Below are 71,217 nucleotides of genomic sequence, written 5' to 3' on the forward strand. Positions count from 1 at the left end.
CTGGCTATTATAGAAGATTTATAGAAGGATTTTCTAAAATAGTTATGCCTTTGACACAGCTGACCAGGAAGGATCATCCTTTTATATGGACGGAGGAGTGTGAAAGGAGTTTTCAAGAGTTAAAGGAAAAGTTGACTTCGTCTCCAGTGTTGATTCTGCCAGATCCTAATAAATCTTTTGAGGTTTATTGTGATGCATCTCATCAAGGTTTAGGATGTGTTCTTATGCAAGATAGACAGGTTGTGGCCTATGCATCTAGGCAGTTAAAGACTCATGAACGAAATTATCCTACGCATGATCTAGAGTTGGCTGCGGTGGTTTTTGCTTTGAAGATTTGGAGACATTATCTCTATGGAGCAAAGTTTGATGTGTTCAGTGATCATAAGAGTTTGAAATATTTGTTTGATCAGAAAGAGTTAAATATGAGGCAAAGGAGGTGGATTGAGTTTTTGAAAGATTATGACTTTCAATTAATGTACCATCCAGGTAAAGCAAATGTGGTGGCAGATGCTTTGAGTAGAAAATCTCTTCATATGTCTTACATGATGGTTAAAGAGATGGAGTTAGTAGAGAAATTCAGGGATATGAATCTTAATGTTTTGGTTGCCCCAGATTTTATTAGTTGTGGTATGACTACCATTACTAGTGATTTCTTAGAGATGGTGAAACAAAAACAAGTTCAGGATGCGAGTTTGAACAAGGTTAAGGAGTTGATGAGTTCTGGGAAAGCTGAAGGATTTGAACAAGATATGGATGGAATCTTGAGGTATAAGGGTAGAATTTGTATTCCACAAGATGAGGAGTTGAAGAAGTTGATACTGGAGGAAGGTCATAAAAGTAAGTTGAGTGTACATCCAGGTATGACAAAAATGTATCAAGATTTGAAGAAAATGTTCTGGTGGAATGGTATGAAGAGGGAGATAGCTGAGTATGTTGCATCTTGCATGGTGTGTCAAAAAGCTAAAGTAGAACATCAAAAACCAGGAGGTTTGTTGCAAATGATGGAAGTGCCAGAATGGAAATGGGATAGTATAACCATGGATTTTGTTGTTGGATTACCAAGGTCTGCTAAGAATTGTAATTCTATTTGGGTGATCGTGGATAGATTAACTAAGTGTGCTCATTTTCTTCCGGTGAATATAAAGTGGTCCTTAGAAAGGTTAACTCAATTGTATATTAAGGAGATTGTTAGATTACATGGTGTGCCCTCTAGTATCATCTCTGATAGGGATCCTTTACATCCCGATTTTGGCAAAGTTTGCATCAAGCGTTAGGGACTAAGTTGAGGCTCAGTTCTGCTTATCACCCACAAACTGATGGGCAGTCTGAGAGGACTATCCAATCTTTGGAGGACTTGTTGAGGGCTTGTATTTTGGATCATCTAGGGAATTGGGAAGAGATGTTGCCTTTGGTCGAGTTCACTTATAATAACAGTTTTCATGCAAGTATAGGAATGGCACCGTTTGAGGCTCTGTATGGGAGGAAATGTCGAACACCTTTGTGTTGGTTTAAAGAGGGAGAATCAGTGATGGTGGGGCCAGAGATCATCTTACAGACTACTGAAAAGGTGAAACAAATTCAGGAAAGAATGAGAGCTGCTCAGAGTCGGCAAAAGTCTTATGCAGACAAAAGGAGGAAACCTTTGGAATTTTCAGAAGGAGAACATGTGTTTTTGAAAGTAACTCCTACCACAGGTGTGGGAAGAGCTATCAAAGCTAAGAAGTTGAATCCTAAGTTTATTGGACCGTATCAAATTCTCAAGAGGATTGGACCAGTGGCATATCAGATTGCATTACCTCCATTCCTTTCTAATCTGCATGATGTGTTCCATGTTTCACAACTGAGGAAATATATTCACGATCCAAGTCATGTCTTGGAATCAGAGGCAGTACAAGTTAAGGAAAATTTAACTTTTGAGAAACAGCCAGTTTCAGTGGCAGATAAGAAAGTTAAACAGTTGCGAGGTAAATCTATCAATTTGGTGAAAGTTATTTGGGATGAGATTACTAATGAAGCTACTTGGGAGTTGGAGGAAAGGATGAAGGATCAATACCCATATCTCTTTTAGAGTAAGTGAATTTTCGAGGACGAAAATTTTTGTTGTTGGAGAGAATTGTAATACCCATTTTATTATTATGGCATTTTCGTAAATTTTCAAAGGTATAGGGGTATTTTTGTAATCTTATTATTGGATGGCATTTTAGTAATTATCGGTGGCATTTTCGTAATTTTATTAAAATTTTTGGGGCATTTTCGGATTTTGGAACGGGCTGTTCCAAAAGCGGAACGGGCCGTTCCAAAAGAGAAAAATATGTGTTCTGGGTTTGTGCAGAACAGGGCTGGAACGGGTCGTTCTCCAAAGGAGAACGGGCCGTTCTGCTTGGAGAACGGGGCGTGCCCCTTGCAGAACGGGCCGTTCTGCTTGGAGAACGGGGCGTACTCCTTGCAGAACGGGCCGTTCCGAAAGGAGAACGGGCCGTTCTGCTGGATTTCGAAACGGGCCGTTCCGGGGCCGTTCCAGTCGAAAATTTTACGTTGTTCTGAATGGTTCAGAACGGGCGTTCCGTTTTCGGAACGGGCCGTTCTGGTTAGGTGGCGAAAATTTGCTATAAATAGGGGCTAGGGGTTGAAGGAAATTCATAACTTGAAGAGTGAAGTTTTAGAGAGAAAGAAGAGAGAGAAAGGGAGAAAGAGAGAGGAAAGAGGAGAGAGAGAAAGAAGAATCCAGTAGAGGGGGTTCTGCCAAGGGAGAGAAAAGAGGAGGGAGAAGAGGAGATTCTGCCCGAGTTTCGGTTCTTGTTTAAGGAGAGAGGTGGAGGTTCTGCCCGAGTTTCAGTTCAGGTTTATACAAGTAAGGGTGGCATTTATAAAATTAATCTAGTATGCTAAGTAAGGGTAGTGCTTATAAAATTAATCTAGTGCGTATGACCATGATAGGAATAGTATAATTTTAATATGCTATTTTATGTGGAGATTTTCATTTCATATAGTATAATTTGGATCAATTGATGGTTGTTTTGGATATTTATATTATTATTATATTGACAAATTGGCATGGTTATGGTTATGTTTAATTATGGAATATGCTGTGTATGTGGTTTGGAAAAGTAAATAGGACTTAAAGGAGTAAGGTTATGGTATGGATTAGATCTCTTGGTGAGATCAGGATATAATCTTTGGAAAAATATGAAATTGGGAATCCCATGGTGAGGATTCCAATGTGGAATTTTTCCAAAGGTTATATGATAAACCACTTCAGATGTTAGGTGGATTCTGAAGTACTCCTTTAAATATTCTATTTGCTACCGGTATGGGGGCCAGGCCGAGTCATACCGATGGATGAAGTGGCCATGATCACCAGGGTTACGTGACGACGTAATTCCAGCTGTATAATTCCATGAGAGGTCAGGTGTGATTCCTGGATTGCTGATATGTTTCAGCGTGCGTGTCAACACTTGGTGGATGGTGTTGAGGCCAACATTGTGAGGATATGTTGGTGTGAGATCATGGAATAATTATACAGTGGTGTGACTTTGTTTCTGGATGTGGAATATGTATACAAATGGTGTGGATTGTATGCATTGGATTTTAGATTTGATTTATATTTGGCATGGAAATAACTATTTATAAGGTTTATTTCCTTGGTGCGGATATATATATATATTATGGATAAATATCTGTTTAATGATATTTTATCATGTACTATGGTTGGTTTTATATGTGCTAACCCTTGCATGTTTTCCATGTGGTTTGGACTGTGATGATCTCACTTTGTGGGGGAGCAGATCAGGTGTGAGGCTTTGGGTTAGCAAGGAGTCTTTTGGATAGCTGCTTTGAGTAGTAGCAAGGTTTAGAGCTTGACCAGCACCTAGGGTGTCTATATTATATTATCTTTTGGATTACTGTATAACTTTACTAAGGATGATGACTCTGCTATAGCAGATTATATTATATATTTTGGAAACAATTTATATGTTATTGTATAATTACACTCTAGCGTAGCTGGCTTTTGCTCTATTTTCTTTATTTTATATATTTTATTTTGGTTGGTTATTGATGTGACGGCCTAGGGTGGGTCGTTATTTAGGATGTACAATAGAAGTAGAAGGGCGTTGTTATAAGGTGAACTTGTTTTGTTTACCTTTATCGGATTTGGATGTGATTTTAGGGATGGACTGGCTTTCTATCAATAAGATTTTGATAGATTGTTCAGAGAAGAGATTAATTTTTCCTGCTGTTAAACAGGAAAGGTTTATTTCTAATAGACAGGTGGATGGGTTGTTGAAGGATGGAGCTCTAGGGTTTATGATCCTATCCTTTATTAGTGTAGAGAATGAAAAATTGTTGAATAGTATTGAGGTTGTTAGAGAGTTTCCAGAAGTTTTTCCAGATGATATTCCTGGATTACCACCAAAGCGAGAGTTGGAGTTTAGTATTGATCTTATACCAGGGGCGGGACCAGTATCCATTTCTCCTTATAGAATGGCCCGATTGGCCTCCATCTGAGCCAACAAAGTATTCTGTTGTCCAATAGCAGCAGCAATTAACTCCATAGCTTGAGCAATTTGCCGCTCATCCATGCTTGAAGAAGAATTAGAATGATTTCCCCTACCAACCATCCTAAAAAAATCAAGGAATTTTATGAGTTTACACTAAAACTCATAAGAAATTCCTAATCAAGATCAAGAAACTCATGAAGTTCCTTTCATTTCCACACAACGGAAATGCAACAAGACCATTTCCCACAAACCCTAAAGAGACTTGACCAGCTCTGATACCAAAATTGTAACGACCCACCTTAGGTCATCACATCAATAACCAACCAAAATAAAAGAGCATTTATAATAAATAAAAAAAAAAATTATAGAGCAAAAGCCAGCTACGCTAGAGTGTAAAAATTGTTTTCATAATAGCAAACATAAGTATATTAGTCATTCTCAGTAAAATCATACAGTCATCCAAAATATATTAACATTAACAATTAACAGAAACACCCTAGGTGCTGGTCAAGCTCTAAGCCTAGCCACTTCTCAAAGCAGCTACCCAGAAGACTCCTTGCTATCCCATGGCCTCACACCTGATCTGCTCCCCCACATAGTGAGATCATCACAGTTCCACCACATGGAAACATAAGGGTTAGCACGTATAAAACCAACCATAGTATAAATATCATTTAATAATTATTTATTCAAACCAACATGTATTTCCAAGATAGATATAAACCAATATAATGTATACACATCCATGCCAATGCATACATATTCATAACCATAGTATACAATCCATACCATATGTATACATAATCCACATCCAAAGCAAAGTCACACCACCGTATAATCCATGATGTAACCAACACATTCAAACCAAATGTTGGCCTCAACACCTATCCAAACCAAGTGTTGATACGGTGAAACATGTCAGCAACCCATGTCTCACGCCTAACCTCTCATGGAAAGTATACAGTTGGATTACGTCGTCACGTAACCCTGGTGGGGTCACCTCATCCATCGGTATGACTCGACCCAGACCCATACCGGTAGCAAATAGATACTTAGAGGAGTACTTCAGAATCCACCTAACATTTGAAGTGGTTTACTATATAATCCTTGGAAAAGTTCCAAATTGGAAATCCTCACAATGGGATTCCGAAATTCCATATTTTCTCCAAAGATTATATCCCCTGATCTCACCAAGAGATCTCCCATCCATAACCTTACTCCTCTCAGTTCTATTTACTTTTCCAAACCACATACACATAACATACTTCATAATTATATATATATATAAACATAATCATAACCATGCCAAATTAAATATCCAAAACAACCACCAACTTGAATAAATAACAACCATCAACTTAAATAAATAACAACCTTCATACAAACAAAATAGCATATTAAAAGTTATACTACTCCTATCATGCTCATGTATACTAGATTAAGTCTTATAAGTACTACCCTTACTTAGCATACTAGATTAATTTTATAAATGCCACCCTTACTTGGATAAACCTGAATTGAAACTCGGGCAGAAACTGAGACTATAGCACAGCTGCCTCCCCAAGGCTCCTTCCGTCTAAAATAGGGGCCGGAGCTAAAACTAGGACAGAACCTCCTCCTCTAGATTTCCCTTGGTCTTCAAAGAGAAGAAGAGGGAAAGAAGAGAGTATGAGAGAAGAGAGAATGAGAATTGAGGGATGAGAAGTATTTCTTGGGATGGTTTGCAATGGAGAAGTGAAGGCCTATTTATAGCCTCCAAAACACATTAAAAAAATGTAAAATAATGGAGAAAAAGATAGACAAAACTAAGTGGAATGAATTATAGAAGTTGGTGGGATGAATTAATGGAGTTGGTGTGAATTAATGGAGTTGGTGCCATGTTCTTTTCCGCACCGACTTTGGCTACTGATTTGGACCTTATAGACAGCCGAATCTGAAAATATTTCCTTCATGAAAGTTGTAGGATTTTCTCTTATCTTTCCATAGCCACCAAGTTTGTATCATTTGAACAACCACCGACCAAGTTATACCCCAAACACCGAGGCTTGCCAATCAGCCCAGCGAGAAACAATTGTATTAATAAAAGTCCAATTTTGACCTCCTAAACGACCGATTTTGCAAATGGCTATTTCTGCAAAAGTTGTGCGTTTTTCTCTTAGATTTCCATTGACACCAATTTTGCATCATTTGGACCATCACAGCCCAAGTTATGCCTCGGACACTGAGACTAGTCAGTCAGCCCAGCGAGAAATGATTCTAAAAAAAAAATTTCACAACTATCTAATTAGATCTAACAACACACATATCTTTCTAAGCATAAATGGAGTGTGAATTATCTATAATTGAAGTAAAATATAACCACCAAATTATGACCAAATACCACATAGTAATAATGACAATAATAATAATAATAGTAATAATCATGTTGAAAACTGAGATGTTACACATAAACAATGTGATTTTTATTTTTATTTGCTAAATGTATTCCACCTACACACAACCAAACAGCCATTATGCATTGAACATAATAAAGTATGTTGGATGCATAATGAAATATAGGAAGTGACACTGGTCCATAGCCTTTAAAACTCATTATCCCTTCGTCACACTTCCACAAACTTCTCTCCCCCTTCCTCTCATCTCCTGCTTCACCAAAAGAGTCTAAATATTTAATGAGAGACTATATTTTTAAAATCGGATTGAAAATTAAACTAAATCAATTGTGATTAAATTAATATTAATAAAATAATAATAATAATAATTAATATTATTATTATTATTATAAAATATTATTAAATATATAATCATAATTTTACAATACTAAAAATTAGAATAAAATTATTTATAAATTCTTAGTATATTTAACATTCAGTAGTATTGAACTTATTTTAATTTATACCATTCACAAACAAAAATATATTAATATATACATAAAAGTCTAACCTAAATATATTATAATATTTAAATTTTAATTTTAATAAAATATAACAATGACTATTGCTAATAACAAAATTATATTTTAAAGTTAAAAGTGTTAAATTAATATATTTAAAATTATAAAAATTTAATATATAAAAAATTTAAATTACATAAATGATTTATTCCTATTTATAATTTTTATTAAATACTTATTTTTATTTTTATTAAAATCTGAATTTTAAAAAAAATGTAGCAGTTAAAACTTGATTTGTTACATCATTCTGACAAGTTTTAACCGATTTTGACCTTGTTGCAGTAGTTCCTTCACGTTCTAAGATGCTCCCTGCATAATTTACTCTCTCATGCCTTCCCACTCATCAAAAAGCTTTTAAAAAATTGTAAATGTTGAGTTTTTTTTTTAAAACGATTTTGTACTGCATCTCTTAGAATCATTGACCGGCTGTAAAATTTTACAACTTACAAATATACGGGATGATATTACAACGCTGTCGCAGTCGCACCATCTTTATTTCTTCATGAATAGTATTAGAAAAAGTACCTCCATCTGAGAAAGCTGAATAAACACAGCAAACCGGACTAACAGGTCCATAACGTAACACATAACCATTCACTTTATAAGACATATTTCAATGAAAGCAACTTAATTAAGCATGGACATGGGCAAGACCATGCCGTGTGGTACTCGAGTTTTCAGTTATCCATGCTCCAGACATCTTTTCCAACACTAACAGAAGCCAATACATATACTATGTCATGTGCTGTTTCAACTTGTCTTATTACAATCCTACGGATTCTACCTATGTTAATTAAACAGGGTTATTACTAAAAGCCAGTTATTTTTGTCAACAAGTGATTTTGAAGATACAGAAGTATCTCTTCGGTGGAGAGAGACAGACATTACTCGAGAAGAACAAACACTCAAAAGAAAAAACAAGGTTTTATTTCAATTTTGGTTGTTATTAATTTAATATTTTAATTCTTTATATTTATTTCTTTTAATACATTATGCATTTATTATACTAATAATTTAGTCCGTATACACAGACAATTTTTATTATATATAACTAAATTTTATAATAAATTATATATACATATAAATATTATATTTAAAATTTATATAAATAAATATTTGTAAACATAAAACATATTATTTTATATTTATGATAAATATTTTATATTGTGACACTATTATTTTTAAATATGAATAACTTATTTTAAAAACATACAGATTTATTTTATAAATAAATATAATATATAAAAATTGAATAAGAAATTAAAAATATTCTTACAAATCTTTTCATAAAAAAAAACTCTTAAAAACACTCTTCCAAAAAATAGTCGTCGTTTTTGTATGAGAATAGATTAATAATGTGTTGTGATACGTTTCATTTATTGTCAATATATATTCTATAAAATGAATCGATATTTCATTGTATTTAAACTCCATCTATAGGCGTGAGGGCACAAAGAAATATATAATTAAAATTACAAGCTTGAAATACTTGCATGAAAAAATAAAATCTATAGGCTCATGTCAGCTAAAAACTCAAAAAATAGGCAAAATATTTACATATAAATATATAATTAAAATTTATCCACTTTTCAACCACCATAAGTCATGGATGGCAGTAAGGAGTAAAGGCTTCAAATTTTATTTACGAACAAGCAATAATATACGCTATAGATCACTTATATTAAAACAATAAAAAAAATGTAGTTGTCATCCATTGGAGAGGGAGCGTAGATTATTCTAATTAATATTATATTCAATGGCATGAATTAAATGGTCCACGTTGGTCCAGTTTAGAAACCGACCAAGTTATACGCAGCCCATTACATAAGCCCTACATATTTAATGTCCATTAAGAGACAGATGAACATAAGATTTGCAGAGTTAAAGATGGGAAATTTTTAGATAATCCAAACACTGCAACTGCAAGTGCTTGATGCACCAGCTCAAAATTGTTGGCCTTTCTTTCATCTAATCTCAAAATTGTTCTCGTGCATAACAACCTAAGTCTATACCACTAGTATTGTATACAGTTACAAGATTAGAGTGCCCATGTTGACTTCGTTTAGTTTGAGAATCATAATTGAAAATAATTTACTTGCTCAACTCAAAGTTCAACCGACTCTTTATCATGATTCAATAAAGGACAGGGGTTATCGTTACATTTCTTTCCTTGATTGTTACCCTTTTTACCGGAGCATTTGCGGCAAAGCTTCCCATGCGTATACAGAAGGCAATTCAAGTCAAACTTCAGTTCATTTGGTATCCTTTGGTTTAGATGAAGATACGACTTGTTTCTGTCTGCAATAGCTGGTACCCAACCAATGGTTTTTGCAATCTCAAATATCTGCATAAATATGTAAGTGTTATAAATAACTGAATGGAGTCAAATGCAGTAAAAGATGAAATCATGCTTACGTGAGTGTCCACAGGAAAATCATCTTGCTGAAGATTGAACATCAACACACAAGCCACCTATAATCAAACCCGAAATTTAGAGAAACCAATACAAAGGGGGAAAGGACATACAAATTTATGTTCAATTGAGTTTAAGTATTAGTGTTACACATTGACATGATGTTTACTAACGATGCAATAAAATACAATCATCATTGATGTATGATCAACACAAAAAATATCCAACGAATCACATGATCCACTTAATTCCCTGCAAGGAGAAAGCAGCCTACAAACTTGCAATTAAAGGGTGAATGTCTGGTAACATGATATCCCAATAACAGAATGGAAAACAGGGAAAGTCTTTCCTTAATCCAATTTGAAAATTATACTCTTTCTCATGACAAAAGACTAAAAAAAAGTCCTAATATGGGGGCTGGGGGGAAATTTTCATATTTCAACATAATACGCAACATGGTGAAAAGCTTATTATTTTAACGATTAATCCCTTGGCCAAGTCAGGTACTGAAATAGGGAATTCACTATGTTTTACGAGAGTTGGAGCCTATAAGCCATAGCCCTGACTGATAGTAGCAATCACATTGCGTCCAAATTAAGCTTGTCGTCCCCTCAATAAGCCTAACTGCCATAAGCATCTCAAAGCACTTGAATTCATGGGCGTTACGAGGCATTTACGACCAATTGGCCTTTCTAGTTCTGTAAACTAAACCTCCCTGTCTGTATTAATATATTGTCCATGTCTCCATCTCTGCACTTGATTTCATATCCTACATATTGCCATTGTTAAAACAAGGTCACACTCTCGCATGCACACCTCCAAAAGAATCTTATTGTGACATACTTGAACAGTTGAGCTTCACTAGGTAGAGACTCTTAACAAAGTTAAAAAAAATAAAAAATAGAAATAGAAAACCATCATCATTGATAAATGGAAACCACTACAATGAATGTTTATAATTCTCTCACAGTTGCCACTTCTTTTGTAGACAAATTCTTGGATAATAGTTGCCTCAAAATGGGAAACAAAGTACTAAGATAATCATTAAAATTGAAAAGAGATAAAGTACAGAAAATTGAAGGGGAGGGAAACAACATTATGTGTCAGAATTCACATGTCTATCAAACTTAATCATATGTGCGATGTATCTCATTTTTCACAAGGATTTAAAGGAATTAGCTAAACAACCACATTGGAAGATTGTTGTTAATAAGAAATTATAATTCCTAAGCGCTAACAAAATGACAACAACATAGGATACAGATGTCCAATTATTACTAGCAAAGGGTACAAAGAGTAAGCAACACAGCACAAAGAACAGAACAAGTTCATTTCATTTTCATGAATTGTTCCAATGAAAAATAAGAGAGAGGAGCAAAAGAAGATTACCGTTTTGGGACCAATTCCTTTGAAAAGAGAGAGCTCAGCCTTAACTTGATCAACGGACAAGTCACGCAGATACTCCAAACACAACTCGCCTCTTCTCTCGCGCAAACAACGCAACAAGTTCTTAATACAAGAAGCCTTAGTCGGGGCTAAACCCCCACATCGAATAGCATCCTCCACGTCCTTGGAGTCAGCACCGAGAACCTTCAACACACAAAGCAAACGGCACCGTTTAAGAGCCCAATGTTAGATAAAAGAAATAGAAACATAGTTGTGTTGTAACGTACATGTCCCCAAGTGGGGAAGGAGGATTTGAGGGTGGCGAAAGCCTTTTGGGAATTGGCTTCGGTGGTGTTCTGAGAGAGGACGGTTCGGACCAAACCGTCGAGAACGGGCTCGGGCGGGTCGGGTTGGGCCGTGTCGCTGGTTGGTTGGAGTTTGCGGTACTTGGCGAGGTCCGGGGGAATGCCGTGAAGGGCTAAGAGAGTGTCGCGTAGGGTTTCGCATTCTTGTGGGGTGGGTCGAGTGTGAGATGGGAATGGATCCTTCACATTGTCGCTTCGGGTTGGGCCCACACGAACCGCCTTCGCCTTTGCCTTCGTCTCACGCGCCACATGCTGCTTCCTCTTCCGCTTCTTTTCCATTTTCACCTCTTCTTCCCCCCTTTCCCCCCCCGGATAACCCTTTTTTCTGCCCTTAATATTTTTATTTTTATTATAATTATAATAACTTTAATTTTAAAAGGGGGAAAATTTCCTTTCTCCAATTTCTTTCTTTCATTCTTTAATCAAATTCAAGTATCAAAAAAAAAAAAAAATCTTCAATCATACCCAACAGCTAAAAAAAAATCTTTATGTGGACTAATAAATAAATAGAACATAGATTAATTATATTTTAAAATTTTCCTTGTCCTTGCACACATTCATATATGGTTGCGTTGAGCATATAGAAGAACACCGGGTGTCCCCCTCCTGAGAGGTTCGAGACTGCAAGATCTGAATCCGCAGAAATGGTGGGTGGACCATGGAATGCAAGGTACGACACTACAGCTACCAAAACCAGTACCAGCTACACACACACACACCACATGCCAATTGAAGAAAGGTTAGAGAATATAATCTAATAGAATAGACTAGGGCCATCCTATATGCTACTGCTACCTTTTTCTTCCCACTCTCACCTGTGAGGATATAACATGCATATACATTCACTGCTTTCTAACATATATAATAACTAAAACTAATTCAAATGAGAAAGTCATCAAGATGCCTTCATCACATAACATAAGTCTAATTTATGAGATACTTCACTTGTTGAATATATAGAAGATTCATCAGTCACAACACTATATTAAACTATTTTTAGGTTGAGGATCTGAATGCCAAAGAAGTCGTTCGTAGAATGATGAAGTGGGTCAAAACGGTGGATTTGCAACGAAAAAACCAATCGGATGAGCTGTTATTGCTATCGTGCGCCACATGGAGGACGGAAGGGGAGCCACGTCAAGTGTGAATTTTAATTTTACCAATTTGGGGTTCTATTTTTGGGATTTTTTTGCTCCACCAAATTGGGGTTCTACTTTTGGGGACTCATTAACCTTATCCTAGTTCACTAACTTCAAGAGACTACAGTGTCTTTATTTTTTGTGTTCATGTATCCGTAGTTGCAGTGATGGTAGTTAATTTGATGGTGCACTTAATTATCAATTAAAATGTTGTGGGTTATATTAGATCTTTCTATAAATATTTTTGTTTTTGTTTTTCATGTTTTATGTAAAAGATTGTGGATCAACAAAACATAAGAAAGCGGCAGGAATACAAGAAAATAAAAGAGGTGTTAACCTGGGAAGTGAAGGAGGAGAGGTGTGTTAAGGTGTGAAGATTGCATAATAGAAGACTTAGGAAGAAAGCAATAACAAATTGAGGAGTGTACTCCATGCAAGGGAGTCTTGCAAGTTTGGAGATGCCAAAACCTAGTGTAGACTCAAAGCAATCCCAATGGGGTTGAACAAGTTTGGGACATTGGCTTGGCTATATATACCATTGTAGGCAAACCTCATTTTGTGTGCAGAAATTCCAAGTGAGAAATAAGAAAGGAGTTGAGTTGAGAGAGTGAGTGTTTCATACAAGTGTGTGTGAGTTGTACTCCTCGGTTTATCCTCCTCTTTTGAGTGATTTCTCCTGGCTTGGTATCGCCCCCAGACATAGGATTTTTATCCGAACTGGGTTAACAAATTCGTGTCTTTTATCGCTTTATCGCTTTCACATTCGTTATTGTGTTGTTGTTGGCCATCTTGACTTGATCCATTTCATAACAACTGGTATCAGAGCCAGGTCATAGTATCAAGATGGAGGGCAAAATTCCAGTCGAACGATTCAATGGTTCCGACTTTGGATTCTGGCGCATGCAGATGGAGGCCTACCTGTATGGGAAGGACCTGCACGCACCACTTGCAGAGAAGCCCGAGAGGATGAGTGATGAAGAATGGAAGGTGCTCGATCGGAAGGCGATGAGCGCTATAATTCTATCGCTCTCTCGGAATGTCGCCTACCATGTGAAGGGAGCGAAAAGCACGAAGGAAGTCCTGCAGACACTTGCCGATATGTACGAGAAACCCTCAGCAATGAACAAGGTTATGCTGATGAAGAAGCTGTTCAAGTTGCAGATGGAGGAGAGGAAGTCGGTGGCCGATCATCTCAACGACTTCAACCAACTCACGACGCAGCTGGCGTCTGTGAACATTGAGTTTGATGATTGAGAGGAATTTGATTTCAGTCGGACAACTGGATAGTGACGGCTTCCACATAATGTTCGGAGACGGTAAGTGGAAGGTCAGCAAAGGAGCTATGACATTGGCACGAGGGCTGAAGTCAGGAACGCTCTACATGGCAGGAGGATCCAACCCAAACATCCCCTTTGCAGGAGCAGTCTCGCAGGCTGATTTGTGGCACAATCGCTTGGGCCACATGAGCAAGAAAGGCATGAGCGTGCTGAAGTCAATCGGACGGTTGCCCGAATTAAAGTCGGTGGACGTAGGTCTATGTGAGCATTGTGTGCTTGGAAAGCAGAAGCGGGTGAGCTTTATGACCACGGGGAGAACTCCAAAGATGAAAAAACTGGAGCTCGTACACACTGACTTATGGGGGCCAGCACCGGTGATATCTCTTGGAGGATCGACATATTACATGACGTTCGTCGATGACTGCACAAGAAAGGTATGGGTGTACTTCCTGAAAAGAAAATCCGATGCCTTTGATACCTTCAGGAGATGGAGAGCACTTGTGGAGAATGAAACTGGTCTACAAGTGAAGTGTCTGAGATCAGACAACGGTGGTGAGTACAACAGTGAAGCCATCAAGGAATATTGTGCCGACCGTGGGATCCGGATGCAGAAGACAATCCCGGGCACACCTCAGCAGAATGGCGTTGCTGAGAGGATGAACAGAACACTGAACGAGCGTGCGAGATGCATGCGATTGAAGAGCGGACTGCCCAATATGTTCTGGGCAGAAGCAGTCAGCACGGCTGCTTTCTTGATCAATCGTGGGCCTTCTGTCCCGCTGAACAACAGGATTCCAGAGGAAGTCTGGAGTGGTAAGGAAGTTGATCTCTCTTTCTTACGCACCTTTGGTTGTTTAGCCTATGTTTTGAACGATGATCGGACTAAGCTGGATGCTAAGTCGATTAAGTGTACATTCATTAGATATGGGACTGACGAATTTGGGTATAAGTTCTGGGATGATCTTAACCGGAAGATAATTCGTAGTCGTAATGTGGTGTTCGATGAAGGCATGATGTACAAGGACAAGAAGGAGAGCCTGAACGATGGCAAGATGGAAAAGGAAGTGGTTGGTCTCGACATATCAAACACCAGGATCCCGAGACCAGCAGACAATGATTCAGTGGGAGTTCAGATGGAGGAAACCGACCAAACAGAGGAGGAGTCAGAGCCCGAACCACTGCCGCCCTTTGAATTCCGGGCGACAAGGGAAACAGAAAGCAGGACACCCCTGGCACTGGGCCGAGTTACAAGGAAGAGAAGGGCCCCGGAGCGGTATTCACCCTCTCTCTACTATTTGCTTTTGACTGATTGTGGGGAACCCGAATGCTATGCAGAGGCGGTCAATGATGACCACAAGAGCAAGTGGGAGCTTGCGATGGACGACGAAATGTGCTCGTTGAAGAAGAATGACACATGGGAATTGTGTCAACTCCCACAAGGAAAGAAGGCTCTTCAGAACAGATGGGTCTATCGAGTCAAAGAAGAATCAGACGGAAAAAAGCGATACAAGGCCAGACTTGTAGTGAAGGGATTCCAGCAGAGATACGGTATTGATTTTACCGATGTTTTACACCTGTTGTTAAGATAACCACTATTCGCCTAGTGTTAAGCATGGTAGCGGCGGAGAACTTGGAGTTACAGCAGATGGATGTGAAGACGGCCTTTCTGCACGGGGATCTCGAAGAGGAAATCTACATGGTACAGCCGGAGGGGTACAAGGGAGATGATCAGCAGGTCTGTCGCCTGAAGAAGAGCTTGTATGGATTGAAACAGGCTCCGCGACAGTGGTACCGGAAGTTCGATAACTTCATGCTGGAGATAGGGTACTCCAGGTGTAGTGCTGATCATTGCTGTTATGTGAAGAGGTTCGGTGACTCTTTCATTATTCTACTCCTGTATGTGGATGACATGTTGATAGCAGGATCAAATGTCATGGAGATCAACAGGCTCAAGGATCAGTTGTCAAGGAGATTTGACATGAAGGATCTAGGCGAAGCAAGGCAGATATTGGGCATGAAAATCACGAGGGACAGGAATACTGGTAAATTATGGCTTTCTCAATCTGAGTATATTGAGAAGGTGTTGTGCAGATTCAAGATGGAAGCTGCAAAGCCGGTTGGAGTGCCACTGGGAAGCCAGTTTAAGTTGTCCAACAAAGATTCGCCCAAGGATGACTCTGAACGAGAAAGGATGAGGGGTACGCCGTATGCTTCGGCCATTGGGAGCTTGATGTACGCTATGGTCTGCACCCGGCCAGACATAGCACATGCAGTGGGAGTTGTCAGCCGATTCATGAGCAATCCCGGAGTAATGCACTGGGAGGCAGTAAAGTGGATCCTTAGGTACCTGAGGGGTACTAAGGACCGGGTATTGATGTTTGGCAGGGGTAACCTTACCCTGTCTGGGTTTGTCGATGCTGATTTTGCAGGAAGTGACCTCGATAAGAGGAGGAGCACTACTGGGTACGTGTTTACTTACGGCGGAACAGCCATATCCTGGATATCAAAGTTGCAGAAGATTGTTGCACTGTCCACGACGGAAGCTGAGTACGTGGCAGTGACGGAGGCAGCCAAGGAGCTCGTTTGGCTGCAGAATTTCCTGAATGAACTTGGGAGACCTCGGGAGTATGTGGCTCTATATAGTGATAGCCAGAGTGCGATCCATCTGCAAAGAACCCCGCGTTTCACTCACGAACGAAGCACATCGAGGTCAAGTATCATTTCATCAGGCATCTTCTGGAGAAGAAGGCACTGCAGCTCGAGAAGATCCAGGGGGACAAGAACCCTGCAGACATGCTGACCAAGGCGGTGACTTTGGAGAAGTTGAAGCTGTGTGCAGCTTCGACCGGCCTTGACAACTAAGCAGACAGACCCGGTAGTACCAAGAAGGAAGAGGAGAAAAGCTGATCAATCTTCAAGTGGGAGATTGTTAAGGTGTGAAGATTGCATAATAGAAGACTTAGGAAGAAAGCAATAACAAATTGAGGAGTGTACTCCATGCAAGGGAGTCTTGCAAGTTTGGAGATGCCAAAACCTAGTGTAGACTCAAAGCAATCCCAATGGGGTTGAACAAGTTTGGGACATTGGCTTGGCTATATATACCATTGTAGGCAAACCTCATTTTGTGTGCAGAAATTCCAAGTGAGAAATAAGAAAGGAGTTGAGTTGAGATAGTGAGTGTTTCATACAAGTGTGTGTGAGTTGTACTCCTCGGTTTATCCTCCTCTTTTGAGTGATTTCTCCTGGCTTGGTATCGCCCCCAGACATAGGATTTTTATCCGAACTGGGTTAACAAATTCGTGTCTTTTATCGCTTTATCGCTTTCACATTCGTTATTGTGTTGTTGTTGGCCATCTTGACTTGATCCATTTCATAACAAGGTGGGTGATGCTTCTATATCGGACAGTATGAGTGATGGAGGTTACGTTGAGGGAATTAAACTTTGAAAAACTGTCATATTTTTAATTGACGTGAGGAAAACAGGAAGTGAGACAACAAATTGAGAATATGTGATGTTCATCCTGTCGCAACTCAATTTTTATAGAAATTGAATATATTTTCTTTTATCGCACTTTTAATTTAATCAAAGATTGAAAAATATTATATTTAGAATAGAAACGCTATCTTTGTTTAATTATAAAGAATAACATTTGAATTTTTTTGTTTCATAAATGAACATGTGTGATCAATTAGCCTGATTTTTTTTTAACTTATTTAATGATTTCAAATTCAAGTCAGTATAAATCCTTTTTTTTTTATATTATTATTAACAATATTAATCATTGTCTTTTCACATTTAAAAAATATATAAAAAAACCGAGTAGGTATAAATCCAATTTTTTAATTATTAACAATATTAATCATTGTCTTTTCACAGTTAAAAAAATATATTTTTATATATTTAACTATTTAGAGATAATAACAGATCAGTTAAGTCGCTCGTAAAGCAAACTTGTTGGCCCTTTCACTTTTAAATGATCATCATTTTGTCTGTTAATTTTCTCATGATGAAGTTTATTTAATTTGCACGTCACAAATTAGACTTAAATTCCTAGCTTCGTCACTGTTTTTTCATAATAAAAAAAATCTAGACGTGATTTTTGAATATATAAAGGAAACTGCTATGGTATTCATGATAATTGAAGAGTTTTGGTACCTTAAATTATTTGAATAAATAAATTTAAAAGAAATAAATTTAAAATAACATAAATTTTAGATTAAAAATTTGTAAAAGATGAATCAATAAAAAAGATTAATTCAAAAAAAATAATCAAAAAGTCAATTTTCATAAAAAATTTTATTTATATGTGAGAATTAAAAAAATTAAAAACAAAAAGTATAATAATATTATAAAAATATTAAAATAAGAAAAAAATAAATAAATAATACAATTAAAAAATTAATTTATACTACAAATTTAAAAAATTAACACCAAAGAAAAATTAAAACGTAATAACAAAATATTAATATTAAATTATTTAATTATAATAGATGTTATATTAAGATAAAATTTTAAAAATATAAAAATAATATATAAAAATATAGAAAATTTTATAAAAATAAATTATTAAAAATATTAAATAAAAAATAAAAGTAAAATAAATAATTATAATAAATAAATAATTAATTAGACAGCTAAATTAATTATTAGTAAACTATAATATGTTATACTAGTTTGACAATTTTTTTACAGTGGACATATATATTGATCAGAATCATGAGACTTGTGAAGTTAAAATATTAAATGCAAGTAAATAATGATAATTTTCAAACAAAAAAAAAATTAAATTGATTCTTACGAAAAATTTTCTTTCCCTTACCCAGCACAAGCAATGATCTTGCTGAAGGATTGCCATTTATTTTGCTAGTAAATGTGCTTCGAGCCTTCTATACCAGCGCTGCGTTTCTAATTAACACTGATATACTCATGTCTAGTAGTACATTACTATTAAGAGCCATGAAGTAAACGATCAACGATGAGAGAAATCTACATAATATATATATATATATGTAATTATTTCATATATGCTTCTATCTTGACGATATACACGGGTGAGTGGTGACCAATCATGAGAGGAAAACCATTACCAATGACTCTTAGGACTAATTTACATCCTTCCGGGCATGCATAGTCATTAATTGTTTAAATTTCCACTTACAAAAACGTAGATGTCAGAAAGAGAAATCCCTTAAGTTCGTTGTTGTTCATAAGAAAGATGTAATTTCTAGAACTAGAAGTGCAACACATCAAAAACCGGGAAAAATTCAAGGTTAGATTAAGTTGTGTTATATATAGATGAATATGGAATGGAGTTGTGGACAAAGAACATTCAAAGCAAGGAGTGGAAGATGTAGCAAAATTCAACGTAAAAGGAGTTCTAGTCAAGAGTCAAGACTTTATGCTCTAGATTAGGTATTGATATCGAGCAACACTAGTTTCAATTATACAACTTACAAAACTCTCTCTAGCTCATCTTAATTCCATGAATTATGACCCATACTCTTGCATCTGTGTGTCTGTCCATATATTTTCTATGCCAAACATCATCACTCAGAATCTACAACAAAAAGGAAGTAAACAAACTAATGTAAATTAAAAATGATATATTATTGCCTGGAAACCCTAGCTAGACCCAGAAAATAGGTGCATCATTAATATTTTACCAAGAATATGGATACAGTGACAAAGTGTTCCTTGACTCTTCTCAGAAACTATGATTGCCCGTACGTAAGAAAACCATTCATTATTATTACTTGCATCAATAACAATATATCCCGTTCTCCTTATTAATTTCTACACTAACATTTTTTGCAAGAAAAAAAGTTGAAACATATGTATTGGCACACAAGCCTTTAATTTCGATCTAGACAAAGTTTATCGATCACAATAAGCAAGAACACTTGCACACTTAGAAGAGGATAAAGCAAACTAACACAATCCTTCTGCGAATCAAACTAAAAATTGGTATAAAATTGAAGGAGGAAAAAAAAAGCTACTTAGTAACATGGATATAATAATATACTTATAGCCAAAACAGAAAATGGATCGGACCGAGTCGCTTGATTCCCCGAGAGAGTGAGTTGTTGGATCGTGGTAGCAAAAGCTAGACCCTTTTTTCTCACTACTCAATATATATAAGTTGCTGATGGTAGCTAGGTAGGAAAGTAGGATTTTGTGATAATGATGCGCATGAGCGAAGCAGCAGTAGCAGCAAGTTTTGTTCCTTGGTTGTGTTCGTCGTCTTCTTCTTGGGCTTGTTTAGAGTGATGGTGAAGGTGATGATGATGATGATGAGCATGAGGAAAAGGTTGGTGGATGATGATGATGATGATGTTTCTGATAAAGGAAGGGGTGGGAGCCTTGAGGGGGTAATGATGATGGTTATGAGAGAAGAAGGGCAAGGAGGGTGAGGGCATGATGATTGCTGTTGGGTTAGGGCGTTGAAAGGTTGAAGAAAAATCCAAGGTAGTTCGTGCCATCCTTCTGAGAAAGAGAAAGAGAAAGAGACTACTTGATAGCTCTCTATTCTCTCTCCTTTTTCTATTGTGGAAACAAAGTTAAAGAATTATCACGAAAACCGTGGTGCCAACTTTTTTATGCCCTCCAGCTCTTGTTCGTGAAGAAAAGGAAACATGACCCCATTTCATTTTATTTTTCTTTCTAAAATTAAGGTATCTTTCGGCCGAGAGTCAGAGATCAATTTCTCAAAATACTCTCATCTATTAAAAAAAAAAATAACTCTTTCAATAGGCGTAAATTAGTGACTGTTTCCATCTCATCTAAACAAACTCAAGTCTAATAAAAATCACGTCAAAAACAAAATAAGGAGTGTTCAGATTTCTACCTTATTAGACGTGAAATTGGCATTGGATATGATTTAAGGACTTATACACTTATTTCATACATGAATACAAATTTAAAGATGAAACTTTTAGCCAAACAAGTTTACATACATATATATATATATATATATATATATATATATATCAAGCATGGCACGTGATGATATATACCCCATTTGATTTTCAATTGAGAAATCATCACCTGCCATTGTTCTTGCTTTCCACAGTGTGACATCCAATCAGATTTAAATGCATGTGGGATGGGATCAATTTTGTTGAAATTACAAGCCTAATTGCAAAATATTACGGGGTTCAGAAAAAGTGGAGAATGATTGGGTCGTTGTAGTATTATTCCTATGGATATAGTTGTGTTGAGTGGTAGCTGAATTAGTGATTATTAGTGAATATTTCTCTTTGATATTTAATTAATTAAGGGTTGAGCGATTATTATATTGAAAAACAGTAAAAGGCTGTTTGTGACTGTATATGAAGTGGATGAATATTGAAATGGTTATGAGCTTTATAGGGTTTAGTTAAAGATGGAATTTGGCAGAAGAAGAGACATATATACACCCATGAGAATAAAGAATGACAAAGTCATGAAAAGAACTGACGGATGGCAGAGTTTGCGAGAATATTATAAGTGCAAAAAAAATGTTAAGAGGAGGAGGACACATAGTCTAGAAATAGAATACTGGCCTTGTGAATGTAATGGTTGTCCTGCTGCAAAAGCAAAACTTATGGGGACAAAAATGTTAGTTACTATACACATAACGCAATAATGTTCCCGGCATTCTGAGGCTTGAAAGCAATAATTCATTGTTTACAGAGATAGAGAAAAAGATTCCCAGATAAGCATATTTTGAATGTTTGTCCAGTACCATATACCTGGTCTGATGATACTTCTTGATTCTCGCACTACTCAACAGTCTGATATATGTGTGTGTAAAACATCTTTTACATAATTCTTTTTGTTTTTATATTGCCCTTCCTTTCTTGCTTTTCAACATTTTTGCCGCACGCCCCCAACCCTTGCTTTTTTAGCTCATCACTTTATTATTTCATCTAACAAATACAAAAGCAAAAATTCCTCCTATGTACTATTACCTCAAAACCTATCCTATATATCTTTCTTTTCTGGGTCCCCTTTTAACAAAATTGGCCAAGTAAGAGAAATTAAGTTAATATAATTATTATCTGCGTAGATTGTAATTTGGCTTGACTTGATCATGACCCTCCTAGAGGCCCTTAATTATAAGAAGTCTTGTGTGTTTGTTTGGTAGCTGTTTTGAGCATATATAGAGGACAAAAGTGGTTTTGAAAATAACCTATCTAAACCTTCGCTTATGACTTTATGGTTTGACTCAGATAAAGTCACGCATTAGCCAGCCTTTTCCTCCACTTTCTCCTCTCATGAATGGAGGAAAAATGTGGCAAACCAAACTAGTTTGATGGAAAAGTGAGACCCGAATAAAAGTGGAATTCTTTTCAGAGATTCAAATCTTTTTGGCACAAAACATAGTCTAAGCCCAAAGATATAAAAGTGCACAGTGTGCCATGTTCCCTTTGTTCTTCATTTCTTATACACAGGTTAATTAGTTGGACCGCCACTGCAGAGAGCAACCGCCCAATGTTTTACCCCTGGAGACTCTATAATTTTGTGGATATAAGGATAGTGCAGAAAAACTACTTTCTATCGTTTTCAACTAGTCAAACTTACTGGTCTGTGTGGAATGAAGAAAAGAAATGGGGAGGAGAGAAAATACTTCAAATTTAAATTGAAGAAACAGTAAAAAGAAATGAAAAGAATTAAATTTTATCTATATAAAATTATCTTTTTCTTTCTATTTTCTCTTCAACTAAAAAAAAAAAAAAAAAAAAAGAATATCGTTATGTCTGCTTTCTTTTCTCTTTATTTTCTTCCCATGTAACTAAACATAAGATAATGACACTTCTATAATTTTCTTTATTACATGGAGATTTTCTTATAGATTTTGTCAAAAAGCTCGTAGGAAATGCATTTCTTGTGGATTTTTCTATAAAATTTTATTCTCAGGTAATTTCTTTGTGGATATCTTTTATCTACAAATTTTTTTCCAAAAAAAAAATTTCATGCGACATTTCCTAAGGAAAAATTCATAGGAAATTTTCTTGTGCAAAAAACCTCAGAAAAACCTGCAGGTAATGTTTCTGCAATTTTAAAATTTTGCAGGTAATTTTTAAGTAATTTTTAAAATTCTCAAATATTTTTTCTGCAATTTTTAAAATCCACAAGAAAATTTCCTACATTTTTTTATATCTGCAAAACATTTTGCAAGTAATCTTCTTGAGAATTTAAAAATTGGCAAATAAACTTCTTGCAGATTTCAATTTCCCAATAAATTTCGAAGGTCAATTTGTTATAAATTAAAAATATATATACCAACTAATTTTTGAAATATTTTCTAAATCAGCTGAAACATATAATATATATAATCATTTATTTACTAATAAAATTTTATATGAATATTTCTTTTGAACAATAATAATTATACTTAATTATAATATTACTAAAAGTTAAATATGTAATATACAGGAGCTTATAACGATATTAAAATCAACAATACATTTTAAATAAATAATTTAGAAAGGTTGCACTAAAGGACATTAAAGTAACAAAATAGCCTAAAAAAACATGGTCACTACTACAAAAGCACTGTTCTACATCGGTTCTGGAAGGTAATCTACATCGGTTATAAAACCGATGTAGAATAGAGCGATGTAGATTTGCGTTTAAATCTACATCGGTTGTCAAAAAACCGATGTAGATTTGCGTTCAAATCTACATCGGTTGTAAACAAAATCGATGTAGATTTGAACGTAAATCTACATCGTTTCTACCTTAAACCGATGTAAATTGCATTTAAAAAAAAAATCAATTATTTTTTTAGATTCTTTCTGAGTTACCTGTATAAACATATTTCATTCATAGTATAATTTCAAAATCTAATTGTTGAGTTCCAATTCCCTCAATTAGAGGTTATCAGATACAATAACTACTCTAATAAAGCTATAACTTTGAATTCCATTTTATTCCTAAATAACTGTATTGAATAAGAGAAATCTTAAATAATTGTATTGAATGAGAGAAATCTTAAAAATAGGAAAGTCAACATATTGAGCTAAAACTAAACAGGGGCAATCTCATCTCATCAAGGAAATCATGTGATTTTTCTCAAATTTTTATAAACACCATTGATGTGTCAAAATTAGTTCCCATGAAACAGGATGTTTTCAAAAATCGGTCCAGATTCATACTCTTCAAAAATCTTAAAAATAGGGTGCACATTTGTTCTATAATAATTAGGAGATTTGTTCTGTAATTAGGACAGATTTGGATGATTTGATTTGTACAGTTTTTATTTCCTTATTTCCTTAATTAGGAGACTAGTAGTATATATAAATGTATTTTGAGGAATTTTTAATTATAGCTGATTATTACAGTTTTTATTTCCTTAATTATAGCTAATTTGTACAGTTTTTTATTTCCTTATTTCCTTAATTAGGAAACTTCTAAATAAATCTCTAGTTATCGATTAACTTTTAATTTTGAGGAAAGTTTCCATTTCATTAAGTTCATAAATAGGCAAAACAGGGAAATAAAAAAAGGAAACAAATAATAGGCAATTCTTATAATTAAATAGGAATCCCTATAAATCAGTAACAATAATAAAGAATAAATCGTAGATCCTAATCCCTGAAATTCTGCAACATAATAATATCCCATAAATTTTGGGATTTCTATCCAACAGTGATTATTCTGTTAAATTTTTTTGTTTATAACTATTCTGTTAAATATATTGTTATTACTATAATTATGTAAATTTAAAGGTTTTTTTATGCATATATTATATAGAAATATAATTTTACATTTTAGGCAAAAAATATAGGATCTTACAACCCTCGGTTTCAATTTTTTCTCCCCTTCCTGATCTTAGGTAAAATCTCAATTTTAACAACATTGCTTTTGAGATTTTGCATAACTGACAGATAAGTTCTCATGACAAACATCAAATTAATGAATCATCTATAGTTTCCACGACAAAATGGAAATCAAAGGTCCAATAATTAGAGTATGAAGTTCAAACATTTTGCAAAACAAAAAATCTGATCCATTAATATAGTACTGTGGACTGTAGAAAACATGAAACATGCTTTTCGCGAATATAGCATTGGCCACAGAAGAAAGGAAATTGGGATAATAACTTTGGCTACCAACAATTGATTCAGGAAGACCATTTCTTGGTCGAGCAGCTTTTCGGATTCCCAATCTCAATTCTCCATTTTCACCCCTACAAACAAATTAATGACCAATAAGAAACAAACATTATAATGATTTTATTATCAGTCATTTTCCATGCTTCCAAATTTTGGCAAGACAAATTCTAGATCCCCGAGAACCAAAAATGTCACTATGCTAATTTGGTACTTCACTGTCACTATGACAAGAAGCTTCCTTAATATTAACATCAACAATGAATGTTTACTAATCATTCCAATAAAAGAACAAATTAACAGTGATTGCTAGAACAGTATAGGAAAAACAAACATATCAATACCAATGAAAACAATATCCTATTTGAACATGTATACACACCTTAGAAACAGAACTGCATCTCCAGAAACGAGATTCTTTTGGTTAACAAAGATAGTCCAGCCAGTAGTGAGCAGATGCCGCCTTGGCTGACCTGACAAAAAGTTACCACATGGACTTTTTGTATCATTTATGTCAATCAATATGTGATTATGAAGCCAGCAACACCAACTTTTTCATTTATTTTTTCAATTACCTCTGTAAATATGTCTAAATTTCCATTCCACACCATGCAGGTCTTTGGCAACAAGCTCTTGAGAGGGTCTCTGCTGCTTATAATCCTGTAGTGAGCACAAAAGCAATTCATCATTCTCAAGGAGACAAAGAATTCAAAACTCTTGAAAAATTTAGTTGTAGAACTTATGAGTGCAAAGTAGAGCATGGTGTCACACCAAAGGAGGAAAACAGTCTTCAGCAACTCTGCGAGGGACTGAGAACCCCCCATGAGTGCTGGTGTCTAAGGCTGTAAGCGTTTTGCAAAACATGTGAGGTGTTGACTTGGCAGGTGTTGTTTCATTTCCCTGTTCATCTGCTCTCAATTCCTCACGATCTTTCCCCTCCAAATACAATCCTGCCAACTGAACACAACCCAAGATTTCAAGCACTCCCCTTGTACTACAAACAATGCTCAAAATAATAAGAATTTCTCTACTTTAACAGAAGCAAAATAAGGTTTGAACAGCCACAAATGTTAGTCATGTTGCATATCAGCTTCAACAGCCAGCACCACAAGAGTTGTTACAAAGGAGAAAACAAACCTTTGCCAAGTAAAGATTGCGGTGGTCATGAACCTCATTTTTTGCTTTCTCCAAACATCACCGCGTAAAATTAAAAACAAGAGAATCACACAATTGAAGAGTAATAAGAAAAATTAGGTCAGTGGCACGAGGGAAGTAACCTTCGTTGCCGAGAGTGGATTGTTGTTTGGGGTGTTTCAAGATGGAGAGGCCGTGCTTGAGAACTTTCTCGGAACGGTGAACCTTGAGCTTCCTGACAAGGCAGAGGTAGTCCCACGCGCCACCAACGGCAGTAGCACAATGCCCATAGCCTCCTCACTCCCAACAGCAATCTTAACCCCCGAATTGTGGAGCGCGGGGAGTTCGTGCTCGGTGACGTCTGCGTCGTCGAATTGGAATGCATGAGGGTTTGAATTTAGGGTTTGGGAAATGAGGAGGGGAATGCGGGAGGGGGCATTGGAGAGGAGGAGGTTGTTGAGGAGGACGAGGAGGAAGGCGCAGGATTCGTGTAGGGTTAGAAAATCGGGGATAGTGATGCGGTGGTTGAAGGAAGTGGTTGGAGTGGTGTTGGACGAGGAGAGTCTATCGAGCGCGGTGGAGTCGATACGCATTTGAGAGCGGGAGCGACGGCGAAGACAGAGGAGGAAGCACTTGAGCTCTCCGTGGTTGCTCGCGGCGGCTGGGACGTTGCTGAGTGAAAGGCTTTAACCTAGCGTGGTCGCGGGGTACATATCAGGGGCTCACTTCTACATCGGTCATAATAAAAACCGATGTAGAATGGCTCATATTTACATCGTTTCTCCTCCTAACCGATGTAAATATGTTTACATTTTCTATTTATTTACAAGTTTGCCACCGCGTTTATGATTTACATCGGTTATAGTAAAACAGATGTAAATTTAGCGATGTAAAAGAGTGTTTTTGTAGTAGTCTCAAATAGTGGACCACTGACATTTTGGCTTAAATTCACATAAAGTTAACAACAAAACACTTTTAAGATAAGATAATGATCCAATTTTTAAAACAATACTTCATTTAGGAGAAACCAAAGCTCTGTCACAGAATCTCACCATAATGTCTTTGTGTTTTGAAAACTTGTTTGCTTTTATAGTCTTAAGAATAATGTTGCATCAAAATATACTTGTCCAACTTAATATTCCTATGTGAAAATTTTCGTTAAAAGAGTTTGGTGTTGATCCAAAGTATGCTAAGCTTAGTATGATGAGAATCCAAACACTTAATCGCTGATATGTCCTATTACCTCTAAGATTGAAGATAATAGTTAGAGTCTGCTATAAGTAACTGAGCATTTTATATAAAAGATTTACAATTGGCTAACCACAACAACTAAAAAACATACTACTTATCTCTTTTAGTCAATCTCTTATCCTCTACAAGTATCCCTAAACAACATACAAGTGTGTAAAACACATAAATATGTAAAAGACAAAAATGAAGAATGGGAACTAACATTTCACCAAAATAATTAAATTAAAGGTAACAATTATAATTTATCATATTTGCTTAAAATAAAAATTGTTGTAAAAAAGTTATTTACTCTAGGCTATTGTTTGAACAAGTTTGGCAAGAAAAATCTGCTCAATGTTGAACTTTTATGAGATGATTGGTGTGAATATGAGCTGCAGACCTCCTCCGTGACTTTTATGAGAAACAATTTCAGAAATTTGCATCAATAATTATTAAAAACAACCAAACAACATTATAAGTAATAAGCATAAATTTGTAATACACCACCTTTCTACTATGAGAACAACTTTCCATCAAATCCTATTTCAATGCACCAATAACAATATTTAGTCAATCTAAGGCTTTAGCAATATAACACATTCAAAAGAAAAATTCAAAAAATAAAAATAAAAGAGGAAGCACTATACCCAATATTAACTTGAATTATCACTACTACAGGAACGCAAATCTACATCGGTTCTGGAAGGTGATCTACATCGATTTTATAACCGATGTAGAATAGAGCGACGTAGTAATAAAAAAATTTCTACATCGATTTTTAAAATCGATGTAGATTTTCGCAAAATCTACATCGGTTGTGAGGAAAATCGATGTAGATTTAAACGAAAATCTACATCAGTTTTAAATAGAACCGATGTAGATTTGCGTTCAAATCTATATCGGTTTTCCTCACAACCGATGTAGATGTGGACTAAAATCTACATCGGTTCTAATTAAAACCGATGTAGACTTTATTAAAAAAAAAATTTGTTATTTTTTTACATTCTTTGTGGGTTACCTTTATAAACATATTTTATTTATAACACCAAATCAAAACCCAGAAATGCAATCAATTGGATAGGACAATTCTATTGCTGCAGCCATTGTGTATTGAATTTTGATGTTTATGTTCAAATCTTATATTAAATTTTGATGTTTATGTTCAAATCCTAGCCAGTAGCCACTAATGCAATGAATTCTATCCCTTAAACAGTTTTGGAACCTTCCTCCAGAAACAGAAATCTCGTATACTAACCAACATAACCAAATTCCATGAATCAAAAACCGGAAGAAATAGAAAAACAAATCAATACACACATGTAGATTATACCCACTTAAATAACTTATATTTGTTATGAAGGATGATTCAGATAGTTTCTCTCAAGGTTTGCCTATAACTTTGCATTAGCATGCTATTGTGACGATAATTATCATTCACGGTTTGAAGGATTAAAAACCGAGAGGTTTACTTTTTCCATCAACAAAAAATATCTGTCTACTTTTTCCATTTCAAGAACAAATTCTCTTCAGCAATTACAGTATGATTAGTTAAATATTTGTGACATAAAATTCAATATATCTTGAATTATGAATAACATTTACTTTAATACAGTTCAATATTCCGCACATAAAATGTTTCTAGTGTAGGTTGAAGATCATAAGTAGTTTATCTGTCAGAAGTCAGAACAACCCATTAGAAAACAATCGAGTCAACTTCATTTCTGATATAAGCTCGTGATTAAAACTTTCTAACCTGCGTTTAAAATTTTCATCTTCTTTCATGCATTGGGGTAATCCTTACCAAAACTACAAAGCAAAGTTATTGAAAATCATAAATGAAATATACCCATTTACCATATTGTGACTTTTAAGCTTTGTAGTTTGTGGTAATCTTTATGGCTTATGAGAAGTCTACCCTTAAATCCAATGTTGAAATATTGCTAATGATTTTGTTTTTGCAGGACTGGTACAGATGCACGTGATATGGGTGATGAGAAGGATCAACAAGAGAGAAGGATGAAGGCAGATTTTGTTCAACAGTTGGTGTTCTCAACCATATCCAAGTAAATGTGTTGGTAGAATTTATAGTTACACTAGTCATGGATTGGTAGCAGCTCCTTGCATATTCAGATAGGCTCTGATGCTGATTCAACAAGCACCGAGTTTTATTGTGCTCTATGGGTTTAGGGGCTGTTTAGTAGTCTAAGCAATAGTTATATTCAGCCAATGTGTATTTAACTATATTTCTTATCTTTCAATTAAAGTTTGGCTTATGGTACACTATATAAAACTACATAAATATGTTTTACCATATTTGATTTCATTATACACCAAACAATAACTACACTCCACTGAAACTAAACAATAACTGCCACGTACACAACTAGACTAAATGCAGTTCCTAAAATAAAATTCAACTTTAGCACTCAGCATTTAAATATAATTATCAAAATGAATGAGGATATAAACATAAAGCCCTCAACCTGCCAAGCAAATGAAAAAAAAGTAATAAGCATGAGCTATTGTGAAGAACCTGCCAACAAAAGAAAAAAATAACAATAAAATGAATATAAAAAAACTAGCTAAATAGTGTATATACTTCAAGCCTTGAAGAAGCTGATAGAGAAAAAACTGGTAATGCTCTGGAGTTAAATCATCATTTGCTTAATCACAATCAAATTAGAAATAGATCCTCTTGACCAAAACATGATAACCAAATTAAAAAATAAAGGCAGAAAATTGTTTTGGAGTTATATTATAAACAATCCTAATTAAACTAAAAATCATGCTCTATTTCTAAATTTTTCTAAAAAGAAGGTTGCCCATCTACGATGTACCGATACGATACGCGTATCAGATACGACACGTATCCGATACGGCGATACGCTTATTTTAAAATATATAAGATACGATACTTGTAAGATATGTGTTGTCATATATATCAATGTTCATACAACATAATAATTTTGTACTTGTAATTTTGATCAAAATTCATAAACATTAAATATATAATTACTATTTTGCAAATCCAAATTAAAAATATACTTATTGTACATTACTAAAAATAATTATAAACCATTTCATCATAAATTACTTTTTATTATTTACAAATGGAAATAATATTATCAAATTTCATTCCTTTCTTAAAATTATCTATGTAGAAGTAGAAGACAATTTTCATTTACAGTTTATCAAGGACCAATATTTCTATGTTTGTATATTAAAAATGTTTATATATCTTATTTAGTTGTAAAGGATATTTCATAATTTTTCAAAAATTTGAATACTTTATCGATATGTATCACCGATAAGTATCGGTGAAGTATCTGAGAGTATCGAAATTGAATAAAATTTTCATAATATTTTCAAAAGTTAGGATACTTCATTGACACGTATCGGTGAAGTATCCAAGAGTATCGTGTCGGATACGTATCGGATACGGATACGTGAAGTAAATTGAAGCATCGGTGTAAATAAATAAATTAATGATAGTAAAAGTAAAAACATTACATTACCTCAATCCAATCATTTGTTACTTCCCCTTCAATTATGTCTAACATCCAATTCATCACATAATATCCACATTCGTATCCTCCTTGTTGTTGATTACTCTAAAATGAAAATTAGATTGAGTTGTATAAGTAATTTTTAATTTAAGTTAATAAAAAAATATTTTAGGCATATTGAGGTTACAAATCAATTACCATGGGATAAATCCAATCTAGGTTCTTTGGTTGTGCTGTACATCTACCTCCCATGACATTATAGACAACAATACACTAAGAAAATAAATGAATGTACGTTAGATGGTTAAAATTTATAACAGAGAGCATAAAATAAATACCTGTTAGAAACTAAATTTTACCTTTTAATTAAATTTTTTATTTGAACATTTGGCTTACGATGGAAAGAACAAAACCAAACAACAACATTCTTTGTCGGACAGAGAACCAATAACTGCCAATGATTTCTACATTTAGGCACAATTAGTTATACAATAGATACATAAATAGACAAATTAAATGGAGTTGACAAAGATGCACTTACTAATCAACGTAAGGAGCAAAGTAAATTTGCTTGGGTGAATTTTGTAACCTTTCAATGATATAATTTTGAGACTCCGCTTTTTTATTCCCATATTTTTGAATTGATTGGGGCTCAAGAAATCCATACAAGTCACCATGATTGAGTTCTTCAATTTTACGATTCAAATATCTAAAATACATACAAAAGAAAAAATTAATAGTGAAGGAAATCATAATTAAATAGATAATGACACTAACAATTGTGTACTTACAACATCCATAATTGTATAATTGAGATGTTAAGCATTGCTTGACGTTGTAATAATTCATATATATCTTGAAATGAAATATACAACGTAAAATCATCATCGTTGATCCCAAATAGACTTGCATGACATATCACCTGAAATTGGAAACTTGGGTAAGTAGCAAACTTAAAATATAAATATATTAAATAGTCTTTATATTAGTTATTTTGAATAATGCTGACTTTTGGCTAGAAAATGGCCATCCTAGGATGGATAAACCATGACCAGCTGAAAAAGTGACAGAAAACATGTGGGTTGAATATTGAGGGATGTGGGAAACCAGGTTTCATATAAGCTAAGTAGTTTCCTGTTCTAATCCTCAAATGGTTCAAGAGAAGATATGTCGACATTGTCAAGTCATAAAATCAACTCTAAAAATAGCTAACCGATAAAAGAAAAAAAGGAGGGGCCAGAATCCAATTGTCACATACCACTACCCTCAGCAATTTGGCAGCAAATTTGACTGCTATCCACACACCACTATGAGTTCCCTGTAGCAGCCAACAAGCACAACATTCATTATCAATCTGAATTTTGAATTCTCGATGGCAAATGCTTCATGTCAGATTTAATACTTTCTAAATTCATTGCAGCCTAGTTGGATTTCCAGAGATAGAGAACATTATTTTTGAATCAAATTTTCTTATGACTTTCAATGAGAAAATGACAACATTTTTTTATCCATAATACTTTATTAACACTTTCTTTCTTTAAACTAAGTTATTAGCATTAAACATATCTCCTGAAAAGTTAATTAATATGTTAATTTCTTAATAAAATATGATATCACACATGATTAATCTATTTTTAGATAAGTAAGTCTCTCAACTTGCTTCCTTTTTGTTGATTGATATCATAGATATTTTATATATTAGAGTTATTTTTTTATATATGAATTAATATTTAGTTCTTTTTATTTAAATTATTCAATTTCATCTTTTATTTTAAAAATACCTAATATTATTTTTCAATTTAAAATCGACACCAATGATGTTAAGCAAGATGACGGTAACATGTGAAAATGGACATGTACAGTATAGGATTATCCTACAACCATTAGGACCAAATTAAATAATTTAGACAAAAAGGCACACCAAACCCATTTTTAAAAAAAATAGAAATTGTCCAGAAGCAGTGAACTACAACGAAATAAGAAACATGATTAGATATTCCAACATAAATCATGTCGCCCTGCATAAAAACAGTGACTATAGTTGTCATGTGACAAGACAAAAAGGCTTCCACGAGTCCAATTCGGCAACAAGTAAATCTTTCAAAGAGATTAGATTACAGTGATGGATTTATTTGATGCTTTCAATTTCATCATCTGCTACAATTTACCACCCATCACAACGCAAAGGACTTTGACAATACGGGACTCCTATTTGTAATTCAGTAGTTGTCTTCTCATTGTCTTTATTTTTATTTTCTGGTTGAAAAAATTAAAAATTAAAAACACTCAACTAATCTCTTTTAAATGCCTCCTAGATACTATGAACAAAATAACGATTGTAAAATATCTGAACATACATATGATCAAACAAGATTTTAAAACCATTACTCATTTACACTAGATACTTTCATTTCTGTTTTGTTCTAATCATTTTTGTTTCTCAGATTGGAAAGAGAACTACAACAGCCAAAACTTGTTATTGGGAACTTCATGCAACAACCAAAACATGAACCACAACCAACAACAACAACAGCCAAAGCTTAAAAACTTCCTAGTGTCGGTGGAGAGAGTTCTTCAGATAATAAACAACCACTAACCACAGTTGCACTTGATACCACAGAAACTGGAGCCATTGAAACTGCACCCAGAAAATCCATTGACACGTTTCTATATATATACTGTGGTGTAACAAGCTATTTTATTAATTTAAGGAATAATGACTTTCTTATCCTCCCAACAAACATTACATTCTGTTATACATGGAAAGAAAAAAAATTCTAATCTATCAACAAATATCTATCACCATTTAATTTAAACATTACTCAAAAATGTTAATAAGTATCAACCATTGCAAGTCACCCGGAAATTTGCATTCAATCCAGGTTTCCATGCATCAAAATTGCTATAAATACTCATTTCATTGCATCGTATGTGTCTCTATGCTAGATATAACAATCAGCAGTTCAGCACCAAAAATGTTAAACCACTGATTGAGCTCTTATAAAAGTTAATATAGGTGTTGAACAAGACAATAATACTTCAAATAGTTAACTATGCCTTTTATATCAAATTCAAGTACTAAATGCAAGTTGCAGAGCTTGCCAAAGATAAATGGGAAATTTTATGTATTACTACCAAACATGGAAAATAATTTGAAAGTAATGTACCTTCAATACAGAAAGATATGCATCTGAAAGGTTAGTATATTTTCCCACCATCGCAATTCTAACCTGTCAAGAACAAAATAGTTGTGAGCTCAGTACTTTCTACTATTCAGAGAGTTAATATTGAAACTCACATAATGATGAAATATATTAGATTTTTTAGATGATATATCAGAAATATTGAAACTCACTGATTCATGAAATTTTTCATATACTTTTGTTGTTGCAATTCAATCCTTAAAATTAGGCTCTGCAGCAACACTGCAAGTAACAGGACCATAACCATTAGTGCAATGACAGAACCACTTTATGTTACTGTCATACCATAACTAACAATAAACTCTCAGAACATCACTACATCATCACATTAGGATGATATAGTTGTACACCAAAACAAGAATGAGTTTGTCAAACAAACCCTCGCAGGTTTAATGTTTTCAGGATTGCCTTATGCGCCTTCTGGTCCTAATGGTAACAGAATAATTTCAAAAGAAAAAAAATGGTTATTATATGAAATCACATCACTTAATGAAAAATAATACAATTCAACTGTCCAGGCAAAAGGATACTAAAAGTCCAAAACACGAGCTAAACAATTTAAAACTTCATAAACAAGGTTCCAGTAATGCTAAGACTACCACAAAAAGAAGATTCATAAAATACCACAGAATTACTTACACTTAACAGCAAAGGAATGTGCCAAATATTTGGAACATCATAGAGAGTAAGTATGCTTGATGACTGCAGATGAAAAAGTTTCTCTTGAGAATATATGCAAGGCTAAATATATAAGCAAGGTGAAAATTATCAACATTTATATCATATTACCGGAACATGACAAAATTGAGAAAGTTTTTCCTTAACATTATCAGCAAGTTCCAGCAAAGGACAAAACCAAAATCTTTAATCATTATTACATGGAACCAAAAAGATGCAAAGAAAAAGTAGAAAAGCAATAAACAAACCTTTGAACTACGACAAGCAAGAAGATTTGGAGTCAACCCTAACCCTCTAAGTTGGCGGACACTGTGTTGAGTTGGCTTTGTTTTCTACATATTAAAACATCCAATAAATAAACGATAATAAGTCTATTTGGCTTTGAAAACATGAAATAAGAGTCCTAATCCATTTATTAATGGTGAAACATATATCTAATAAGAAACAAAAATCCAACTTTATATTAACAAATAAGTCTAAATACATTTTTTATCATTCATTTCTATTAAGCATACAGAAAAATGTTTCATTACTAACATACAGCTTGCAGTATACCTGTTCGCCAACACAGGAAAGAGAATTTGATAGAAAAAAAAAAAAGGAAATGAACTGAGAAAAGGAGAGAAATCATTCTCATCCTAGGGCTTTAGTTTACTTTTACAAACACAGGAAAGAGAAATTGATAGAAACCATAAAAAAAAAGGAAATGAACATAGAAAAGGAGAAAGACTTCTCCAATGGCTTTTCTTCACAAAGAATTTCCCTTGTTCATACAAAACATTTTAATTCTTTGAATGAATCAATGATGCTTACATGAGCAACGGATTCAGGGGAAAGGGCGCGGCAACGGCGCGGCAACGGCGGGGCGACGGCGGTGCAACGGGGGGCAAGGGCTCATGCGCGCGCACGGGGAAACCTTCTCAATATTCAGCAGCTAGCAAGGGCTTCAGGGAGAATGACTACTCATGGGCGCGCGCGGGAGTAGGAAAGAGTTCTCAATATTACATCGCTCACTATGAAAACCGATGTAGATCTCTTTATGTTTGAGGCTTATTCACAAAAATGCCACCGTGATTTTAATATTACATCGGTTCGTCTTAAACCTGATGTAGGATATGCTTAATATTATACACTTAATTACAATAATGCCACCGTGCCTTCTTTTTACATCGTTTCTTGGTTAACCGATGTAGAAATGGTGATGTAGAATAGTATTTTTGTAGTAGTGTATACCCAACACATATCACGCAAAAACTGAATCCACATAGGAGAAAGTATTATTAGGTATAACATTACCCATATCCATGACATCCTCGACTCTAGAAACAAGTTAAACACTTGTTTTCCATCCACAAATTAGTTTAAATTGAAAATTAAAGAATTATTAATAGAAATTATACAAAAATAATTTCTTGGATTTTTTTTTCTTGTAAAAAAAATTCGTAGGAAATTTTACAAGAAACTTTCTTGCGGATTTTAAAATTCAAAAACATATTATCCACAAAAGTATTACTTAAAAATAAAATTTTGCAAAAAAAATGTAGAAACAACATTTCTTACGAATTATTATGAAAATTTGCAAGAAAAGTTACATATAATAAAAAAAAATTCTAGTGGTAATATATATATATATATATATATATATATATAATTTCCTACTTTGACCTTATTCTTTTGAATGTTTCTATTTTTGAATTAAAATAAACTTAAAATATTTCAAGAACTTTTTTATGTTAATAATATTGTTAGTAAAAGTACTTTTTAGGAATTTCATGTTCAATTCTCGTTGGTGCACCTAACAATCCAATAATATGCATATATATGTATTTTTATACAAATACAAAATGTACATAATAATTTAAAGTTTTATTATCTCTTTTATCTAAAAAGATGTTGATGGCGAGTTGGGGGTGAATTCACCCGTTTTACTACCCCTAACAACAATTTTTTTTTACAAGTCCCTAACAACTTTCTGAAAATTAGATTTTGGAAAATTAGTGCAATCGAAAGAAAGAAAGCAAGAAGCTAAAAACTATTCGAAACAGCAAACAATATTGGAGGTGAAGAGGAGGTGAGTAAGATGGAAAAGTTAAGAAGTTGTTCTTCTTTTATATTTTAAGTGAAAATGAAAAATAGTGGTGAAAACATACCATTTAACTTTAAAAAAATATTTTTTATGAAAACATTTTTAAAATGAGGTTAAAATTGAAAAAAAAAATAACCTATATTGTTCACACACATAGATATTGAATCTTATTAATTTTAAAATTAAAAATATTTTTAGAAAATAGTTATACAAAATAAAATAAAAAAATTAAATAAAATAGACCTTAATAAAATGAGAAACTGAAAAAGGGAAATGATCGCTTAAAAAGGTGTTTGGAAAGGGTGAAAAAAAATAGAGAGGAATGAAAGGGTCTAAGAGAGATAAAAATACAAGATAATCGGGTAAAAATAAGTCAAACAACCTGTTAAAAATCCTTAACTCGATTTATTTAAGACCTAATCTATTTATTATAAAGTTTAGATTTAAGTTTTTCAATAGTCTTTTTAACTTAAAAAAACTTATTAAACTTGATGAAAAAACCTACTTAAAACACACATTATATTAACCTATTTAATTTATAATTAATATATTATAATAATTTATAATCAATGTTTTTTATTTAATATATATTTAATTATTAATAATAATCTTTTTGATACTTCACTTATTAGTCTATTTAGACCTACAAACCTATTAACTTGTTTAATAAGTTTGTATAAAATAGACACATAAACAAACAAACTTTCAGGTTAGACAATACTTTAAAACAGATTAAACTAATTTTTAAAAAAAGTTTATAATAAATAAACATGTTAAATTCAATTTTAGTAATTTGGTTATAGGTCTGAGTCAAGCCTTCCAAAGTTTGGTTTGACTTTACCTGCCAGTCTTTCACATTGAAGAGGAAAATTGGAAAAAGAAAGAAGTAGCTTTATTTTTATTTTTTAAGGGATGGGGACCACGGGGTATATTCGGAATAACAGTTTTGACATCTTCATCTTCTGGGTCATAAGCCCGTAAGGGTGAAAATTGCTTGGCATGGTCTCAGACCCGTTTCTCATTTGAGTTTGGGCTTTTGACTTCAATGTGAGCCCAAGGCAGCTAGCAACATAAGCTGTGAAGTACGGAAACGTAACAGCGCGCGGGAGGAAATGCTTATCGGTAGCAACTTGCATTTTTCTCGGTGGACTTTCTTCAAACACCTTACGACACGGAAATTCACACCACCACTCTGTCAGCACAAATCCCTCGCCACTCTCTCCCACTTCGGAACGCTAAATTCCCGCCAGAAGGACCAGGTTCATCTCTACGTCCACACTCTTCTTCAATGGAACAAGGTATTCAACTTCTCTCACTTACTCGCTCACAGCGCAACGCACTCTCCCTTAACACTTGCACATCGCAATTGCAATTGCAGCGCATGAATCTCACCGCAGTTAGAGATGTGAACGAAGCCATGGAAAGGCACGTGGAGGACTCCCTCTCCATTTTGCCTCCGTTGAGCGATTGTTACCGCTCGCACTGCGGCGCTTCGTGCGATAAGCTGAGCCTCGTCGATGTCGGAACTGGCGCTGGCCTTCCCGGAGTAGTTTTGGCCATAGCTCGCCCAGGTGAGTTCTTGTTTGATGTATTTGCAATCTGAATTTCTGAATTGTGTTATGAATTTCGTTGTGACTTGGAATTCAATGGAATAGAGTGGGATGTAACGCTGCTGGAGTCTATGAACAAGCGCTGCGTCTTTTTGGAGCACGTTGTCAGTGTTATCGGATCCTCGAACATTCAAATTGTAAAAGGAAGAGCTGAGGTAAGATACACTTCTATTCTTTTATTAAAATTTCCATGTGAGTTCACTGAGTTGCATGATAACTTTTTTATTTAATGCCGTTAAAAAAGTTTAAAAAGGGAGAGGATAACTTAACATGGTTTTCCATGGTTGTATTGTATATGAACACAATCACTCTGGAGATTATTAACCCGGACTGTAATAACATGGAACACATTTCTTAAACCGAAACACATTTAATTCCTGAAGACCTGCTGTTATGTTTTGTTTTTCTTTTGGGATCACAAACTTCTGTCAATCGCCATATACCTTCTCCTGCATGACAATATGTCGTGTTCTGTGCATAGGGCAGAGTTTGGGGCAGAATCCTTGCTTCAGAGAGCAATTTGACGTAGCAGTGGCCAGGGCAGTTGCAGAAATGAGAATATTAGGTAAATTGAGGACTTCCTGATTTTATTCTTCATTGCTTTGGCACTTCGTGATTTGTTACTGCTTTAGTGTTTGCTTGTTGTTGCATCGTTTCCAGCTGAATATTGTCTTCCTTTGGTTCGTGTTGGTGGATTGTTTATTGCTGCCAAGGGTCATGATCCTCAGGTATGTAAACAGCTATTAGAAATTAATTCTGTGACTCATATATTGCGTATTTAATAATGCTTGGTTGATTGCTTTATTTAATAATACTTGTATTTCATTAATCATGCCCGTAAACTGAGAAGCTTGCTCCTCTAGTTTGAGCTCATTATCAGGGTGTAGTGCTGATTTGATAAGGCCCTTAGAGTTCGAGGGTATGCGTGTGCTAATAGTCTAGGAGTTGCAGTTAGAGTTTTCGATTATTAAGGTTTAAGCAAATTTTATCAAATTTTTGTAAATAGTTTGTTTTTTGACAACCGAGTTTTTTTTTTCCTCTTGCCCTAATTAAACACACATTCAACTCAATCATTCACTACACTGACAAATGACTTAGGAGATACACTTGGAAGTTAATAAAAAAACTTCATTTTACTGACTATACAAATAAGTTATATCTCAATTGTGCTTATATTCTGTTTAAATATGATTTACACAAAGTTTTTACACTGTCATTAATAATGTATTTACAGTTGACACATCATAAAAAAGTTAGACTTCCTGCATATCGGTTGTAATGGTCAAACACTTTTAGTAATCAGTCAATGGATGATTGGCTGATAAAGAAGTTTTACACCAACAGTAAATCTAAATTGAATCTATATTATTATTATTTTTTTCAAATAAGTTCATTTCAAATCAAGCTAACTTATTGTGTGGCTTTTCTATTCATTCCCGTGGATTTAAACTTTTATAGTTGTGAACCATCTGTTTCTGACATGATGAATTTGGATAGGATGAAATTAAGAAAGCAGAAAGGGCCATCCAGAAGGTGGGAGCATCTCTATTGCAAGTTTGCTCAGGTACACAGCTTTAAACTTTTAAACTTCGCTCTTGCGATGTAGACTTTTGTACCGAGTTAAAAAATTTCAAACGTTTGTATTCCCGTGAATATAGGTTTTTAACATTATACTCTGAATGAAGTGGACAGATTGATAGTTTCCTTGTCCAACAGCGGTAAGCTGCTAATCATCATGGAAATTGATTAGTTTTATGACAACCTTAAGCTATAACACCAATTTTTAAGAATTTGATACCCCCCTTTCCAACCCCGTCGGTTGAGTGTTCTGGAGCTTAGCATGTAATGACTCTTCTCTACTGAGACATGGTAGGGAGCTTAGAATCAATGTTAGTGGCTATGGTTGCTCATGCTCCAAGGACTTGTGGAGGCGCATGAGTAAAAGGAAGTTGGGCAAGAAGTGTTTCTGTATCCAGGTGCATAGGTGAACTTTTGGCATTGAAATGAAATGACGCAGAAATTTGATAGGAAGAATGGTGTGAATATAAATTTGCTTTTTAATTTCACAGGCGAGTTAAAAATATATCCTCTTTTTTTTTTACTGATTCAAAATATATCTATTTCTTTAAGGAAAGCGACTCATACTCTTAGTCCTTAATCCCCCGTAGCAAAGTTCTAGTCGTTACAAACCACTAGCAAACAATTCTAGATTAAACAAAGGACAAAACTTAGATAAGTTCCTTATGTCCTTGCCATTATGTTCTCCAATCAAATTATGAGATATTGACATGTAGATGTTTATTTGAAATTCTACAATACATATTTAATGCAAGTTATTTTCTGTTAGAAATAACATCCTCATGCCATCATTATTTGAGAACTTGATGATGAGGAATAAGGATATAAAGAACTTCATCTAAGTTTTTTTCTTTAAACACAAACTTGTCAACCATAAATCAAAAGTACGCGATTCTTATGCTCAAGAGGCCAAAACCTTAAATTCCATACATTATTTTTTCACATAAATTAGAGCATCAACCTTTGTTCCCTTCCTGGCTTCTGTAGGCATTTGTCCCGTAGTAGGCATGATAAGCTTGTCAATATAATATAATGATATATTATGACTATTAATCGTTTGATGCAAATATTATATTGTGTAATTATTTTTAACTATTTATTTGTTTATTAAAAGGTTAAGTGACAATTTCAAGTATTATCCACAACTATTAATGATATCATGTTAGAGTGTGATATCTCTAAATATTATTAAAATAAATGTTATTTATATACCTTAAAATCATTCTTAGGAATCAAAAATAATGATTTTAGATTTCAGAGGGATGAATATAAAAGAAAATTATAAGGACTAAAATCAAAATTTATTCATTTTACAAGGACCAAAAATATTTTATAAGGATCAAAAACAATGTTTAAAAATTTTAGAAGGATGAAAAACAAAAAAAAAAAGTTATAGGGATCAAAATCAAAATTCACTCATTTATTAGGGGGACTAAACATATTTAAGTCTATAAAATATTAGTTATTTGAGGTTAAAAAAAATTCCAAATAAATTAGTGAGGATAAAAAATGAAAAAAAAAAACTAACAGCCTATAAATTAGGTTATTTTTATAAGGTAGTTTAAGTAGTTTATAAAAATTAATAATAAATTATTAAAATCAGTTTGTATTCCAGACAAATTTATTTTGGTAAAACTAACTTATAATAGAGTAACTTACAAAACACACTCCACAATCGACCATATTTTCTTATTTAATCATGTGTGGTGATTAACAATTTTATAAAATTACTAATCATTTGTAATAAAGTTGTCAAAACGAGTCAATATTTGACTCGGTTTACCTCAACCCATTTTTTAAATGAGTTGGCCTAGTTCACCCATTTGCTTAAATGTCCAAATTTTTCAGCACATTCTAATCCGCTATAGGTTGGTGGGTTAAATGAACCTAAATTTTAAAAAAATAATAACTTCAATCTAAAATAACATTCAATCTAAAATAAAAATTATCAAATTAAACATCATGCATACAACATTAAACTTAATTAAAAAGTTAAAAAGTGCATAACTTTGTTAGGCCATTCATATCATAATGCATTTTCGAACTTTGTTAGGTCATTCCTATCATGTGCCCTACACTGACCCTTAGAATCTAATATTGCACACATTAGAAGATTCTCCTACACGATCTTATTATGGGTAAGGACTTTGATGATATTTTCAGAAATATTTCGTTTTGGTTATGCTCTTGTATTTCCTCCACCCCGCCCAAGTTTTCTTTCCTTTAGGGTACATGTATTCTTGATTTAATTGGAAGAGTTTGTATTTCATTTCAATTTATTGTTTCCTGTGGGTGAGCTAGCTTCTAGAAGTAAATTTACATTGATTTTGTCAACGTCCAGTGGAATCGCAAAGCCCATATGGTCAACGAACTGCTGTCATATGTTTAAAGGATCGTCCTACCCCGATGAAATATCCCCGTGATCCAGGTACACCAGCTAAAGAGCCATTGTAACTAAGATGATGCTAATTCTGTTGGCTTATTTATTTATTTAATTTTCTAGCCATTCCTATTACTCTTCTTGAACCAACATGAAACGTTTTGCTAGAGTGGCCTGCTGTGTACAACAATGTAAATGTGCACCACTGTTTAGATTTTTAGTTCATATAGAACAAGCTTTGATAATTTCTGTTGTTACGACGTTGTTCAGAATTTATCTTCCAATGATGCAACTTTACCTGAATATAATGCGAAGGCTTTACAATATTTTATGCCTTTGTATAGTATAGATAACGACATGGAACTTTCGAGCTGTATTTATCTCCTCCTCCTCGCGTGTTATGTATTCATTGCACATTTGCTCTATGATTGGAATCAGGATGCAAATGGTTTGCGCACATCCATTGTGAAGGCTTTTATACAAACGTTCAGTTTAGAAATGACGAATGTTTTGTTTGTAGCATTCCTACCTGGCTACCTCCTAATTTTTGTCTGATGTTTCCGCACGACGCAAGAGTGAATATTCAAAATCAACTGATAGGTTGGAAATCTTAGCATTGGAAAAATGACTGCTACGGTATTACCTAACACCTTAGCTACTTCTACATTTAAATCGGGAAAAGCATTTAATAAACAAGTAATTAATAAGATTATGGATTGAGACCCTGCTGGTCCCGTTGACATGGTGCAAAACTTTTTTCTCTTTTTGAAATATCTTTGCACTCATTGACGTGAGACTAATCGTTAAACACGATAATGGAGCACTAAGCTTTTAACCATCCAGTACTAGTTCGTATTCCACCTTTTAAGCGATGTGTAAAATGGATCAGATCAATTATTTATTCCTCAACACTTTAGCTTGAAAAATGCTTCTTGTCTGTTTGTACCAACAGAACAAGGATGAGAATCCTTAGCAGGTCTTTGTGATCCAAATCTTTAAGCATTTTATGCTTCGACAAAAAAATTATAGTAATAAACAATTTCATAAATGTGAATCATTGGATTCGATGAGGAACTGTAGAAGATCTTCATCTTCATTCGTATTTATTGTTTCAGACCTGTCTTAAACACAACGAACTCAACGACCTAGTTTAATGCATCAAGGTGTACCTTGTCTCTCCCACCTTCACGCTTTGGCTAACCGAGATATGCCTTACACGGCTTATGTATGTCTATTGAATTTAATTACATCACAGACATTGGTCTCTCCCTCTAGGAACAAATTTCAAGTAAATGATCGTGTTGTTGATTAATTTACAAGACACTATCATATTAGTCTCTAAAAATAAAAATAAAAAAAATCATTAGCAAAATTAAAATTTCTTGATTAATTGAATATATATATATATATATATATATATATATATATATATAATTACATTATCTCACATTGGATGTGCAACATAATAAAATTGTAGTTTTTTTTTAATTAAGAACAACGAGATTTGAATATAAGGTCTTGTACAAATTACTTAAATTCTTACTAGCAGATTAATTTAAATAAATTTTAATCAAATTGAAAGTCGGAACATATAAAATAAAGTAAAATCAAACATATTAAAATGATAAAATTATGTTTTAGTTATTGGATATGATTCTTCTAAGGTAATCATCCTACGGTTGAGGTAAATCATGTAATTTTAGTCATTAATAATAAAATTAATGTTCAATATTACAAGCGTGTACACACATATATGAAAGGGATTCATTTATTTTGAAAATAAGTCTTGGTATACTTATCACACTTAATAATTCTTGTTTTATATTGAATTTTAACAATTCTACTATTAAATTAGAAATTCTTAATCTATATAGATCAAGTTTACAAATTTTTGCAAAGTTTGAAAATCATATGATATTTCATTATTTATATTCAAATTAACATACAAATGTTTTTATGAATATCCAACAATTTGAATTAATGAAACAAAATATCAAATAGTTTCTAATTTGATATGAGAAGATGAAAATAACAATCCTTATATTAAAAGACTACAAATAAAATTATCACATAACATTCTATCGCTATCATGATTATTTCTATCACTATTATTGTCGTAACTATCATCATTGATATCACCACTGTCATCATCATCACCATCAATAGTGGCAACGATGGTGATGCAAAGGTGGTATAGTGAGAATGATAATGGTAGTAATAATGACAATAATAGTAATGTTGATGATAACAGTCACAATGACAATGGCGACAATAGTAATATGAACAAATTATTTCGTATATCTGTAGTTGACCAATGATTATGGTGTTAAACTCATTATTTTTTTTTTGTCAATATTACACTTGAAAAACATCTATAAACTATTTGTCCAAATTAGATTATGTAAGCACAGTAGATCATGTTGAGTCCATATAATAATTAATCTATGGTTTGTTGGCTAGTATATGTAAAAAAAAAAAACTTTTGAAGCACTTGTCTGTACTAAATGTAAATGACAAATTATTTTTTAATCATGTCATTATCCCCATTGCTTCCTATATCAGATTACCTGTATTGATCTCTTTATACCAAACAATAAACATGTCGCCTACTCCTTGGTATATGTAGGTTTTGAGGAGTAATGTGTTATGGACTTCTATGCCATCACCCATGTTTTGTTGTTACAAGTATTGGAGGTGTATGTTGTTTAGGGCCACAATGACAAATGTGCCCTACCCTATCAATTCAGTCTAGGCATGGCAACGGCGCGGGGCGGGGGCGGGTTTTACGTTCCCCGCCCCCGCCCCCGCAAATTTAAACCGCCCCCCGCCCCCGCCCCTGATATTCGCCGGGGGTAAAATCTAGGTCCCCATCCCCGCCCTCGGCGGGGTTCGGGTTTCCCTGCCCCGTCCCCGCCCCCGCTCCTATTTTTTTTCTTTTTTTTTTCTTTTTTTTTTCTTTTAAATAAATATGAATAATTTTAAAAAAATAAAAGAAAAGAAAAATAATATAAATTTTTACATATAAATATTTTTAATTTTGGTTTATATATATATAAAAATAATTTTTTAATTATATTATTAAGCGGGGCGGGGGGCGGGGGCGGGTATGGGTGCGGGGGCGGGGTGGGTATTAACATCCCCGTCCCCGCCCCCGCCCCCGATTTTATCAATCGGGGAAAACCCGAACCCGAACCCGATAAACACGGGTTTTCCCCGTCCAAATCGGGACGGGTTCGGGCGGGTATCCACGGGGACGGGTTAGATTGCCATGCCTAATTCAGTCAACTTGACTCCCTGAAGTTAGCATAACTCGTGCTCTTGATATATACCATAGAATGTAGATTTTAATTGTGCTCTTGAAGTTACTATAATGAAACTGTACAATATTATATTCTAAGTAGAAAACAATTCATAATTTATTTTAATCTTATCAGTCCGTGTATATAACATATGGGCATTTATATTTGGGTCTAATTTGGTTTGATTATTAATTATTTATTTTGTCCTTATAACAAAGGAAGGTGAGGTGTTACTTATATATCTCTTTTATTTTTCCTTATAAAAAATCACTCAAAAGTCTCTCACAAACGCTCTGAGATGTTGATGGAAGCCAGAGGGAACAATAAGAAACCATAAAGATTAGATATAACAATGTGATTTTTCAAGATATTTTAATTATTTAAAAAGTTGTACATTGTGTAGATTAAATATCGCAGCTATTTAATATTAGCATATATTATGAATTTTATGATATTATGATTGATTTATCATCATTTTGTTTTATATTTTTCTTATTTTTTGGAATATGATTGGTTTTATTAGGATTTTTAAAAGAAGTTTTAAAATCAAATCAATATGGAACCTAAGAAAATATTTTTAAAAAGTTAGTTGTTAATGAAAGATATATTTGTGAAAATTTTCCAACAGATATATCTGTATATAATTTCTTTCTCATAGATAAATATGTGAGAAATTTCAGACAAAAATTTCCATAAATAAGACTATCAGTAATTACCTACACAAATACTAATTCTTTGATACTTTTCTTACAAGTTAGCAAATTAACTATGGATGTTTGTATGTTAGAAAATTTAACTTCCCCAAAGATTTTTTTACATATAACTGATGAAATATAGTCGTTGATAAGAACTAAATTTCTTATAGCAAGAGAGTTAACCTACACTCTTGAATAATGAATCATATATTGGTCAAGAACAAAATTACCCTATAACTACACCAAAATAGGATATAATTGCCCAGTGAGAAGCCCTAGGTTTTGTGTTAGGGAACCCATAACTTTGATACCTATATCACAACATCACTGTAACAAGTAAGCAACTGCAGGTGGGAGTTGAAGGTATGCAAGACCATGTGCAAGGACGTAACAAGTAAGCATTTAATATATATTGTCACTTTGATGAAATTCTTACTGAGCATCAAAATATTTTTTTTTGTAAATATTCATTTTTTTAACAAAATTTCAACCATTCAGAGTATTATCCAACCTATAGCTATGAATAACTCAAATCTTAACCTACCATACACATCTCAAATCTAAATAATTTGTTCAAGTATAACACCAATTATATACCATATATACTCATGTTTAAAGACCACCTTGAATAAATTATTCGTATTTATCTCGAACATATCACGTATATATTTATAATAATAATAAAGGTAATAAGTCTTTTTAGTATACACAATTTATATTCAGTTTTACTCTTATAATTACTCTTTTGTAAATCATTATTTTTATCCATTTTTTTAAAAAGATCTCCACACTAAAAACTACTCACTCTTATAGATTAATTACCCATTATTTTTTCTTAAAAAAAAGAAGACAAATAGTGAGTGTCTTTATTTTCTTTGATAAAGAGATATCACTTGTTCTCAATAGGTTTATAACCTATAGGAGTAAAGTGATGCATTTAATCATGATTTCATACTTAAGGTGAGAACAAATCTTAATCTTTAGTGTTAAGGAGTACAAGTATCAAACTACTTGAACTAATGAATTTTGATATGATAGTATCTTTTTCTTTAATAATTATAATATAATCAATTCTTATATATTAAATACGAATATTTATTTTACATAAGAGCGTTTTTAAGGGTTTTTCTTCAACGAATTATTTATAATAATTTTTATAACTTTTTATCTAATCAGTTTTTATTTATCATAATTATTTATTTATTAAATATCAATGTTTTAAACTAGATTATCAATAAATAAAAAAATATTTTTTTATAATACAAATTATTTATCATAAATTTAAAATATAATTTATATATAAATTTTAATTATATTAATATATATATATATATATATATATATATATATATTACAAACTAAAATACTAGTTATTTAATAAACAATAATATAGCCGCAAAATTAGTTCACGTGGTATGTGACTTTCTTCCCCCCTTTCTTCGGAAATTAGAACCTTTGGTGGGGTTAGTTTGTGCATTATGTTTGAATCAAGAAAACTAAATAAAGATCTCTTTTTAAAGTTTGAGATTATTTTGTTGCTTAATTAAAGGGGAAAAAATGAACAAAAAAGCTCTGTAGATAGTCCGGTTCCTTTCTTCTTCCTGCGCCCATGGAGTCGTGCAACTCACTATAGTAATGTATTATGGATCACTCCTTAAAAATATCTTCTTAAAGAAGGTGATGATTAAAATTACATGTAAACCCTTACAGAAATCAATAATATTAATCCATTCACAATAAAGAAAAAATACAAACAAAAAATAAGGGGATATTTCTTAACTAATTTTGCATCTTTTTTTCCGTAAATATCCCCACCAAGAATTCTGGCATAAGATTTATTAATTTAAGATTATTCATTTAAGAAAATTGCTCAATATTTTTTTTAATATTATATTTATACAACTTACACAAACACTCTTTTTCCTTTACGTATCTCAATCACATTACTTACGTTAATCTTACACTTTCTCTCCGATCTTCGTATCTTTCAGTAAAAAATATCGTATACTATATAACATTCCAAAAAAGAGGGTGAAAAGGAAAAAAAAAAAACTTCAAAGAAGAGGAACAAAAACCTGCCAAACCTTAACATCAGAGTCCAAACTGCCACTATAAACAAGAAAAGAAGCTTCGGAGGGGTCATCACTCCGATCAACCGTCGCAGTTAAACTCTTAATCGGACTCTTATGCCCTTCCAAAATCACTAAACAAGAATAATCCTTCTCAACCCCTCTCCAAACCCTAACCGTTTTGTCCTCAGAACCACTAAAAACCAAATCCGAAACCACAGCCAAACACAAAATCGACCTAGTGTGCCCCCTCAACGCACCAACCACCACCAATTTCCCATTCTCACCCTTCTCCGAAACCAATATCGACCTATCACATGCACCCGAATACAACACGGAACCGTCGCCGCTAAGCGCCAACGCGTTGATCCCGGAGTTGTGCTTCTCCAACGTGTCCACCAACATGTGTTTGTGTTTGTGTTTCTTATCATCTTCGTTTTTTCTCCAAACCCTGATTCTCTTATCCGCGGATCCAGTGTAGACGAGTCCATCGTGGGAAACTGCGACCGCGTTTATGGCGTCGTCGTGCGCGTCTCGCACGGACTCCAAGCACGCGAAGTCTTTGGTTCGCCAAATCTTCATTGTCCTGTCCCATGAAACGGAGTAGAGAAAGTTTCCGTCTTTGGATAGGGCCAAGGAGGAAACGGCGTCCACGTGGTGAACCCACGTGCACTTTTTGTGCCGCCGAATCCGCACGTGGTTTTTGGGAATCAGGATCTTCGAAACGCGGTCGCTTAATGTTGGGAGCGTGGCCACACGTGTGTAGCTGTGTTGGTCGTGTATCTTCCACACGCGGATTTTGTGGTCTTGGTGGGCGGTGAAGAGTTTGTCGGAGTGGACTACGATGGACTTCACGGCGCCGTTTCCGGCGGTGACCACGGTGGCGGGTGGCGGTGGTCGGTGGTGGGAGTAATGCCAGGATTGGACTTGTGACTCGGAGGAGCCTAGGTAGAGGAACTTTCCTGCGAGGGTGAGGGAGGAGGTGTAGGATGTTTTGTGGGGTCTGAGAGTGGCGAGACACGTGTGGGATGCGTTGAGGTTGAGGAGGTGAGCGTGTGAGTTGAGGGAAGGGACTGAGGCGAGGCTGCGTTGTGAAGAGAGGTTGTTTTTGGAGTCGTTGAAGGATGTGCTGTGTTCCATGGTGACTGTGTTATATATGGCGGAAAGGGAAGAGGTTATTGACTTTATATATAAATGGAGAAGAAGAACAACAACAATGATTTGGTACTCAGTTGTAGAGAGATTCTAACAGCATGTCTGGCAATACTATTACAGTGGGGTCCACCATGCTAATTAAGTCCTTTTGGTTTTACTTTTACCTGTTAGGACTTAAAATCATATCTGTTTTTTTTTCATGTTTAATATTTTTTTTATGCAGACTTATCTAATGGATAGAGTAGACATAATTTCACTAAAAAGTGCTGACTTTGCATGGAGTTATGATATACCCCAAAATATTAACACATGTTGAGTCCCAAAGAATATGTACATGTTTGTTTTCAAGTTGAAAAGGGTACTTGTTAAATGTACATTCAACTTAGTCTACTCTCTACTTTTCTTTGAGTGCATTCGATGTATGTAGACGAGTATTTAAATATATTCATTGTATGATTAGTTAGCCCTTCACTACAAAAAGATATAACTTTCAGTGACGTACGAAAAGTATATTTCAATATATATCTATTTAATATATAGTCACATAATTTTAAATATAATTTAATAATATATTTTACATATTATTATAACTTATATCAATATTTTTTAACAATATACCAACATATATTATATTTAACGTGTGGGTAAAAATACTTTTTAGTAATACTTATTATGTCACTGTTGGAGCAAATTGAAGAAAATTCTTCAATATTAAAGGGGGATCACTATAAACAATGTGAAAAATTACTCGAATCGCGCAAAGACGATTACATTTCGATATGCAATACGTTCTCAAAAATAAGATGAGAATTTCGAAAACGCTTTTAAAGAATCTGAAAGTCGAAGAAAAGGGCAAGTGATTATCGGTAGTTATGGTCAGTTCAAGGAAGTTATCCATACGTGAATATCGGGGTAGTTATGTACCGAGGAAGTTGATACGGTTTCTCGGTTTCTCGAAGAATTATTCGAGGATCAAGAAGAAGAGTAGGTAGTTACCGGAAGTTAAAATTTGTTGAGAGAGGTTAATTACGTCGCGTAATGGAGGGGTGGTTACATATACCACGTCGAACCCATACAAAAATAACCACCTCCACTCAAAATCTATAAATAGGTGAGGCAATCTCATTCCAGGAGGTCAGAAACATTATGCTTACGAAATCTCACAACGCTCTGCCCGCTCATATGGCTCTTGTGTACGAGACTATTGAGTATGATTTCTTGACCATTTTTATTCTTTCTTTCTAGAATAGGTCTAGTTTAGTTTTTAGCATAACGTAGTATAGCGTGCAAATTCAGTTACTCATCATAATCCTTATGCATTGTAATTCTAACCTTGTTGATGATAAATGATATGATTTCTGTAATCAGTATATGTGTTGTTCATTCGATTCATCTTAATGTCTATATGCATGACACTTATTTTGTGATAACTATCGATAAACTCTTAAAAAATTTTGCATATTAATTCATAAAATTGGACCCCGACTAATATTGTATATAATTTCATGTCCTTTGTGTTTTATGTGTATGCGATTCATCTCTAAAGATTTATTGCCAGTTAAAAGTCGTGAACTTTTTGAATCTTGAATAGCATAGTTCTACGTATTCCTCTTGTTTAAATTTTACTTCATTCATGACATATACTTAAATTGAAGTTTTGTTAGTTCGAATAAAAAGGACCTATAAATGAAAATCTCAACAAACAGTCATAGGACGTGTGTTAATATGTAACAATTTTCTTGTATATTCAAATGTCTATGTATCTTTCTCCTGATTATGTTCTCATTTTCCCCCCTTTTTAAGTCCATAATACTACTTAGTAAGAATAATTTAGTGAAACTTTCTCTTTTTGTACTGTGTTCCTGTTTTAGGATACACACTTCAATTATCTTCGTTGTGACGGGTCGGTTCTTCGGTCTCAGTTTTCTTGTTCCAATCCGGATGGTCCGAAGGAGAGAAAAGGGGGGTGTGCCTGCAAAGACACTCCGACGCTCAAGTTTGTGCTCGGCGTAATAAATGCGGTAGTTCAGAATTAATTACATACCTCGTTGGGGTCCTATTTATAGTAGTTCTTATTGGGCTGTAATTAGGGACTGGGCCCCGGAAAATTAGGAGTGTAATCCTGTGCATTATGTTAATTAATCTCTCCGTAACCATCTAGATGATGTCGACATACTCGGCCGACTCCGCCGACCCGTTTCACCTCATGTAGGGGTAGTCGGCGGGTTCGGGTACTCGGCACAAGCAACGATCTCGGGTACCTGACTTTTTCTTGTGTTGAAAGTTTAAATTATATATATATATATATATATATATATATATATATATATATATATATATATATATATATATATATATATATATATATATATATATATATATATATATATATATATATATATATATATATATATATATATACTTCGTAGACAAAGGATGCACAATAAAATTGAGAAACATGAGGCAAGCTCTGAAGTTGTTAACGGATCATATTGGTTGGTAAGTAGGGCATATCTTTCTTCATTAAATGTTGGGGTCGATCCACAATAGACTTTTGTTTGCTCATAATAAAGGAGTCACGTGTCTGAATGGAAAATAATGCATAAAAAATGATACAAGAAATTGCAAAAGATGATATAATAATTTGCATAAAATATATAACAAACTTTTTTCAGTAAATTAAAATCACTGAATTATTTTAACTTGTGGCTATAATAATCTGAGTAACAGGTTCTCCAGCTAAGATCCGGGTGGTATTAGGTTGTGTTTTTCGACTAGTTGGCAACAAAGCGCATAAAATAATGTGTTTAAAATGATGTGTCATATATGGATAGATTGTGCCCTAGCATCAGGTGGATGTTACTATCATCTTTTCCAGTAGCTGCTGGTGCTGGCAAGCAATCATGTTCTCAATTGCACGGATATTAGCCTTTTTTATATAAAAAGTAAAATAAAATAAATCTTACGATATAAAAGTTCAAAACTAATCTCTTTAATTTCCTCGAGATACAGACGTTATCGAAATAGGTTTTCTCTTTTTTGACAATTTTTTTAATAAGAGAATAAAATAAATTTTTTTATACATAAAAATTACATTAACAAAATCAAAATCTAGTATCTATGTCAGAGTTTGTTAATACGTGGATTACTCTGAATGAAAGAAACATTTAACAGGAAATTAAATAACTTTGTCGGTTATGCTAGACAGAGATTGATCAATGTGTCTGAGGATAGCTAGGCTAACAACCATAGAGAGCCAGCCAAAATGAGAAAAAAAATAAAAAAAATAAAAAAGCTATGCAAGCACCCTTTGATCATTTCTTGTTCGATGTGCCCCTAGCTAAGTAGGCACTGGCTTGAAAGAACACAACTTTATTAAGCAATTTTCTCTTTAAAGAATTTGCTAATGGTGCCAACGAAGAAATTGATAGAGTAAGCTACAAATAAAGCAGACTTGTAGCGGAAAAGATGGGGGGAAGAACAGCATTATATAGGTTTGTGATGGCTGCACCAATAGAGGAGAGATTCCACTCTACTTGTCTTTCTGTCTCTTCCAGTATTACACAGTTTATTTTACTTGTGGTCCACGACCAGCTCCCTACTTATTTGGGCAACATGAATTTCAGTAACGTACGCACCCTTTTAAAATCAAATTGAATTTGTACCTGTCTGAGGGCACACTCCTTTTCTTCTGGGTGAAAGGGGACCGAATAAGAGCTCCAACGATATCTCCAAGGGATGGGGGAGGTACCTGCAAAGGGTACTCCGACGCTCAAGTCAGTATATGCACGAATATCTAGGGTAAAAATGAACAGTGACATACCTCGTTATGTGTGACCTATTTATAGTGCCTGACGTGGGCCTGAGCATTGTGGGCCTTTTCAGGTGTTTACTAAATTAGGTAATACGATGTTAATTACTTACTTACTGTCTTAACCATGCGCTTACCTGCTAATCATAATTAATAGCCGTCCTTCACCTATCGGTACGGTATTTCGCCGATCCGATAGGTAAAGGGATGGGGCGCTATTATTAATTGGGTTGATCAACAGTTGTCTGACTATCTTGCCCTACGGGGGGACTCTTCGGCTCGGTCTTATGCCGAGCCGTTAGTAACATTTGTCTCGGACGTTGGCTGGACCGATGTTTCCGACATCATGGCGTAGGTGTCTGACAGAACGGCACGTGTTGGTCAACGTGACCGATAGGGACCTTCCGGTACACAAGCCCCCCAGCCTTGAGGAGGGAAGCGACGCAAAGGGTTAATTGTTCCGATTGGGATACGATGAAAGATTTAGGAATGTGAGGGGTTATGATTAAAGTGCCTCTCTGATGCGTAGCTGGCAAGCATTAATTTCTCTGGTGCATAACTGACAGACATTAATTACGCGTGAGGGGTTACAACTGCTGATGGGATGTCAAGGGTTGCCATCATTATGCATGGAATGGCGCATGCTAGGGTTCGCATCAAGTGTGGAACGCCAAAGGTTGTGTCAGTTGGGCTTAGGTGGAGCATACGAGGGGTTGCGTATTGAGGATCGTTGGATTAAATTGATCCAACGGTTTCCCAAGGCTGCGACGTTTGAATGTGTAACATGCAGGGTCTATAAATAGGCATGAAGAGGGGGCTCCACATACGCGCACAATCATTATCTCCGGATCCGAATTAGTAAATCAGCATTCGAGTGTTCGTCGAAGGAAGATCTGTGAAGTTTAGCATTCAGGTATGTAATGGCAAATTTAAATATTGTTCATATCGACTCCTCCGGTGACGAAGGGGAATCGAGACGAAGAGTATCTCCGGTCCGGGACGCTGCCTCAGCTTCGGCCTCTAATGGAGATCGCACCGAGTCCTTTTCTGGATCTGAGCAGGCCCAGAGCGCGGTAGTGGAAGTGGTTCCGCCTCGGCTATAGGTTCTGATGACCGTCCAAGTGGGGGTGGGGGTTCATCAAGAAGCTTTCCTCCCGTATCGACTCCTGGATTTTCATGGGTACACGGGGAAGTTGGTAGTGTGTACTCCCGGTATACAACCAAGAAATCACTTGTTAACTTCGTATCGGCAATGAAATTTTTAAACTTTCCCGAAGACGAGGAGCCGTCTGCTATCTTTTTCCAGCCATGCCGAGGTGATGGGGTTCCTAATCCGGATTTTGTTTATCTAGACCAGGGGTCGTCCAAATACCCGTTCTTTTATGTGTATGACTATATGTTTCGGGATTTGAAGATATCCCTCCCCTTTGATAATTATTTCTCGGGTATACTTCGTCTTCTGAACGTGGCGCCTTCTCAGGTCCATCCCAACACTTGGGCAGCAATGCAAGGATTTAGACGGTTGTGCTTAGCTCTTGGCCTCCAACCTACTCCACATTTATTTTTATATTACTACTCCTCTCGGCCGACGAAGAAGGCGAAGTGGTTGTCATTGATTCGACACAGTGATTGCTTGCTTCAGCCATTCACCACTTCTTACAAAAAATTTAAAGTGGGTTTTATAAAGGTGATGATTCGACCCGAGACGGGGAATAAATACTTTTTTGACGATGAGGGGAACTCGGTCTTTCCCCTGTATTGGACCCGAAGGCCGAGAAAGTACGATACCGTATCGAAATCCCGAATGTCGCCGGAGGAAAGGCAGAGCTTGGATATTTTGGAGAAATTGCCACGACCATTACCGTGTCGTCCCCTGGTCCGATTATTCGAATCGGCCAACGTCACCGAGGAACTAATCGGTATAGTAACTCTTGTTTGTTTAAATTCCTGCGTTACCATTGATTTTGACTAATGATGTGCAGGTATTATGGCGAACTTTGACCATGACTTGAACATCCGCAATCTGATCGGGAGTCGAGTGGCAGGGGTCACAGGAAACAAGACCCCGACCGAGACGCGTGCAGGTGGGAATCAACCGGCTCCACGACAGGGCGGAGCGGGGCAACCCACCAATCCCAAGAAAGGGGGCAAGGGTTCCTCTCGGCAGCCTGAAAAAAGAAAACCTACTGAAGGGAGGGCTGTGGAGGAGAGCCGCCAAGCCAAGCAGCAGCGGCTAGCCAATCCCAATGCCCCGGAGGGCTTGGTTGGGCCAAACTTCTTGGCCAGTAATGTGAACGCGCAGGATTTCCTAAGCCAAGACTTGACTTCTGAGGCTGGGCAGGCAGTTTTGGGCCGGATGAGTTCGGCGCAGAAGTGGAACTTCTTCTGTGAGTTCCAAGTTCGGGCTGTGGCTTTGGCTCAAAGCATCGTCATGGAACCGAATGGGGAGGCTGATGGGCTTCGCTGTCAACTAGATGAGTAGGAGAAGTCGCTGCGAGAGACGCTGACGGCGTTGACCGATGCTCAGACGTCTAACGGCAAGTTCCAGGCCGAGGTTGACCGCCGGGGGCGTATGGTTGACGATCTCACCTTAAAGGTCCAGCGCTTGGAGACGTCTTTGAAGAATGAAACTGAGAAGGCTACCCTGCTCGAAAAGGAACTGGCGGCCGAGAAAATATCTTTTGGTTCCTTCAGGGAAAAGGCTCGCGACAAGCTCCTGTCCCAGCATGAGGCTGGCTTTGCCCAAGCTGCTCGGCAAGCTAGCTACTTTGGTGACTTCCCCCCTGACTTTCAACTGGATATGACGAAGGACTTTTTTCAGGGGAAGTTGGTGGACTTAAGCTCGATTCCGCCGGACCAAGAGGCCGATGCTGAGGCGCCAGAGCGGCCCGCCAGGCCGAATGAGGAGGAAACGGCCTACGAGGAGCCTGCTGCCGAGGATGATGCGAACCAGGGAGAGCCTGAGGTCGTGTCTTGAAATTTTTATTTTGTAATGCTGGGCCGATAGCGCCCCCCCCCCCTTGCATGTACTTCCAGGCCGATTAGGGCCTTTTGAATGAAATTTAAATTCTCGCAATTTTTGGGTAATTCTAAGTTAAATCCGTAACCGAGAGACTTCTCGCGAAGGAAGACGTAATTATTTATTTAAGCCACGTCCTTGGCCGAGAGACTTCTCGGGAGGGAAGACTTGTAATTGTTTAAGCCATGTCCTTGGCCGAGAGACTTCTCGGGAGGGAAGACTTGTAATTAAATTTAAGCCACATCCTTGGCCGAGAGACTTCTCGGGAGGGAAGACTTGTAATTGTTTAAGCCACGTCCTTGGCCGAGAGACTTCTCGGGAGGGAAGACTTGTAATTAAATTTAAGCCACATCCTTGGCCGAGAGACTTCTCGGGAGGGAAGACTTGTAATTGTTTAAGCCACGTCCTTGGCCGAGAAACTTCTCGGGAGGGAAGACTTGTAATTGTTTAAGCCACGTCCTTGGCCGAGAGACTTCTCGGGAGGGAAGACTTGTAATTAAATTTAAGCCACATCCTTGGCCGAGAGACTGCTCGGGAGGGAAGACTTGAAGAAATAAGTGGAGATAATTAAGTGGGAGATGTATTTTCATTGATAAGAAGATGCCTCGTTAAAAACCTTGCTAATCAAAAACCTCTTTTCACATTTTTACAAGAGGGAAAAAGATCAGTCAAGGAAAAGAGTGCACCGCGATACAATTACATAGTTCAAGTATTACAAATTCGAATTTAACTGTAGTATGTCTTTAGGTGGGTAGAATTCCAGGTTCTTGGAATAACCTTGCCGGACAGCTCTTCTAGCTTGTATGCCCCATTGTGGAGTGCATGTCGTATCCGGAATGGTCCATCCTAATTGGCAGAGAGCTTTCCTTCAGAAGAGTTACGCCTGGCTGCCCCCGTTGCACGCCACACAAGGTCGCCCTCGTGAAAAGTTCTTGGCTTTAGATTGGAATTAAAGCGCCGAGTCATTCGCTGTTTGCATGCCTCGGCCACTACCTGTGCCTTGTCCCGCACTTCCTCGAGGACATCGAGTTCGGCTCGGAGTGCGTCGTCGTTAGATTCCTCCTGAAAGCTTTGTCGCCGGAAAGATGGTTCTCCAACCTCAACCGGGATCATCGCATCAGTGTCGTATGTGAGGCGGAAGGGTGTTTCTCTATTAGTGGATTGTGGTGTACACCGGTACGCCCAGAGAACCTCTGGCAATTCATCGGCCCACACTCCTTTTGCCGAGCCGAGTCATCTTTTTAATTCAGTCAGGATAACCTTGTTGGCTGCTTCGGCTTGGCCGTTTGACTGAGGGTGCTCCACCGATGTAAATCTGTGCCGAATGCCAAGGTTTTCGAGGAATGAGTTGAATTTTTTGTCTGTAAATTGTAAGCCGTTATCGGAGATGATGGCATATGGGATGCCAAAACGGGTGATGATGTTCTTCCATACAAACTTTTGGACGTTAGCAGCGGAGATGCAGGCAAGCGGCTCGGCCTCAATCCACTTTGTGAAGTAATCTACTGCCACGAGGAGGAACTTAACCTGTCCCTTTGCCACGGGGAACGGGCCAAGTACGTCAATGCCCCATAAGGCAAACGGCCATGGAGAGCTGATGCTGTGCAGCTCGGCGGCGGAGGCATGGATGAGGTTTCCATGTCGCTGACATTGTATGCAACGTTTGACGAACTCAGCGCAATCCCCCTTCAGAGTTGGCCAATAATAACCGGCTCGTGACACTTTTGCAGCTAGGGTACGGCCTCCGGAATGGGACCCACAGATACCTTCATGAACTTCCCGCATCACATAATCCGCCTGCGAGTTATCAATGCATTTGAGCAACGGAGTGGAGAATCCTCGCCTGTAGAGGTCGTTAGCCACTATGGAGTACCGAGCGGCCTGAGTGCGAAGCTTTTTTGCCTCCTTCGGATCGGTGGGCAACTCTTGTTGGAGGATGTAGTTCCGAATAGGAGTCATCCAGTTCGGTGTGTCAGTATCGGCCGCCATGCATTCAATCGCCACACTTGGGGCAGGGATTTCCAGGTGAATGGTTGTTCTCAGCTGTCCTGGTTTTCGACTACTAGCAAGCCGAGCCAACTGATCGGCTCGTTCGTTGGTGCTCCTGGGAACGTGTCGGATTTGTACGTCAGTGAACTCCTCTTTGAGCTTCTGGAAGAGGTGGTAATACTGCAACAAATTAGCATCCTTAATTTGAAAATTGTCGTTGACTTGTTCGGCCACGATCTTTGAATCGGTACAGCATACGACCTTTGTCACACCCATCTCAGCTGCTAGTCTCATACCGGCCAGCAGTGCTTCGTACTCGGCTTGGTTATTAGATGCTCGAAAACCGAACCGGAGTGACTGTTCGACCGTGATGCCCGAAGGGCTGGCTAGAATTATTCCCGCCCCGCTTCCCTGCGCACTGGATGAGCCGTCGACATGCATTGTCCACGGCTCGTCGTGAAAACTACCTGCTGGGGTAAGCTCATTGACGAAGTCGGCCAAATGCTGTGATTTGATGGGTCCTCTCGGCTCGAACGATATGTCAAACTCTGAGAGTTCGACCGACCAGGCCATCATCCTGCCAACGACTTCCGGTTTACGAAGAACTTTCGCAATCGGGCAGTCGGTTCGGACAACCACCCTGTGACTCTGGAAGTATTGCCTGAGCCTGCGAGCCGTGTAGACGAGCGCTAGAGCTACCTTTTCGATTAACTGGTAACGCTTCTCGGCTTCTTGCAGTGTTTGACTGGTGAAGTATATCGGCCTTTGATCCCTCTGTTCCTGTATTAAGACAGCGCTGACCGAATGCCCTGACACGGCAAGGTAAATGACCATGTCGGAGCCGGCAGTAGGTTTGGACAGTATGGGAGGTGAACTAAGACGATGCTTAAACTGTTGGAACGCTTCTTCACATTCATGAGTCCATGTAAACCGCTTTGCTTTCTTCAGCAGGGCGAGGATAGGTTGAGATATCTCGGCAAGCCGGGGAAGAAACCGTGAAAGCGAAGTCAGCCGCCCTGCCAACTTTTGTACATCTTTGAGAGTGGTGGGGCTCTTCATCTCCAGTATGGCTTGGCACTTGTCTGGGTTTGCCTCGATGCCCCGGCTAGACAACATGAATCCCAAGAATTTTCCACCCGATACGCCGAACACACATTTTTCGGGGTTCAGCCTCATTTGGTGTTGTCTGAGTGCTTGGAATACCTCGGCAAGGTGGCGTACATGGGCAGAAACTTCATCAGATTTGACGACCATGTCATCAACATAAACTTCGAGGCACTGACCAATCTGACTATGGAAAATTTTATTCATCAGGCGCTGGTATGTGGCACCGGCGTTCTTCAGACCGAACGGCATTACACGGTAGCAAAAGTTGGCTGTCTCGGTGATGAATGTTGTTTTGTCTTCATCGTGAGGGTGCATGCGAATTTGGTTATACCCCGAATACGCGTCTAAGAAGGATAGGAAACGGTGGCCAGACGCCCCATCTACGAGACGATCAATATTGGGCAACGGGTAGGCGTCTTTCGGGCAAGCTTTATTCAAGTTCGTGTAATCGGTACACATACGCCATTTCCCGTTCGGCTTTCGGACCATGACCACATTAGCCAGCCACGTCGTGTAGTGGATCTCCCGTATAAACTGTGCTTCTAATAATTTGGCTACCTCAGCATCGATTGCCGCCTTCTTCTCCTCTCCGGTCTTCCGACGCCGCTGGGCGATCGGCCTTGCCTCCCTACTAATTGAGAGCTTATGGCACAAAAACTCTGGATCGATACCCGGCATATCGGAGGGGTGCCATGCAAATAGATCTCGGTTATCAAGTATTACCTGTCCGATGGCTGCTTTCTCTTGTTTCATCAGAACAGTTCCCAAATAAGTCAGTTGGGTATCAAGGGTTCCAACTTGGAGTGGTTGCCTTTCTTCAATAGGCTCGACCCTTTCGTCGTGCCCGATTCGGGGGTCGAGGTCTATGGAGGACTGTTGGGTTACCGAGTGGACTTTCTGTGGCTCTTTGATCGTTTCGTCTTGCACTTTCGGTAGCCGCAAGCTGGCAAAGTAGCATTCGCGTGCGGTTTTTTGATCGGCGTGCACCGTGATAACCCGTCCTGACTGTGCCGGAAACTTCATAGCTAAATGAGGAGTAGACACGATTGCTCCGAGCCGATTCAGGGATGGCCGACCGAGCAGAATGTTATAGGAGGTGCTCGCATGAACGACCACGTATTTAACCGAGATGTCTCGGTATTCCGCCCCTTCGAACCCAAATCGTGTTGATAACTTGATATATCCTTTTGTTTTGACTCGTTCACCAGAGAATCCCACCAAAGGTTCATCGTAAGGGACCAGTTCGGACTCTGGAATTCCCAACTGCTTGAACGTATTCCAATATAGTATGTCCGCTGAACTTCCTTGATCAACCAATGTCTTACGGACGATGCAATTGTGAATTTCAACGCTGATCACCATCGGATCGTCCTGATCTGGGTCGATTCCCTTGAAGTCGGCCTCGGTGAAGGTAATGGTTGGCAAACGGCAACGGTTTGTTTCCACGGCATGCACGTGTCGGACAGCTCGCAGGTGTCTTCGTTGTGCCGACGAAGATGAGCCCCCGCCAGCAAATCCGCCAGCAATGGTGTTAATAACTCGCCGTGGCTGTGTTGCTTGCTGTTCTTCATGCCTATCCCGTGACCGACTGCGCTCTCTATACGAGCGCGTTTCTGCTCTGCGGTGTTCGGAATGGTCACGTCTTTGTGATTGTTCGCCGTGTCGGGGCCGGTCGGGACGGTTCACAAAACCTTGCAACTGTCCTTGCTTGATCAAATCTTCAATTTTGTCTTTCAAGGCTGAACATTCGTCAGTTGAATGCCCACGATTGCGGTGAAATCTGCAGGATTTGGTTGTGTCGGCTCGGGGAGGGGTCGATGCTCTCTTCGGGATAGTCAGCACTTCTGAAGCCAATGCTTATTCTAGTACTGCTGACCGGCTGGTGTTCAGTGGTGTGTACTGTGTATACTTCGGACCACGGGGTGGCCGTTCGCGGGGTACGAGTTCTTTTGGACGACCGCGAAAGTTGTTTCCTATTGGCTTTTCTGTCTTGCTCACCACTTCTGCTCTGGCCTGGTTGCGAAACTCGGCTAGTTCTTCCATCTGCATATACTTGTCGGCCCTGCGCCGAAGGTCATCCATGTCTGCCGGTGGCTTTTTACAAATACTGTTGGCGAAGGGACCCGGCTTCAACGCGGTGGTTAGATGGTGTAAGGCGACGGCTGGGTTGAGGTCCCTGATCTCTAATGCCGCTTTATTGAATCGGCTCATGAACGCCCGGAGAGACTCCTTTTTCTCCTGGCGGATGCTAACTAGTGATAGAGAAGTCAACTGGTGTGGTCGGCTTGTAGCGAACTGGATGGTAAACTGAGAGGCTAAGGTGCCGAATGAGTCGATCGAATTGGCCGGGAGCCGAGTGAACCAGCTCAACGCTCGCCCTTTTAGCGACGTCGGGAAGATTCGGCACAGGGCGGCGTCGTCGGTGGTGCTTAATGTGACCTGAGTCAAGAACACGTCAACGTGTTCATCTGGATCGGTGGTTCCATCATACTTGTCGAGAGACAAGGACTTCCAATTGTCAAGGAGGACGGACTGCATGATATTGGGTGTAAAGGGATGTCGGTGTGATCCTGCCGGCATGGGCTGTATCGGTCGACTGGCCGAGGCGTGGGCGGCAGGGGCAACAGAAGTATAAGGGACTGAGGTGTGCTGGCCATGCGAATGGAACGACCCTTGAGTGTGGGTTGTCTCGGAGGGCTTCCATGTAGGATCGTGGTACTGGTTCTTGAGGGCGGTATTTTTCGCCCGTAGCGCAGCCATTTCGGCCGCATCTCTCTCCCGCTGTTGCTTCATAGCGGCCATCTCCTCCTTCATCTGTCGCACCATACTGTTCAAGTTTGTCTCTTCCGTCGTCTCGGCCCCTGACTGATGCTCGTCCTCGGACTGGTGTTCTTCAACGTTATTCTTTCTCGTCTTCACCATTCTTTCGATAATAATCTCGGAATAGCTCTCGGTTCGGCCCCACGGTGGGCGCCAAAATGTACCTGTCTGAGGGCACACTCCTTTTCTTCTGGGTGAAAGGGGACCGAATAAGAGCTCCAACGATATCTCCAAGGGATGGGGGAGGTACCTGCAAAGGGTACTCCGACGCTCAAGTCAGTATATGCACGAATATCTAGGGTAAAAATGAACAGTGACATACCTCGTTATGTGTGACCTATTTATAGTGCCTGACGTGGGCCTGAGCATTGTGGGCCTTTTCAGGTGTTTACTAAATTAGGTAATACGATGTTAATTACTTACTTACTGTCTTAACCATGCGCTTACCTGCTAATCATAATTAATAGCCGTCCTTCACCTATCGGTACGGTATTTCGCCGATCCGATAGGTAAAGGGATGGGGCGCTATTATTAATTGGGTTGATCAACAGTTGTCTGACTATCTTGCCCTACGGGGGGACTCTTCGGCTCGGTCTTATGCCGAGCCGTTAGTAACATTCGTCTCGGACGTTGGCTGGACCGATGTTTCCGACATCATGGCGTAGGTGTCTGACAGAACGGCACGTGTTGGTCAACGTGACCGATAGGGACCTTCCGGTACAGAATTATTATCTAAAATCACAATTAAATACTATCAGTTGTTTAAATTAATGTCTGCTTGTTTAGTTTCATGTTAAAAAATGGGTTTAGTTCTAGAATTAATTTTTTCTTAAAATAATTTAATTAAATAAATTTTTTTATAGTGGATATAAAATTTAATATTGGGTTTTACTATTAGTCAGTGTTTTGATCTAAAAAATGCATTAGAAATAACTTAACATTCATTCAAAGTCAAAATATTTTAAGGTGTAATTTATGTGTTTTTATCCTATAATGAGGATCTTATAGCACTACTAGAAAAGTGTCATTTTTTTTGCAAATTTTCCTGTAAAAGAATATCGCAGAAATTTTTTGCGAATTTTCTTGCAAAAAATTATTTTCAAAAATTTTTTGCGAATTTTCCTGCAAAAAAATATTCGCAGAAATTTTTTGCGAATTTATTTGCAAAACATAATATACAGATATCTTTTACAAATTTTGTTACAATTTTAATAATCATAGAAATTTTTTTCCAAGGTAAAAATTTGCAGAAAATATTGTAAGAATTTTATTTTGTTTCTTGTAGATTTTCTTGCAAAAATAAATTCGCAAGTAATGTTTACTAAATGATAGAAAAATTTTGCAGGTAACTTTTCCTGCGGATTTTTCTACAAATTTTAATCCGTAAGAAAAATAAAAAAATATATTTAAATTTATAAGTTTAATATTTTAAAAAAAACTTCAAGTCCCACATCGATTGAAAATAAAACAATTAAAGAGTATATAAGTTAGGGCAACACTTACCTTACAAGTTGATTTATATGGTTGAATGTTAGGCTTATAATCTACAATCTTAGAATTTAAAAGATTATGCATCACATGTTGGAGACATGGAAACAAATATTTCGGATGAATTTATTGTGAGCATTTGAAAGTTGATAATTTCTTTAATTTTTTTTGTAAAAAATATTCTTGCAAAATTTCTTGTGAAAAAATTCGCAGGAAACTTTCCTTCGAATTTTCCTACCAATTTTTTTTTTTGCAGAAAACTTTAAATTTTTTTTGTAGGAAACTTTCCTGCAAATTTTTTTCGCAAGAAAATTTCCTGTGAATTTTAAAATTCGCAAAAAAAATATTATCTACGAAGGTATTACCTGCAGATAAAATTTCGCAGGAAAATTTGCAGGAACAACGTTTCCTGCGAATTTTTATGAAAAATTCGCAAGAAAAGTCGCATGTAATAAGAGAAATTCGTAGTGTAGCTAATTGTTTTGTTTTTATGGGTCTTGAGAATCCCAAGATTTTGTAGAAATTGGCATGTTATTGGATGCCTTATATATTTTGGGGGGCAATCATGGTTATTAATGATTAAATTTTGTGTTAAATATAGGTCTCGAGTCAGATAAATGTCAAGTTATTTTTGGAGCTATAAGTTTTGAATTAGATAAATGTTAAGTTATTTTGAGGATATGGGTTTTGAGTTAGATAAATGATGAGTTGTTTTGAGTGATATGGATCTCATGTCAAATAAATATTGAAGTATTTTACAAATAGGAGTATATCTAGTGTGGTACTCGACCAGAAACTCGATCAAGTTCTCTTGGCAAGAGATCGGAAGGATATACTTGTTTATCAACCTCAAGAAAGACATAGAGACTAAGTCAGAACATTCTCTCGACTAGACCCTTTCGGCCAAAGGTCAAGAGGGTACAATAGTTTGTAGAAAAAAAATATTAAAACATGCATATATACCTTTTTTTAAGGTATCTTCTCACTCTCTCTCTCCCTCTCTTAGATATTGATGTTACTCTTCACTCTGCTATCTAGTTGCCTTGTTAGGCTGAAAGAATTGTATCTATAAAAGACACTTTAACGTTCAAATAAATAACTTACTAAGTAATAAATGTAAATATATTATGAACAATAATTTTACCTCAACACACAATATTATTTATACGGATTATGATGACCCAAATTCTAATGAGCCTCAATTAAAAATTATCAATTAGGTAATACATTTGTAATTTATTTCGTACTATAATTAGGCTTTAATGATTATCTTTACATAAAATGGAGAGTCATTCAATTCGTTTGACGACACAAGTGATCAATTCCCAATAACGTCGAAGAAATGCACCTTAGTCCTATAAAGGTGTCTCAGCATCTAAGGATGTCAAGAAAGTTATACTTGGGTTTGCGAGAGTGTTTCAGCATTCGAGAGTACCAAGAGGGATATACTTTGACATGTGAAAGTGTCTCGACATCCGAGAGTACCAAAGCGGGATACACTTGGATTTGCAAGAGTTTCTTGACATTTAAGAATGTCGAGGGGTTGTACTTGGGTTTGTGAGAGTGTCTCAACACCCAAGAGTGTCAAAGAGAAAATACATTTGGATTTATGAGGGTGTATTTGTGTCCAAAGACGTCAAATAAGAACATTTAAATTTGTAAGAGTGTCTTGTCATTCAGGTACCAAAAAGGTATTGTCAATTTCTAGTAATCGAATGATTTTCTAATATAATATTGTAGCGTCTCGGTAAATAGCCGACCAGATGACCAGGTACTAAGCCTCTTTGCCTTATAGGCTCGAGGCTGGAAGGCAAGTGTAGCGTCTCGATAATAATCCGACACGACCTTACTCTTGGCGGTATGGCGATCGCAACCCACTACTCAGCTTTAATCCGAGTCCTTCCCCTAAGAGAGAGGATACTCGGTCTGAACCCAATTACGGGCATGTCCAGCACCATCCCCTCCAGAGGGGAGCTCGGTACATTACCGACCGAACCTCTCGTTTGGGGGCCTAGTCGGTCGAAAACCGACTAGGCTGGGTTCATTCGGTAAATAGTCGACCTGTTTGCTCAACCAGGGGTACTCGGCCAGAATCCGACTTACCCCTCCCATGTAAATGTTGTTCCAATATCAAGAATAAAATCCCAACCTATACGATAAAATATTCCCCAAATATTTACGGTTAGGAAAATCCCTTGATCCTCGGGGCCCAAGTAGCCCATGAACGACGCACCATAAAACCCTAAACCTTAGAGTTGAGAAGGCAGATTACACTTTTGAATGCTCTGGCTTCGCGGCTTGATCTAGGAAAAAACCCTAGCGCATCCAGTGGCCGGAACATTTTGGCGCCCACCGTGGGGCTACGGTGAAACTTTTCCTTACGCCCCAAGAAACACAAAAACCTACGCCCTATCATGGCGAGAGGCGGCAGCAGCAACAACAATTCACAACCCCCCACCATGGAAGAGATGATGGCCATGATCAACGGCCTACGAGAGGAGAATGCGCGTTCCAGGGAGAGAGAAGAAGCCATTCAACGTGAGAATGAGGAGATCAGGAGGAGGGCAGATGAGATGCAGGCCAGAATAACGGCTAATACCAGGACTTTGGAGGAGGATGTCATGCTGGAGGTCCCTAGAGATTTTCGACCATTCTCGGAAGCCATAGAGGCTGAGATCATCCCCAGGGATCATCGGATCCCTCAGGTCGAAGCTTTTGATGGGACGCAGGATCCCAGTCAACATTTGACAGATTTCCGGGCCCAAATGTTGATATGTGGGGGAAGCATGGAAGTTCGTTGTAAACTGTTCATGGGCACCCTTAAAAAGGCTGCACTTGATTGGTTTAGCGGCTTACCGGATCGATCGATCACCGATTTTGACGTGTTCAGCCGAATGTTCATGGCACAGTTCGCCGCCAACAAAAAGAAGCCGCCGATCACGTCGGATCTGTTTGATCTTAAGCAGCAGCGGGAAGAGTCATTGAAGGATTTCCTGCAAAGATTCAACGAGGTTGCTTTGAGGATAGCGTCTCTGGATGAGAAGATGGCCGTTATCGCATTCCAAAAGGGACTGAGGTCGGGAGCCTTCGACATTGCGTTGGAAAGGGCTAGTTGTCAGACGATGTCGGAGGTGCGAGCTTTCGCGCTGAGTCACATTAAGACGGAGGAGGGGCAAATCAGCAAGAGAGCGGCAGAAAACCAAGAAGCGGGGAATAACAACAAGGAAGGAAACAAGCATCTCCGGCCACGGTCGGATTGAAATAAGCGACACGATCGCTACAATCATAAGGAGGTTAACTACAGGAAGGCTGATTATGTCGCCAGGCCAAGGGCCGATTTGACGCGTCACAATGAAGAAGAAAAATTTACCCCACTTAATGTCCCCAGACGCCACGTATTGCATGATGTGAGCAGCGCAGCGCTTTTTGAATTTCCCGCGCCGACTGACAGACAGTTGGGACCTCTCAAATCCGAGTGGTGCGAGTTTCACCGAACCCACGGACATGCGACGGAGAGTTGTTTCGTCTTGGGTAGGCAGATTGAACGCCTTATTAAGGAGGGTCGCTTGAAGAAGTTTATTGCCAGAAAGCAGGGTGAGGGCTCATCCGACAGACGGCGAAGGCCGGGGAATGAAGACGCTAGGGGAGGAAGGCGAGAAGTGAGATCACCCCTAAGGGATCCCCCACAGAAAGTTACGGAAGCTCACCAGCAGGCCGTTCATGGAGACTTCAACACAGTCGCAGGTGGATTTGCTGGAGGAGGGCCGACTTCGGCGGCTCGGAAGAGATACTCTCGGTCGGTTTTGTCTGTGGCCGATTGGGCGAGGCCTTCTCGGCCTCCCATCACTTTTTCAGATGCCGACTTTGAGGGGGTATCCCCCCATGAGGATGACCCTATAGTTGTCTCGGCAATCGTCATGGGGTACAATGTAAAACGAGTATTGGTGGACCAAGGCAGTTCGGCGGACATCATGTTCTGGGAAGCTTTTGTCGGGATGAAGATTCCGGCCGATCGTCTCATGCCGTACGCAGGTACGTTAGTTGGTTTTGCAGGCGATCAAGTGACAGCCAGGGGATATGCCGACTTGGAGACAACATTTGGCCACGGAGACGACATGAAAACTGTCACTGTCCGATACCTAGTAGTAAACGCTCAATCATCCTACAGCATACTAGTCGGAAGACCAACACTAAATAAGCTGGGAGCGGTCGTCTCCACTCCTCACTTGAAGCTGAAGTACCCTTTACCCAGCAGAAGGGTAGGTGTTGTCTGCGTGGACCAAGACGTAGCGAGGAAATGCTACGAGGACAGTTTGAGGGCGAGGCGACATCTATACGTGACACAGGTTGATCGGGGTGTTCAGTCGATCGAGTTGGATCCGAGAGTGAATCATTTTGATACCAGACCAGCCCCAGCGGAGGATGTAAAGGAGGTTACCCTAACCGAGGGAAAAATTGTCAAGATTGGTGTATCCTTAAACAAGGAAGACGAGGAAGGTCTAATCACAGTGCTAAAGAGCAACATATCGGCCTTCGCATGGAGTGCCGGAGATATGCCGGGTATTGATCCTAATTTCTTATGTCACCACCTCATGGTCGACCCCAAGGCGAAACCTGTAATTCAGAAAAGGCGAAAGTTTGGAGAAGACAAAAGGAAGGCTATAGTGGAGGAGACAAGGAAATTGCTGGCAGCTGGCCACATTCGGGAAATTCAATACCCGACGTGGCTGGCGAACGTAGTAATGGTACGAAAAAGTAATGGAAGTTGGAGGATGTGCACAGATTTCACTGACCTGAACAAAGCTTGTCCGAAAGACTCATATCCACTCCCCAACATAGACTGCCTCGTCGACGGTGCTTCGGGATACGAGTTGTTAAGTTTCATGGACGCCTATTCCGGTTACAACCAGATCCGGATGCATCCAGCAGATGAGGACAAAACGGCCTTCATAGCCGATCAGGCTACTTGTTGCTACAGGGTCATGCCTTTCGGTTTGAAGAACGCGGGAGCAACGTATCAGCGGCTCATGGACAAAGTCCTGGCAAAGCAGCTAGGGAGGAATGTCGAGGCATACGTGGATGATATGGTGGTAAAGTCGGACAGCTTCTCTCGGCATTCCGCCGACTTGCAGGAATGCTTCGACACTTTGGCGCGTTATCAACTCAAATTGAATCCTGCGAAGTGCTCCTTCGGTGTCCAAGCAGGAAAGTTCCTCGGTTTCCTACTGACTCATCGTGGTATTGAAGCGAATCCCGAGAAGTGTTCCGCGATCATCAATATGAGAAGCCCGGCGACAGTAAAAGAGGTCCAGCAACTAACTGGAAGGATGGCTTCCCTCTCTCGGTTCCTCTCCAAGGTAGCGGATAAATCGTTGCCTTTGTTCCAGTGCTTGAGGAAAAACGACCGTTTTGCATGGACAGAGGAATGTGAGAAGGCGTTCGGCGAGCTCAAACAGTCTCTCACCTCGCCACCAATACTCTCCAAACCGCAAGCCAATCTCCCTTTACTGATGTATTTGTCGGCCTCCGATAGCGCCATCAGTGCAGTCTTAGTACAAGAAAGAGGTAATTCTCAAATGCCTATTTATTTTGTTAGCAGGGTGCTGCAAGGTGCGGAGATTCGTTACCAAAAAATTGAGAAGTTAGCCCTGGCGATACTGGTTACGGTACGCAAGTTGAGACATTACTTCCAGAGCTACGAGGTGGTAGTCAGAACAGATCACCCGATTAGGCAAATACTGCAAAAACCTGACTTGGCAGGAAGGATGATGAAGTGGTCGGTGGAGTTGTCGGAGCACTCCATCAAGTATGAACCGAGAGGCGCAATCAAAGCTCAGGCGCTGGCCGACTTCGTAATGGAATTAACCTCACCAGTGGGGGAGGTTCGAACTGAAGACACGCAGAGGATCCTATCAGTAGATAGAGCTTCGAACCTTGGAGGAAGTGGAGCAGTGATTGTTTTGGAAGGACCGGGAGGAATTTTGTTGGAACAGTCTTTGCGATTTGAGTTCCGGGCAAGTAATAACCAGGCCGAGTATGAAGCATTGTTGGCCGGTATGACACTCGCAAAGGAAATGGGGGCGACAAGCTTATCAGCACGAAGCGATTCTCAATTAATCACGGGACAGGTAGCCGGTACTTTCCAAGCAAAGGACCCTCAACTGGCCAAGTACTTGGAGAAGGTTAAGCACCTTTCGGAAAACTTCCAAAAATTCACACTTAATCATGTACCAAGAGAGCAAAATTCTAGGGCCGACCTGCTCTCCAAGCTCGCAAGCACAAAGAAACCAGGAGCTACTCGGTCAGTCATCCAGGAAACGCTGTCGCAACCAAGTATAAACGAGGTGCGAGGAAATGTCCTATTCATCCAGGAAGAGCTAAATTCCTGGATGGCGCCATACATTGAATATTTGACTCGGGGGGAGTTACCGAAAGACAAGAGGGAGGCATCGTTGGTGCAAAGGGAGTCAGCCAGGTTCGTAGTCATCAGTGAAAGGCTGTATCGAAGAGGTTTTAGCTCTCCTCTCCTGAGATGTTTGACTATGTCACAAGCGCAGAGAGTGATGGACGAGATACATAGTGGAATGTGCGGTAGCCATATTGGTGGCCGAGCTTTGGTCTACAAGGTTGCCCGTGCAGGTTACTTCTGGCCGTCTTTGAGGAACGATTGCGTCAATTGGGTCCAGAAATGTGATGGATGCCAACGACACGCTACCCTGCACCATTCTCCAGCTGAGCGACTACATTCGATCTTGTCTCCTTGGCCTTTTCACAAATGGGGAATCGATATTCTCGGTCCATTTCCGATCTCTGTGCGGCAGCTGAAATTTTTGATAGTAGCAGTAGACTACTTTAGCAAGTGGATCGAAGCGGAGCCGGTGGCAACCATCTCGGCAGAAAAGGTCAGAACGTTTCTTTGGAAGAATGTGGTCTGCAGATATGGAGTCCCTCAAATGCTTGTATCCGATAATGGGACACAATTTGCAAGCACGAGAGTCCGAGACTTTTGCAAAGGAGTCGGCATCCGAATGGCATTCACGTCCGTTGAACATCCACAGGCTAACGGCCAGGCCGAGTCGGCAAACAAGGTAATTCTATCGGGTTTGAGGAAGCGTGTGCAAGAATCAGGTGCTTCATGGGTGGAAGAACTTCCTCGAGTGCTGTGGTCATACCACACGACTGTTCATTCAACGACCCAAGATACTCCTTTCAATCTGGTATACGGAACAGA

The 71,217-nt window shown here is 37.3% G+C and overlaps 6 protein-coding genes and 1 long non-coding RNA gene across 14 annotated transcripts in view; 2 read left to right on the plus strand and 5 right to left on the minus strand.

The window, feature by feature from the left end:
• Positions 1 to 9,347: 9,347 nt before the first annotated feature.
• LOC109792688 (DNA glycosylase superfamily protein) lies at positions 9,348 to 12,621 on the minus strand. The gene is made up of 4 exons (XM_020352122.3): positions 11,539 to 12,621; positions 11,255 to 11,455; positions 9,868 to 9,924; positions 9,348 to 9,796 (listed from the first exon to the last, which is right to left on the minus strand). Exons 1-4 carry the CDS (start codon positions 11,893 to 11,895, stop codon positions 9,557 to 9,559), a joined length of 855 nt encoding a protein of 284 aa, XP_020207711.1. The 5' UTR covers positions 11,896 to 12,621; the 3' UTR covers positions 9,348 to 9,556.
• Positions 12,622 to 19,414: 6,793 nt separating this feature from the next.
• LOC145958394 (uncharacterized) lies at positions 19,415 to 20,196 on the minus strand. The gene is made up of 2 exons (XR_014434151.1): positions 20,056 to 20,196; positions 19,415 to 19,590 (listed from the first exon to the last, which is right to left on the minus strand). It is a non-coding gene; the product is annotated as an uncharacterized LOC145958394 (long non-coding RNA).
• A 3,602-nt stretch (positions 20,197 to 23,798) lies between these two features.
• On the minus strand, positions 23,799 to 35,929 carry LOC114916088 (auxin response factor 4-like). Of its 6 annotated transcripts, none has more exons than XM_083075481.1 (16): positions 35,694 to 35,929; positions 35,129 to 35,212; positions 34,842 to 34,904; positions 34,582 to 34,628; positions 34,355 to 34,424; positions 34,167 to 34,229; positions 32,258 to 32,317; positions 31,791 to 31,921; positions 31,541 to 31,708; positions 31,359 to 31,450; positions 31,198 to 31,272; positions 31,009 to 31,104; positions 25,901 to 26,086; positions 25,705 to 25,789; positions 25,512 to 25,602; positions 23,800 to 25,206 (listed from the first exon to the last, which is right to left on the minus strand). In XM_083075481.1, exons 11-16 carry the CDS (start codon positions 31,249 to 31,251, stop codon positions 24,942 to 24,944), a joined length of 777 nt encoding a protein of 258 aa, XP_082931607.1. In that variant the 5' UTR covers positions 31,252 to 31,272; positions 31,359 to 31,450; positions 31,541 to 31,708; positions 31,791 to 31,921; positions 32,258 to 32,317; positions 34,167 to 34,229; positions 34,355 to 34,424; positions 34,582 to 34,628; positions 34,842 to 34,904; positions 35,129 to 35,212; positions 35,694 to 35,929; the 3' UTR covers positions 23,800 to 24,941. The 6 variants fall into 6 exon arrangements, with proteins under 6 accessions (XP_082931608.1, XP_082931607.1, XP_082931603.1 ...); XM_083075477.1 differs by having other exon boundaries at positions 31,359 to 31,463; positions 35,694 to 35,926; XM_083075482.1 differs by lacking the exon at positions 25,901 to 26,086 and having other exon boundaries at positions 23,799 to 25,206; positions 31,359 to 31,463; positions 35,694 to 35,925.
• A 2,059-nt stretch (positions 35,930 to 37,988) lies between these two features.
• Positions 37,989 to 42,860, plus strand: LOC109792690 (S-adenosyl-L-methionine-dependent methyltransferases superfamily protein). Of its 3 annotated transcripts, XR_002239182.3 has the most exons (8): positions 37,991 to 38,264; positions 38,345 to 38,537; positions 38,622 to 38,731; positions 39,063 to 39,141; positions 39,237 to 39,304; positions 40,074 to 40,140; positions 42,208 to 42,292; positions 42,496 to 42,860. XR_002239182.3 is itself a non-coding variant. In XM_083075483.1 (7 exons), exons 1-7 carry the CDS (start codon positions 38,079 to 38,081, stop codon positions 42,575 to 42,577), a joined length of 825 nt encoding a protein of 274 aa, XP_082931609.1. In that variant the 5' UTR covers positions 37,989 to 38,078; the 3' UTR covers positions 42,578 to 42,860. The 3 variants fall into 3 exon arrangements, 2 of the variants coding, with proteins under 2 accessions (XP_082931609.1, XP_020207712.1); XM_083075483.1 differs by lacking the exon at positions 42,208 to 42,292 and having other exon boundaries at positions 37,989 to 38,264; positions 42,456 to 42,860; XM_020352123.3 differs by lacking the exon at positions 42,208 to 42,292 and having other exon boundaries at positions 38,000 to 38,264.
• A 5,524-nt stretch (positions 42,861 to 48,384) lies between these two features.
• Positions 48,385 to 49,821, minus strand: LOC109792691 (Transducin/WD40 repeat-like superfamily protein). The gene has a single exon (XM_020352124.3). The coding sequence runs from the start codon at positions 49,735 to 49,737 to the stop codon at positions 48,583 to 48,585; it is 1,155 nt and encodes a 384-aa protein (XP_020207713.1). The 5' UTR covers positions 49,738 to 49,821; the 3' UTR covers positions 48,385 to 48,582.
• A 7,994-nt stretch (positions 49,822 to 57,815) lies between these two features.
• On the minus strand, positions 57,816 to 62,600 carry LOC145958116 (uncharacterized). The gene is made up of 2 exons (XM_083074592.1): positions 61,620 to 62,600; positions 57,816 to 61,502 (listed from the first exon to the last, which is right to left on the minus strand). The coding sequence occupies exons 1-2, from the start codon at positions 62,598 to 62,600 to the stop codon at positions 57,816 to 57,818; spliced, it is 4,668 nt and encodes a 1,555-aa protein (XP_082930718.1).
• A 3,800-nt stretch (positions 62,601 to 66,400) lies between these two features.
• The window catches only part of LOC145958117 (uncharacterized), a 5,199-nt gene continuing 382 nt past the window's right edge, over positions 66,401 to 71,217 (plus strand). Inside the window, exons 1-2 of the mRNA XM_083074593.1 lie at positions 66,401 to 67,236; positions 67,291 to 71,217. The exon at positions 67,291 to 71,217 is cut by the window's right edge and continues 382 nt beyond it. Of these exons, the coding sequence (XP_082930719.1) occupies positions 66,401 to 67,236; positions 67,291 to 71,217 (4,763 nt within the window). The remainder of the gene's footprint in view (positions 67,237 to 67,290) is intronic.

The sequence above is a fragment of the Cajanus cajan genome, chromosome 5 (assembly GCF_000230855.2).
Source record: "Cajanus cajan strain Asha chromosome 5, NIPB_CcT2T_4, whole genome shotgun sequence".
In the NCBI taxonomy this organism is placed as follows: domain Eukaryota; kingdom Viridiplantae; phylum Streptophyta; class Magnoliopsida; order Fabales; family Fabaceae; genus Cajanus; species Cajanus cajan.

Excerpts from the sequence above, each read along its gene's own strand:
- LOC109792688 (XM_020352122.3), bottom strand. The coding sequence starts at position 11,895 with ATGGAAAAGAAGCGGAAGAGGAAGCAGCATGTGGCGCGTGAGACGAAG. Across the intron at positions 11,456-11,538 it reads CCTTCCCCACTTGGGGACAT|GTTCTCGGTGCTGACTCCAA; the intron begins GTACGTTACAAC and ends TGTGTGTTGAAG. Across the intron at positions 9,797-9,867 it reads ATTTTCCTGTGGACACTCAC|ATATTTGAGATTGCAAAAAC; the intron begins GTAAGCATGATT and ends ATATTTATGCAG.
- LOC114916088 (XM_083075481.1), bottom strand. The coding sequence starts at position 31,251 with ATGGGAGGTAGATGTACAGCACAACCAAAGAACCTAGATTGGATTTAT. Across the intron at positions 31,105-31,197 it reads TAGATTGGATTTATCCCATG|AGTAATCAACAACAAGGAGG; the intron begins GTAATTGATTTG and ends TTTTCATTTTAG. Across the intron at positions 26,087-31,008 it reads TAACAAATGATTGGATTGAG|TTGGCAGGATTGTATTTGGA; the intron begins GTAATGTAATGT and ends GGTTGTGTTCAG.
- LOC109792690 (XM_083075483.1), top strand. The coding sequence starts at position 38,079 with ATGCTTATCGGTAGCAACTTGCATTTTTCTCGGTGGACTTTCTTCAAA. Across the intron at positions 38,732-39,062 it reads TTGTAAAAGGAAGAGCTGAG|AGTTTGGGGCAGAATCCTTG; the intron begins GTAAGATACACT and ends TGCATAGGGCAG. Across the intron at positions 40,141-42,455 it reads TCTATTGCAAGTTTGCTCAG|CTTCTAGAAGTAAATTTACA; the intron begins GTACACAGCTTT and ends TGGGTGAGCTAG.
- LOC109792691 (XM_020352124.3), bottom strand. The coding sequence starts at position 49,737 with ATGGAACACAGCACATCCTTCAACGACTCCAAAAACAACCTCTCTTCA.
- LOC145958116 (XM_083074592.1), bottom strand. The coding sequence starts at position 62,600 with ATGGTGAAGACGAGAAAGAATAACGTTGAAGAACACCAGTCCGAGGAC. Across the intron at positions 61,503-61,619 it reads GCGGTCGTCCAAAAGAACTC|AGAGCATCGACCCCTCCCCG; the intron begins GTACCCCGCGAA and ends ACTATCCCGAAG.